The sequence below is a fragment of the Quercus lobata genome, chromosome 7, assembly GCF_001633185.2.
Source record: "Quercus lobata isolate SW786 chromosome 7, ValleyOak3.0 Primary Assembly, whole genome shotgun sequence".
In the NCBI taxonomy this organism is placed as follows: domain Eukaryota; kingdom Viridiplantae; phylum Streptophyta; class Magnoliopsida; order Fagales; family Fagaceae; genus Quercus; species Quercus lobata.
In genome coordinates this window covers 24,677,625-24,749,713 of record NC_044910.1, presented here as the reverse complement: position 1 = coordinate 24,749,713, position 72,089 = coordinate 24,677,625, and the positions used below count along the sequence as shown (strand labels likewise).

Sequence of the window (72,089 nt, the reverse complement as noted above, 5' to 3'; positions counted from 1 at the left end):
AATGAATGAATTGGTGGCAGCAGAAGGCATTCTTGGTATATCCAGTGATGATGCTAATATAGCTAAAGCTTCTAGTTCTCAACCTAAGTCAAAAGGCAAGAGTAAAAAGAAGAAGAAGAAAGACTTCACCAAGCAGGATGGTAAATAAATTGCCTTAGGAGTTGCCTCCAAGGAAAAGAAGGACTACGCCAAAAGAAAGTGTTTCCATTGTGATGAGAAAGGTCATTGGAAGAGAAATTATCCAAAATTCAAAGCTGCCAATAATAAGGGTATGAAAAGTTCATTCTTTCTTAAAATATGTTTAGTACAAAATCCCACAGATTCCTGGTATGTGGATTCAAGTTGTACTAACCATATCTACAATTCTTTGCAGGGGTTCCAGGAGACCAGAAAGCTGAGTGAAGGGGAATTGTTTCTTACTTTGGCTGATGGAAGCAGAATTCCAATTGTAGCTGTTGGAGTGTTTAATTTATGCTTTGATTCTAGGGTTTTAATATTGGAAGACTGACTATATGTACCTAATGTTCATAGGAATTTAATTTTTGCAACTTATTTAGGTAAACATGGATATTGTGTTATTTTGAAAGACAATGTTGTAATAAAGAAGGATAAAGTGTTTATCTATTCTGGTAATATTTTTGATGGTCTTTATATTTTAACTCTTGATAAGCATGAATTAGACAATTCTGAATTAGATAATGACTCTCATGTAAAATCATTAAATAGAAAGTTTCCTTCTACTAATGATGCATATCTTTGGCACTTGCATTTGGGTCATATTAATTCAAACAAAATTCAAAGACTAATCAAAGATGGTGTTTTAGAACCATTGGATTTTGATGGATTTTCAGTTTGTGAATCTTATTTGGAAGGCAAATAACCAAACGACCTTTTAATGCAAAAGGTAGAAGAGCCTGAGAGTTGCTCGAATTTGTTCATACGGATGTATGTGGTCCTATGTCAACCCAACCAAAAGGAGGTTATGAGTACTTTATCACTTTTACCAATGATTACTCAAGATACAGTTATGTGTACCTAATGAGATGGAAATCTGAAGCCTTTGAAAAGTTCAAAGAGTGGCGAATACCTTCTTGGGGATTTCAAGGATTACTTAATTCAAAATAGGATTGTATCCCAATTAACTACAACTAGAACTCCCCAACAAAATGATGTAGCAAAGAGAAGGAATGGGACTCTTTTAGAAATGGTTAGGTCCATGATGAGTTATTCAACTTTACCAATTTTCTTTTGGGGATATGCACTAAAAACTGCAATGCATATTTTAAATTTAGTTTCATCAAAATCAGTTCCTAACACACCTAAGGAATTGTCGAGTGGACGCAAGCCTAGTATGAAATATCTCCACATTTAGGGATGTCCAGCATATGTGTTGAAAGGGAAGCCTGATAAATTGGAAGCTCAAACAGAAGTATGCATGTTTTTAGGGCATTCAAAGGAAACTAAGGATTATTTATTCTATAATCATAAAGATAACAAAATGTTTGTTAGCACCAACGCAAAATTTTTGGAAGATGATTATGTGAATAATTTTAATCCTAGAAGTAAAGTTGTCTTGACTGAATTGGATGAACCTGTAATTGAACAACCAATGAATGAAACTAGGGATAATGTGGATGTATTAGATACACCACAAAATTCTACTCATGAGATGACTAGTACACAGGTGCCTCGTCGTAGTGGGAGGATTATAAGGCCACCTATAAGATTTATAAGTCTGGGAGAAACTTATGAAGCTATCTCAGAAGAGGCTGAATCTGATCCTTACACTTATAAGGAGGCAATGAATGATATAGATGCACATCATTGGGTCAAAGCTATGAAATTTGAATTGGATTCAATGTATTTCAATCAAGTTTGGGATCTTGTGAAGGCGTCTAACGGCATTAAACCTGTTGGTTGCAAATGGGTTTACAGGAGGAAGAGAGGGATGGATGGAAAGGTTGAAACCTTTAAAGCAAGGCTAGTAGTGAAAGGGTATACACAAAAAGAAGGTATTGATTATAAAGAAACATTTTCACCAGTAGCAATACTTAAATCTAGTAGAATTCTCTTATCCATTGCTGCTCATTATGATTATGAAATTTGGCAAATGGATGTCAAGACTGCATTTTTAAAATGGCAATCTTGAAGAAGAAATCTATATGATGCAACCAGAATGTTTCATAGCAAATAACCAAGAGCATATGGTATGCAGGTTGAAAAGATCCATTTATGGACTTAAGCAAGTATCTAGGTCATGGAACATCAGATTTGATCAAGCAATCAAGTCATTTGGTTTTGAACAAAATCTTGATGAACCATGTGTGTGCAAAAGACATCAAGATAAAATAGTAATGTTCCTAGTAATTCATGTTGATGATATTCTACTTATTGGAAATGATGTAGGGGTAATGTCATCAGTAAAGGTTTGGTTGTCAAGCCAATTTGATATGAAGGACTTGGGTGAAGCTAACTTTATTCTAAGGATCAAGCTTTGGCGAGATTGCAAGAATAAGATGTTAGGTATGTCATAAGTTGGATATATAGATAAGATTTTAGAACGGTTTAGCATGCAAAATTCCAAGAAAGGATTGCTTCCTTTCAGACATGGAATTCCTCTATCTGATGACAAAGGCCTTAGACTCTTAAGGAAAAAAATATGAGACAAATTCCCTATGCTTCTGCAGTGGGAAGTCTCATGTATGCCATGTTTTGTACTAGACTGTTAGGACATATGTGAATCATGTTAGGAACATATGTCACAGAATTAGTTAATCCTTTGACAAAACATACTTTACTTGTAATTGGATAGATCTAGAATGTGTTTAATGCTTCAAGGAACAAGGTTTCAAGTTCAAGTGTTAAAACCATGCAAGTCTGTCCAAGAATCAAGTGAAGAAGTACTGGATTTTAAAACTCGACAGCTAGTATCTATCGAGGTTTTGAAGGCTGTTTAAGCCCAATGCTCGACAACTGCTCGATAGATAGGGTATATATCGAGATTTAAGAAAATTAGATTTTCAGTTCTGATTTTCATCCAATCCATGTATAAATGTTTGGGCTTTTTTTTCTCACAACCCTAAACATATATAAGGATTGTTTTTAAGGCCGTCACAACTGATGCACCTCAATGCAAAATTTTTCACGAGCATATTGTGAATCGAAGACATATGCCCTAGTTCATCTTTCTCTTTAAGAAGCTGCTGTGTTTGTACGCCGTAGGGTTTTGTAACCAAGGAGTTTCGTGATCTTTATCGTGTTGATGAATTGAAGAACTTTCCAGCCAACATCCTTCTCAAGTTGGTGTGTAAGCCGCGTACTAGGATCTACACATCAAATTTATTAGTCACGTACTAGGAGCCGTGCATTGAAAGAAGAGATTGTCACTACAAAACAAGTCTAATGAGTATTGGGGTAAGAGTTCAACTATAGGTTGGTATAAGGTACTGGAATTCCTTTACTTGTAACCGCTTGTTGTGATAATAGTGAATTCTCGAGAATGGTGACCTTAAAATCACCTGGTAGGATTTTTGCCTTGTCGGTTTTCCCCATTCGTAAACAAATTACGGTATTAATTTATTTTTCATTGCATTTTAACTTAGTTGGTGATTTTTTTGTGCTACCACGCTTATTGCATGCTAATTGAATTAATTAATTAACTTGGCTAATTAATTGGTTAATTCATCACAAGGGGTCAATACTTTCTTGGCGTATCATAGACCAGATATCTGTTATTCAGTTGGTATGGTCAGCTGATATCAATCAAATTCAGGATCAAAACATTGGCAAGCTGTAAAGCATATCCTCAAGTATCTACGGAGAACGAGAAATTATATGCTTGTTTACCGATGTAAGGATTTGATACCTATTGGCTATATAGATTCAAATTTTCAATTAGATCTTGATTTCAAAAAGTCCACTTCAGGTTGTGTATTCATCTTAGGAGGTGGAGCCATAAGTTAGAGGAGTGTTAAGCAATCTTGTATTACTAACTCTACCATAGAAGTTGAATATGTTGCTGCTTGCGAAGCGGCAAAGGAAGCCATTTGGCTCAAGAAATTCTTTTCTGATCTTGGTGTTGTGAGAATAGAGAAAGTTCCTATCACATTGTTTTGTGACAATAGTGGAGCGGTTGCACAATCCAAAGATCCAAGGAATCACAAGAAAGGAAAGCACATTGAAAGAAAGTACCATATCATTCAAGACATTGTTGCTCAAGGAGATGTAGTAGTAGCAAAGATAAATAATGCAAATAATCTAGCATATTCCTTTACGAAAACATTGTCCCAAAGGACTTTTGAGTCATTTTTGGAGGAAATGGGAGTTAGATTAGTGCACAATAGTCTTTAGGGCAAGTGAGAGATTGTTAGGATTAGTGTCCTTAAATCCTATTGTATGATGCTATGTATGAATTAATGTGGTGATTAATAAAGTTGTTTTATTATTATCTAAAATAATGGTAACATAAATATTTAGACATTATCATTTAGTCCATGAGATGCATAGTATGTGATTTATGTGATTTAGTCACAAAAGATTTAAATCACAAGTTCTTTGTAAACTCAGAATTTTAGTTCGTAGTCGGTGATGAAATTGGGCATTTCATCTGTAAATACTATAACATATCAACTTAGATAATTTGTCTTGATCATGGAAGTAGAGACTTCTAGCTGATATGTTGATATGTTTTAAGAGTCAAGATATATTGAACTAGACTACTGTGAGATTTATTATTCTCCTAACGACTGTCAAATGAATAATAAATCTCAAGACTTATATTTACATGAACTCTTAATCCTAAGAGAATAATAGACTTGATCATGAAATGTATGTTACTTTGATATATCAGGAATGAGATCTAAAGTCACGATCAAATACTCAGTATGTTGGGCAACCACATTTAGTGTTGATGGAACATATATTCTCAAGATGGAATTCATAATCTCTTAACGGAGATATAAAATATTCCCTTAAGATAAGTTTAAAGGATTTGGTTGTTCAGAGGGCCTAACCACTTTAGTAAGGAGTTACTAAAGTATATATTTATGAAATTGGATTTCATAAATATATGATGAATAAATTAAAGAATTAAATCGGGTACTCAAGAATTAAGATGTAGTAATCTTCAAAGTGGCAATCAACATTCATGACTTTGTATTACTACAAATATTTTATGAAGGGGTTATGTATATAATAAAATCTTGAGATATAATTTATTAATAAAGCCTAAAGTGTAATTATATTTATATACTGGTATTAAATATAATTTATAGTAACTTTGGGTTTGTCAAGATTTGACAGAAAAGCTGAGGCCCATTAAAGCTATTGTCTTATTTGTTCCCTTTTGGTCCCACTCCAAGCCACATCCTAAAGCCCAATTGGAATGGCTCAAAAGATTAGTCTAATTAGATAATCAGTTATAAGGAGAGAAACATACAGAATTTTGTAAGTGAATAAAATGGCTTGTATGTGAGTGTTGGACACTCTCTTATTCTCCCTTGAACGCATACATATAAACTGATTGAGAGATCACACTTCTTGGGCATCAAGTGAAATTGGAGTGAAGATTAAAAATGTTCCCGAGTGCTTCTAATCTTTGGTTTTGAATTTTACCGCACCAAGGTACGCTATCTTGTTCTTATATTCTTAAATTTACATAGTACATGTTATCAATTGCGAATGAAGTAGATTCATTAATTTTCCACTGTGTATGTTTTGTATGCGATACAAACATGTATTTTTCCAACAAAAACGTGGAGAGAATCCCCCATGATCCACTCCACGTTTCCCATTTCCTCTATAAACCACCCATATCACCCATGATTGTGGTGGATCCGAACAAGTAGACCCAGTTCTAACTCTCTATAAAAGGAACAAGTCCTATTCACCCAAGGTAAGTTTTTCTACTATTCACAGTTTCCCATTCTTGTGTTCTAAAGAGAAAACTAACTTAACTGTCGGAGAGTCTTTGGCCGGGTCACACCGGTCACCCTTGATAGTTCCTTTTTTCTTTTTAGGACCTACAGCCATTACCATAGCCCAAAGTATTTCAGCCTACTAATTTTCGTGTATCATCACATAGGTTTCTTAAGTAAAAATTGCACTAGTTTCTCAGAAAAAAAGAAGTAAAAATTGCACTAAGTTTATAAACTTAACCAACTTAGTAGAACTCATGAGCAAGCTCAACCTCATTAAGTTATTGAGAAACTAATGAACAAAACTTGAATATAAAAATTGAGCCTGTTGTTAGCTCTAGGGGAAAAGAAAAAAAAGAAAAAAAAGTACAGAATCAAGCTTTGAATATCTAAATGCTCAACTTGCCGTCTTGGCTCATTTTATAGCCGCCAAAGTAATATATATTGGGGAGTAACCCGCAAAGTACAGCATATTTTTCTATATCAATATAGGTATCACAAATCACTAATTAATTACAAAAAATAATTCAAGATTTATTTATTGTGTTGTTAAAATAGCATTAATCATATTTATCGTCATATCAAGTTGTAAGGGATTTGTAGTACTTTTAACATTTTTCAATTTGGGGGATTATTTAGATAAAAGTTTAAAGCTACTGTTGATAGACAGATTCTGAATTTGGTTTAGAAACAAATTTTCCACCTAACTATTTGCAAGTTCATGAATTAGAAACGAAATTGCTCATTGCTTGATTATCATCTCTGCAGGGCCCGCTAAATTTTTTGATCCTTTAGTATCTGTTAAATCACATTACTTTAACAACTGCTAGGTACTACTAAAGATGGTTGTGGGGTTTATTGATGAAGTCTTCTTCACGATACACTTTTTGTTCATTTCTTAATAAATGATCTATTTCTTCTTGGTTACTAAAAGTCGTTCTGTCCACAATGGAAGTCTTTCTTTAAAGTGGAAATAATACATTTTGTGTAATTAGTTCTGTAAAACAAATACCCTTATTTAAAGTTTTCGTGTTGCCAGGGTTAAGTATGATGTTTTCCAATGATGGACGTATTCCAAAATGCCTTAAACTATGTTAGGAACAATAAAGACAATGAGAGACAGCTATTCCTATGACTTCTTTACATGAATGGTTTTCTTCCTAATGTTGCAATTATTGAGGCTAATCTGGCATCAATTGGTGCCGGCTTATGAGGAGTTTCAGGATCTTCCTACTATGGTGCAAACTATTTTGTTTTTGGATTAACTCAGATAGTTTTAGTACTTTTCCCCGAATAATCAGTGGTGGAGCCAAGTTATGATTTTAGTAAATCTATTAAAATATACTTAAAACACATGCATACAAATTTATAATAAGTGTGTATGAAAAATACAAATTAAAATTTTTTAATTGCAAAATAAGTTATAACTCATCAACATATTGTATATAAATTTATCAAATGATATATATATATATATATATATTCTAAATTCTAAGGAATATACAAAAGTTATCTAGTTTTCTTTGAATATATACAAAAATATCCAAAATAATAATAATAATAATAATTCTCTATTTTTGATAAACCAAAGCATAATATATAATATTTGTCCACATAAAGAAAATAATATCTATGACAAATGAATAACTAATTATAAAAATGTAGTTTTTTTTTTGGGGGGGGGGGGGGTTTAAAAGGCTTTCTTTTATTTTAGGGGGCTACCTAGAATACAGTTGAATTTTTTTTCCCCCCAAAAGGTATTGTTCTAAGAATAATGCTAGGGATACAAACTATATTACAAAAAAATTACAAACTACTAATGTGATGAATGATTATTGGTAAATGAAAAAGTGATATTAATGATGGGTCTAGATGAAAACCAATAAGAGGTTGGTCACATCAACATTTTGTAAAAATGTTGTAGAATAATTTATACCTATAGCATTACTCTTGTTCCAACTCGCAAATGTTTCTCTTTTGAATAAACTCAAAAATTTTAGGGGGCCCAAGTCAGTTTTTGAATACCCAAATTGTAAAAAACTAAAAACCAAAAACTTTCAAAAGAATGCATTTAATGGTGGTAAAAGAAATTCAAAACTTTGGGGGGGGGGATGACTAACGTGGCTCTGTCATTGCATGTAATGGTTAGTAAATTGTAAGGAAGGGAGGTTGGAAACATCGTATCAATGGTTAATTTAAAGTAAATTTCTTTACTATAAACTATTTTACAACTTTTTGTCACAATTTTGATATAGTAAATGGCTTATAATTGTTTATCATTTACACATGAACCAATTCTTTTTTTTTTTACTATTCATATTCTGTCACATCACAGTTCTGACAAGAAGTCGTAAAATAATTTGTATTCCTAGATTTCTTAAACTTCTTATACCCAATATATATAACAATAAAATAAAAATTTGAGGCTACTGGACTTGCTACTACGTGATAACATGGGCTTTGTTCTGCTGCAACTGATGTATCATTTGAAATTAATGGTCGACTTTGAAGTGGTAATACAGCATTTAGGAATTGCTTTTATGTTAACAACGAAATCCCTTCAAGTTATATTGAAATGGCATGTTATTTAGTTATTTATATATTCTGGTGAAGGACCTTTTATGTCAATGATAGCGACTCAACAATAGGAAAGCATATCACAGTCATAGATATTAGAATTCCCAAAAAAAAAAAAACATCTAAGAACACACTGTAATGCAAAAGTAGATTCATTACGCTTCAAGTAGCTGGCACAGACTCTCTTTGTGCTCGTAGATTCATGAAGGTACTTTGAACTGGAACAACATTATGGTTTCTGACTTAACATTGTTAACTTTTTTATTCATGCAATTTACACTTGCTCTACCAGTTCAGCAGGAAATCATTCTTCTTTTTATTATTTTAATGTGTTGAAATTCATGTTGGGAAACATGAAATTCTTGATGTCATTCCCTAAGAAAGGTGCAGAACATGCCATGTTTCGGGCTTTCTCCTCTTCAATCAAGCAACTTCAACGAGAAAAAGATCTATAGCAATAAAAAAGATCACTGTATTCAAACACTATAGAACACATTTTCCTTGAAAGATGGTTGAGACAGAACACATATCCCAAAATCAATGTCAATGAAAAAGTTTTACTCTTTATAATTGACTGCTTTATCCGTATTTTGTAAGGGATTCATTGAGCCGTATCAATTATTATCTAAAACTCTGACCAAGTTCTGCTGCCACAATAACAGTTAGATTAAAGAAGTAGATAGATCCATAAGTACTAACTATCACTGAATTATTGACGAGAGAAAAATGCCCTCTTCTTCCCTAGAGAAGAATCTAAACTCCACAGCTCTACTCACCTAAATCTAAGCCACCTAACACCTCTCTCTCTCTCTCTCTCTCTCAAACAAACACATAAAAGCAGAGGTACACATAAAAGCAGTCTAACTACCATGTTCATATGTTCGAGTCCTTTAGAGGGAAAAGGAAGACACATCCTTTTCCGAGGGTCGGTTTTGCCATTTTAAAGCCATGAAGGCTTTGGTGCTGCTGCCTCTGAATGTTGAAAATTTGTGTTTAGAAACAGCCACAGAGACGTGGCCCATGCCTTCCTAGTTGTAGACCCTCATCAACTTAGTAATCACACATGTCACTTTATTTTTGAATAATCTTGTTTTCCTTCCGCTACTCCAACATGTTGTCTTACATCGCAGCCAGTTAATTTCAACATGTTGTATAACAACCAAGGTCCCACAACTCTAAACCCCATATGATCAATATCAGATGGTGTAGGTTTATGGAGATCTTGTTACGAATTCCATCAAATATATCTTTTTATTTAATTCGTCCACAACAACCAAGTTTTAGTCTCAAATATTGTCAGGTCGACTATGGATTAACAACAAATTAGTCATGATAGGCTACATGTTAAGGGATGCTTCAATGAGTATCTGTAGTGGGTCCTTTAATAATAAAGTGACGAAATTTTAGTCTACCATTAACCTACTACAATATAAATCTTCCCCTTTTTCACAAACTTGGGTCATAAGAACAAAATATGACACTAAGTACAATCATATTTTTTATTTGAAAAAAAAAAAGAAAAAAAGAAAAGAAAAAGAACAGTGGTCTTACAATTACTGACTTTGTTTCCTCAGCCCTAGGCCTCATGGCAGGAAGATCAACAGCACTATTTTAAGCAGAGGCAAGACAAAAATTGAACTTTAGTAGGAACACATACATACAGATCTCTCTCACTCTTATACACTCAATGTTTTGCACACAGTAAGTGTGAAGCAAAGGTAGAATATGCATTAAAAATTGGGAACTATGTCACCCGCAAATGCCATGGAAATATCATTATCTTTCTGCATCATAAGCAGAAGAGACATCAAACCTTATCACCTGATCTTTCTCATCTCTCTGTTGCACTGAAACGAACCCCACCTCCCTTCCCACCCCACCTGTCTAGCAACCTAAATAGATATATGCACACGCGTGTACAAGCAGACTTCATGCTCACCCAAATGATACCTTGTATTCCACACACGTGTGAAACACAGAAGGAAGAGATATAGATTGCACTAGAGAAGTATTTTCTTATCTTTTTCTTACAAAATTCAATGGAATTTAACAAAGAAATTAACCAATTGGTAAACTGTACCGTTAGCACTCCAAATCACTTATCTTGCATTTAAGAGCATAAACTAGTGTAGTTTCTGCTTCCGAAACCAAGAAAAGTGTTTCCAAATGTTAACCTAATGATGCTTTCTTAATTAACCCCATTAAAAGTGAGGATTTCATTAAGTCTTAACTGAACAACATGCTGTCCCACATTCAAAGACATAAAAATTAACAAAACAATTAATTTTTTTTTCATTTCATATACATATTAACTCGTACTAAAATTACGATGTCAAATTAAAAAATAGGAAAAAAAAAAAAAAAAAAAAAAAAAAGAAACAGTTATGGGGGTTCCTTAGAATTTCCTCATTTGCCTATCAAAAGATTGCCAGTAGCTCTAAATCTCAAATTCTTCTTCACGATGTAATCGATGAAATATATCACTAAAGATGAAGATCCAAACTGACATGGTCTGTCACGCTCGCTTTGGATTCATAAACATACCTGCTTTGTGAAGTAGAGCCACCAACCTGCGAGTGTGAAGGCTTTAACTCATCACCAGCAAACAGTGGCAAAGGGTGCATCGAGTTCCGAGTAGTAGGGTTACTACTTTGGACAGTTGGGATTCTCCACAAAGGTAAAGGACTCCCATTTATAGGTGCAGGCTGAGAATACGAGCTAGTGTGGCTTCCATAATACCTGGCTGTGTTAGAATTATTAGTGTTCCATGAAGGGTAAGTCATAGGTGGCATTGGAGAAGAGCCAAGCCGGTGGTAATTCATGAGGCCATAGACGTGTGCATCATTGAGACTACTATGCACCATAGCTGACTGAAGGTGTGCTCTTTTTGCGTGTTGACGTTCCCTTTTATGTGCGTTTTGGTGACCCCCTAAGGCTTGAGAGGTAGGGAAGTTTCGACAACAGTAATGGCACTCGAATCTCCGGTTGCTCTCACCGTTTTCACTGTTGTTGTTGGTGCTATTGTTGTTGTCTTTTGCAATATCATCGCATGCGTTGAGCTCAGCTGACTCGGACTCATCTGTGGTGGAAGCTGGGATGTTGTTGTCACTGCCAAACTCTATGCCAAAAAGCCTAATGCTTTTTTCTCTAACTGGTGCTGGTCGAATGAAAGGGAGCTGAGAGAATGATTCAACGTTCATGAAGTCATGGGTTTCTCTCTCACTTGTCTTGTCCATGAGGAGAAGAAGAAGAAGATGAACACAGAGATTCAGAGAGAGAGAGAGAGAGAGAGAGAGAAATAGAGATATAGGTAGAGAAAAATGGGTGAAACAATTAGTACTACTACCTCCGCTGAGAGAGGTTTGGTATTGAGAGATTGTATTGTGTGTGGTGGGACCTATAAAGGGGAGGAGGGCGGAGAGGTCTGATTTTTAGACAATTGGGGCTGACCCATCTGAGAGTGAAGCCTGACAAAGGCCTCAAGTTATTTTTTGAGAGTGGCTTCGGCTCCTCTCAAACTCAAAGTACCACCTTTGCCTCCTTTCACTCAGTTTTCCTTTGATATGGAAAGTTCTTCACACAACTACACCCTCCAAGTTTTAATAATTTTGTATCTTCCCCGTGTCACTACAAAAGGGGTTTTTTTTTAAGCTTCTCTACACGCACCAGGTAATTATAGTGAAGAATTCATTGGACATAACGTCTCCAAGTTAGTGGTTAAAATTTTCAAACCTAATACTTTATACATCTCATAAAACCTTAGAAATTATTAATTCAAACTTATTATGGTTCAAAAGAGGATGAGTTAATAGTGCGACATTTGTCGATAAATATTTCTTATGTCACAGATCCTAAATTTACTACGCTTCAAATCTCCTCCAAAAGAAAAGCACATGTCAATAAACGGCATCATCGTTGATGTATTACAACGTTTTACTGATAATGCCATATGTTAAATGGCGATGTACTATAATATTTACAAAATTTACTATGGTTGTTGTTTTAGTACACCAAATAAAAACATGCTAAGCCAGTGGCAGGCCTACATCAATTGCTCTGCTATTCTAGTGGGCCTCCATTACGAACATGATAATTACGTACCATGAAAAATAAAAATAAAAAGAGAAGAGAACATGCATTTTAATTACTTGTTAGCTCAACATACTTAATGTATAAATGTCTAATTGATTAGAAGTGAACAAAATTTCAGTTTTGTGGCCTAGTACTAGTACTTTTTTCTATTTTAAGAGTTACGAAGTCTTTATAGGTATTGGTAGAAACTCGGGAGTGACTTTGATTGTTACAATATTTATTTGAATTTTTATTAATTAATTGATGCCAAGGCTTCTATTTCAAAAAATAAAAATAAAAAAAAATAAAAAATAAATGCCAAAGTTTTAGTATGCTAAGAAATAGGTTCATATTAAATATATTGCTATCCTAACATTTTCAAATTATCAATGCAGATTTTACTTCTTTTTAATGGTGCATAACACATGCTTCCTCTAGTTATCAGTATGATGCCAACGTACGTTACAATGTTATAACTGCAAGAAGTGACAGCTTCCTGGAGTTTGAAAGACACAAGGTAGAAGGCAGTCATCAATTATGATCAAGTCAATACATGATCATAATTGAAAGTTCTTTCACAAGTTGTATGGACCCCGTCTCTTCTCCTCCCTTTTCTAATTTTGAAGGCCATGAAATTGGCTTCATTTGAGTGCATATCAACAAAGGTTATATGTTCATTAAAAAAAAAACTAATGTTATATTATCACCTTTATGTTCATGTTCCTTAGGATCGTAGCAAGTTTTGTTAATGTATAATTAAGAATTTCTTTGCACAAATCATCACCTAAAGGTATGTAATGATTCATCATGTATGGATTCAAAAGCATGCTGAGAAGATATAGTGATTGGACCATAATGTAATAATTTTCCCCGACCCAAAAGAAAATTAAAGAAGTAATAAATTACGGGGAGAAGAACTAAGAATAGCATAGATCATCAATTAATTGTTATCACTCAGTTCCATAGGTACACCATAAGGTTTTGAATTCCATTCTATTCTGGCCATGTTACAGACAAAAAAACAAATTCACAATTTGTTGATGTGGCAAATTATAATTGCTGCTTATAACATCACTTTTACTACATAGTGCTAACTACTAACATTAATTTTGTTATGCATTAATCCAAACTTTTTTTTTTAACAAACAAGGGTATCTAAACCTCTTCGAGTATCTAACTATTTTTTTGGATGTATATTGTCATCCGTCCTACACACACCAAGTTATTACAGGGAAAAATCCCATGAGGTGATCCCAAGATACAGGTTTCAAATACAGGATCTCATGAATATCATGAGGCCTTAAGAACCACTTATTGTTATGAAAAAAAAAATTGAAAATTTTGTTGTGTGTTGTCATTCATATTATTGTTCTTAAAACATTTAAAGATAAGCTTGTGTCTTTAATTACAGTATAAATAATTTCTTATTTTTTGTGAAGAAAATGATATTATGTTGTGTAGTGTTTTTGACATCTCTTATATATCTATCCATGCCTCTTAAGTTTTATCTATATAATTAAAAATTAATGTCACGTTTATATTTATTTCAAAATTATTTTTTTATTGATTTGATAGAATTTTAACTTTAATATCTACTTCATGATGATTGCTCTTTGTTATTAAGTCAGGACACCAATTTGAACCTCATATTTCTTATTAGACAATAAATAAATAAATAAATACTAATTGAGCTAGTAGGTATAAACTATACAATCAAATGACATAGAAAAATTCCTGAGATAATTCATGAATTTGAAATAAATCTATGGGAGTAAGGAGATGAATCCATTGCACTACATAAAAAAATGACCGTAAATAGAGACGAAAATCATTATGATTTTCTTTTTCCTAAAAAAGATTTATCCCCAAGGTGTCGTAGATAATTGAGAATTATAATTTGTTGCAATACGAGGAATGAAAATAGTATACATAGAAATACAATATTTGACAATGTAAAAAGGTTAAAAAATTATGATTGTGATCAAGTTTTGAATAAAAGAAAAGATCTTTATAGAGATAAAAATAAACTAAATAAATTAAAGTTCTTTCCTTGATCCAATTATCAATTAGAAGATTTATTCGCTATTGGCTTGAATTAAAATCCGCTTCCGCTATTTCAAAATTAATAATATAAGTAACATTGTCCCAAAATTAAAGACCCCTTATAGTAGGATCATTATTCGGTCGAAAGTGCTAAGGATAGCATAGTTTCATCACACTCTTTTTTCCCCGGAACATCTGTCTCTTACTGTGAATCTCTAATTGCATGTACGTGTATGCATCAGTCCCCACTAGGTTTGTAAGTTGTACAAACTGAACAAAAAACAGAGAAATGACCCCAACTTCGGTGGTAAGTCTCTCTCTCTCTCTCCCTCTCTCTCTCCAGGACCAGAGTACTAATAGTTGGTGTTGGTTCTTTATAGCTTTGTTGGCTGTTTTATATCAGTTGCAGGGATTCTGCAATGTGGTCCTCAAAAAATGTTAACAGGAATAGGATAACACAAATGGGAAAGAGCTAGTAATCATCTCCCCCCCTTAGTCCTCTTGAGTAACAAAGTACTATATACAACTTCTCTTTTTCTCTTTCATCCCTCTGCTTTGTTTGTTTCATTGTAATTACATTACATTTTCCATGTAGTGTAAAATTTGCAATAGTGACTTTTACGGCAGAGACAAACACTCAATCCATGCACGGTGAATGCTTAGAATTTACCTTTGCTTTTTTTTAAAGCAAATGTGTAATGTAAGACCCACCACCAATAGCTTCTTATTCTTATCGAATTGTAGATTTTTTTTTTTTTTTTTAAGGAAAAAACTTGCAAAGCTCAGTTATCTATTTTTTGAAAACAAATATTTGTACCTTTGTCATGTACAAAAGGGTGGGGGGAGATTTATGTGTAACATCCTAGTCTTTCCTTATTTCACTTCTTTCAAGAATTACACGGGCCAACTTTTTTTCTACTGTTTGTTGGCATAAAAAGTTTTATTCTACCTATTTGAGGTACTTTTTCTTTGTTGTTATTGTTTTCCATGGGGGGTATTTGAGTGCCTGTGAATTTTGTATTGCGTGATTATTATCTAAAATAGTAATTTAATGATATTTTTGGTGTCTGCACCAAAACAGTCTGCTTTATTCGTGCATGCTTCACTCGTTTTGCAATTATTCTCGATCAGCCCCAACTGCCTCTCACTTGTTCATAATTCTACCTTTCTTTGCCATCCCAGACAAGTCACTATCAGACCTCTCTCTCTCTCTCTCTCTCTCTCTCATAATTTATTGGACTTTGTCATTAAGACTATGAGCTTTTCTTAGACCACTTCAGCAGAGACCCATTTCCACATTTTCTCTCTTTTTTTTTTTTTTTTATATATAGATTTAGTTTTCTGATATGTGTATATATACATTTATATATATATATATATAATGGAATAAATGCAATGGACCTTTCATAACAAAAAGGCTATATATATACAAAAAAAAAAAAAAAAATTCACAACATTTTTTATAACAGTTAAATTAGAAAGTTTTTACAGGTTTTTATATACCGCACACTAACATCATTTTTTTACTCATCATTAACAATCGACCACTTTAATATTTACGAAAATTTGTCATTTTTTTTTTTTTTGGGTGTATATAGTTTATCATTTATGATAGATGCACCCATCTCAAAGTGGGCCCCATTAAAACCAACATGCCCTATTAAAAACCCACATCTCCTTAACCCTAACGACAACAACAACAATAGCAACCTCCACCCCACACCCTTCCTTCCATTCTATGCAATTGCAAAACCAAAACACCCTTTCTTTGCCATTTGCCATTAAAGTCACAGTCGCAGAGAGGGTTGTGTTGTGTTGTTACTTACATTGGGAGGGGACCGTATTGGGTTCAATGCAACTGCACCACTTATATGTGTGCCCTTTCATAAAGTAGAAAATTATCTGATGTGAACTCAAGCACTTACCCTTTGCTTTGCCTCATCATGTGGCAACATCATATGCGACGTATCATGACTCTAAAGATAGATGTAGCACCCCTGCGCCCCCGCCCCCCCCCCCCCCCCCCAACCTTTATTTTGATCATGTTTCAATTGGTGTATATATAACATATATATGTACATGACATGAGCAGCTCATTGAGTTTAATCCAAATTACATTTTCTATGACTGATAAGAAAAATCCCAAAAAGTTGTGTTCACACACAAGCATTAATCCACAGTAATTATAGCCTATGTTTCTCAAAGATAATCATTATCTCTTTCGATTTCCTTGGGATGCAACTCAAGTTGCTGCAAGTCAAAATATACACGACATATGTCTAAGAAATTCAGAGCCAACTTCATGTCCTGTGTATTTCACTTGCGTTTACAATAATAATGCTCTATATATATGTTTTCTTATATTCCACATTTGGAGGTTTAAAAGATCTCTTAATTTAATTATACCAATTTTTTATTTGTCGCTGACCTAGCCTACACATGCCTTTCTTCATTAATTATAAGTTGTTTAATTCTTGCAGTTGCTTTTCTAGTGGTGTAATTGGATAGTGAAACGAAGTTAATGGAAAACTGTTTAATAAGCCTCAATGCAAATGCAGACAAAACTTGCCAGTGCAAAGTCATGAAAGCGGCTTAGACTTAATTTCAAACAGGTTGCATTAAGTTGCCTAATTGGACTTGAAAATTCTTATTATTAATTAAGGTGTGTCGGTACCTTAATGGCTCAAAAAATTGGTCTTCACATGCAAGACCTTTTAAGTTTTATTTTTCTTAAAAAAATGTTCAGGGGCGGTGAAAGCAATTAACAAAATTTGCTTATAGCTTTTTTTTTTTTTTTTTTTTTTTTGGTGTGGGGGGGGGGGGGTTAATTTTTTAATAATTTGACATTTAAGAGAATTTGAATTTTAGAAGTGTTTGTTGAAAATAATAAATAAAAGGTGATAGTTGAGCTACAAAACTCTTGTTTTATAACTTAAAATTTGGTGAAATAATTCAATGTATCTGTTATACTACATATATTTCTCACATAAAGATGGACCTTACATGTGGATTATATATGTAAGACCTACAATTATGTGGGAAGGAAAGGTACTACACCAAGTTTATGGAATAATGTCGCTTAAAGTTTCAATGCCTTTTGATTAGATATGCAATAGTTAGGGGTTCAAGCAATAGCTCAATGATAATATTATCTTTTGTTGTGTCACATTTATTTGGTTCAAATGTCACGTATTTAGTTACATATCATATAATTATATAAACAGAATTAATATTTATGTAATATATATGGTTATGTATAGTTTAATTACCTATGAAAATGTTTGAAGAATGAGATATATATAAACTAAGAAGTGCAAAAACTAGCAACACTTTCTTAGGTATTGCATCTAAAGTTCTCCAATTAAATTCAAACACATAACTGCATTGATCTATGCAAACACAAATAGTGTTATCTTTGTTTTAAAATAATAGATGTAAAGAGAGAAGGAGAGACTAGAGAGTGAAACATCAAAAACCCTTAGTGACTACAATTTTACCGTTCAGAATTGTTGTTTTAAAGTGACCCTAATTCCAAATATGGGAACTAAATTTGAATCAAGAAAATCATTTGATTGGAGTAAAATCAATGACAATTAGTGTTCCTTAAATTTAGTCAGTAAAGTATATCAACTTGTGATAAATGTGATTTGCACAATACACTAACATCCCCCCTCAAATCCAAGGTGGAAGCTTGATGATACCTTTAGTTTAAGATGTAAACTTGTGAAGATACCTTGAAGATGACCATTAGCAAATGAATGAGATGTATAATGACATGCATAAGTGGAATGGATCTTGCAAACTATTGACAAATGTAGCAAACAACAACATATGAATGTCGAAAGATGGCTACAAGGGCCTCAGAACAACTACACCAGTTATAAATAATAAAAAATGGTAGATATGGCCGACGGACGACCACATAAGTGGCTTGAGGAATACTGGCAAAGGTTTACATCCTGATGGAGCACATTAGTGAGTTGGTGAATTTCACATAGATTAAACCCAAAAAGAATGAGTGATTGGCCAAATTATGTGACTTGAGAGCCTCAAATGCGAAGATAAATCCCCAAAATTGAAATCTATGCATAAAACAGAGTGGGCATGCTCAGAGTAAAACAATGGATGGACAACAGCAGTCGACGATGATTAAAAGTGTTGGGTTATAGATTGACCCCGGTTAATTAATTCAGTTATCCAAGTTAATTAACTAGGTCAAATTATATGAAAATTGTGGAGGCACCAACAAATCACCAAATAAACTAAGTACAGTAAAAATTAAATGACACAGTAATTTGTTGACGAATGAGGAAAACCTCCTGCAAGACAAAAATCTCACTGGGTGATTTTTAGGTCACCACTCCCAAAAATCCACTAATCAAGAATAAGCAGTTACAAGTATAAGGAATAGTACCACTACCCTGACCTATCTTAAAATACCAACCTACAGTTGAACCTTTACTCCAATTCTCAATTAGATTTGATCTTATAAAGACTTCTTCCTTTGCACGGATCCAAGTACATGACTAACTCCCAACAACTAATTGATTGTTGTTGGATGTAAAGTTAAAAGCACTTGGTTACAAAACTCTAAGGCACACAAAAATGCAATAGCTTCTCACAGAGTGCATAAGTTCTCTAATTGAATCTCTGTGTGTTTAATAGCTTTAAAATAAAGCTTTTATATGGTCTAAAAGTTTAGTAAACGAAACTCTAGCAATTCAAGTCAACATGGGCCAAAATTCAGATCCGAGAATTCTGAAATCGCAAAACTCGATAGATCAAGAGGTATCAAGCTTGTATTGAGAATCCTTCATTCAATCTCGATAGATGCTAGTGTCAAGCTTCACTGAATTAGCTTTTCTTCACTTGTTTCAAGGTTCAATTTTTAAGTCTTTAATGATACCACTTGTAAAGTAAACTTTACATACTCGTTGATACGTTAAACCACATTTAAATCTATCCAATTACAAGTAAAGTGTATTTTGTCAAATGATAAGTTAATATATAGAAAATATGACCCTAACAAAAAGCAATCAATGACTTATCTCAAATGATGATTGGCAGTTGGTTACTTGAAATCAAGTGAATTCCACATAAAATTGACTCTGACACAATATTAAAAGAAAAGATCAAGAGAGAATAGAAGTAAGAAAAATTACATGATTAGGCTTGATGACTTATATCCATATTGAAATGCCCGTAGACTATATTCTATTATTTTTACTATTCATAACTAGTTTAACAATGAACCCTAGGTAGGGTCTATAAAGAAACTAAAAGTTGATCTAAGAGAATCCCTTGATTGGACTAAAATCAATGACAATTAATGTTCCTTGATTTTAGTCAATAGTCAATCACGAATCAACTTGTGCTAAATGTGATATACATGATATGCTAAATTCTTTTTAAAATAATTAAATTTAATGCAACTATGTGTATAAATTTAATTGAGAAATCTAAGGTACAATATTTAAGAAACTGTACATGAGCAAAGTTTTGATCAATCAAGAATAGTGACAATGCTTTAAGTATGTACATTTTAATCCATCAAATACAAAAACTGAAGGGAAAAAAACCTTAATTTGATCACCTTTGTCTATTATTCTCTCCATTTCAAGTGAAATATATAGAGAGATCTCATTCACTTTATATGATTTTTATGTTATTTAAATGATGTAACATTAAATACATATTTAAGGGGTTTTTTTTTTTCCCTTGACCTATGTATCATCTTTTCTAAGATATTAATCCACAAACTCCACAGGCCATTGAATTCAAAAGAATATGCAAGGGAGACGGATTAAATGTTGGATCATGATTCTTGTCTTCATGTCCTGTGAGCATGATGTTATTTAAAACCTGAGATATGGAAGTTTCAAATGTGAGTGAAGTGATGTAATTATTTAAACAGTAAGTCTCACATCTGATAATCGTGACATGAATGGGTGAGTGATAGATTGATATAATATGTGTAGACTAAAACCTATCATAGCTTTCTAAGTTAAGGTGAGATGCACTTGTAAATGTCGTTGGCTGCATCTAATGGCCACTTTTGGCTTATGCATAATAGTCCAAGTCTAATTCTCGCCCACCAACAAAAATGTCACTATCTTGAAAAAAAAACCCTAATTCTCTTCCAAGAAGCAATTGGTATAATGTGGCATGGCTCATCATGGTGTCTTATTTCCTTCTAATCTCTCTCTCTCTCTCTCTCTCTCTCTCTCTCTCTCTAGCAGCGTTGGTTAATTGTCTGTTGTGGCAGAAGCGAAGGGTCACTATCTCCTTGTTCCTCATCTCTTTCCCATTAGGTGGCTTGAATGCGACGTTACCTCTGAGAGAACTCCTGTCTTGGGCCTCCCACTTTGCCCTTTCTTTCAAACACCATCCTTCCTCTCCCTGCAACATATGGATACTCATGTGTGGACCAAATGGATAGAAATAGAGTAATCATGTCCCTCTAACCAAAGCTTGTTTAGATGCGGACATTCATCTTTTTCTTACTGTTTTTTTTTTATAAATATGAGAAATGCTAAAGATATAACAAATTTTATTTCATAATTTTTACGGATGTAATAATGAATGTGATCGATGAATTCTAATTACCTTATATATGAATGTCTAAACTATTCTTTTTGTGACTGATAATAAATTAGTTTGTAAATATTTTGCAATATTCCTAACATCAATTTTTTTTTTTTTTTAATTTTGGTGCTTCCATATAATAATATTTTTTTTCCGTCTGTGTCAGTTGTATATATTCATTCATCCAGATTTTAAAATTCAAGTTCTTGTCAGCCAAAAATCAATTTAAAACCAGGTGCCATGTTGAATTGAAGTTCATTTCAGACGAACAGAACTTAGGTGCGCAGCTTTATAAATCTTTTCTGCCAATGGAAAATTCCTGAAGGTAGGTATTTTATTATTAGACTAATATTTATAGGTATAATGCAGTTAAAATATTCAAATGAATAAGAAAGTATTTACTGGTTTAAAAGGACACTAAAATCAAATAAATTTAAAACTTTGGACAAAAGGGTTGCCAATTTTCAAAACCAGTTTGCAAATAAGATTTTTTTTTTTTTTTTCCTTTTTAGTGACTAATATTTATTTATTTGATTCCATCAAAAAAATACACTTCAAACTTTGTAAAATTGAAAACCACTTTCCAACTTACAAATTCAACAAATGCTGTTAGAAATGAATGTTCTTTTTTTTTTTTAAGGCTAATTTCATCTTTTGTCTCTCAAAAAGAGTCTGTTTGATTTTAGTCTCCTAATTCTGAAACATTCGATTTTGGTTCCAAAAACTTTATTAAAAACATATTGAACAATTTGGTCCCCTTCTATTCTTCTACTTAGATGACTAACATAGACTAAGGTACCCCATTTTTTAGGGATCAAATCGAAGCGACCACATATTTAAGTGACTAAAATTGAACATGAACCGTTTTAAAATTTGAAGCTCCAAAAATTAAAAATTACTCCAAATTTTATGAATAGATTATAAGAGACATCCTTTGGTAATTCTAATAAATATCACGCATATTTTAGAACATGTCAAATGTTGTTGGAGATTAGTAACTTTCACGTTCTACTTGTTTCCACAGATGTATGATGTATCCCATACCCGTATGTAATTCTATCTAGTATCTAGAATCCTCCTGCAGTTGTACTCCAAGATGATTTGACCTGCAGAGAGATGTGAAGTAGCAATGGAAAAAGGGTTTTGAGACCTTCTTTTTCGGCCCTTTCATCACGTGTAGTATCACATTCGAAGCTACAAACCAAAAACTTAATGTTTGGAATAGATATTTGTGCAGAACCAAACAGAAGGAAAAATGTGGATGCAAGAAGACGATGAATGCAAGTGGCAATGAAAACATGAGAGCCCACCATTTATTTGAAGGATAAAAAAGCAGTCTAGCACCATCAATCAGACATACAACAATATATTATGCATGGGCTAATGTTTGTGACCATGATGGATGGTGGGCTTTTTTTCTACATGTAAGATCTGAACTGTCAAATGTAAGGATAGTTCTTTGAACTCCTTTTAATCAAAAGCCTGACGCGTTTGATATCATTGTTGTCTCAAATTGGAGACCCCTGGACCACAAAAGGGCATCTTTTCGGATGTTGCATTAAGGCTGTGGGGTTGGCTTTAATTATTTGATTTCCTTCGTCCATTGCCTTTTTATGTTATAAATGGACATCTCTCAATGTATCGATCGGCCATTATTTGGTAAACCTTTTTTTTAATATCTATAAATATAATAATTTTTGTAGTTATAACGTAAGATGAGAGATTTAAAAATTCTAAATATCCTGATAGAAAACAACCATGAAATGTCAATTAAGCCACAAAGTTTTTAACATGATTTGGTAAACTTCTGAAAACACAAAATAAAATAATAGAATGCAAGCAAAGAGATATAAATCTAACAGGGTTCGGTTTATACCTAGATCTATGGATAACACCAACCAAAAAAAAAAGATCCTACATAACCACAATTACAAGCTCTTATATATAAAAACTAATCTCTTTCCCCAATACATTTGGTGTCCTAAGAGAGGTGGTCTAGCGGTCCTGGTGTGAACGCGGGAGCACCAAATGCCATGTTCGAGCTCCAATGGGCATGATAAGTCAAGAATGTATTGACCCCTTGTGATAGATTGACCAATTAATTAGTCAAGTTAATTAATTAATCAAATTAACATACCATAAGCGTGACAGCACAAACAAATCACCAATTAAACTAAATATAGCAGAAATTAAATTGACACGGGTGATTTGTTTTCGAATGGGGAAAACCTACATGGCAAAAACCCCACTAGGTGATTTTAAGGTCACCACTCCCGAGAATCCACTATTATCAAAACAAGTGGTTACAAGTAAAGGAATCACAGTACCTTATACCAACATACAATTAAACCCTTACCCCAATACCTAATTGTACTTATTCTATAGTGACAATCTCTCATTTTCAATGCGTGACTCCCAGTACATAACTAACCAATAGATGCGAGGATCCCAGTACGTGACTTAATCACCAACTTGAGAAGGATATTGGCTGCAAAGTTCTTCAATTCATCACACGATGAAGATCAAGAAGCTCCTTAGTCACAAAACCTTACGGTGTACAAACATAGCAGCTTCTTCAAGAGAAAGATGAATTAGGGCAAATTTTGTCTCTGATCACAATTTGCATAAACAAAACTTTGCTTCACACTTGTACAACTTATGTAACCTTTTACAGTCCTCAAAATAATCCTTATATATGTTTAAGGTTGTGAGAAAAAAAAGCCTAAACACATACTCACGAATTGGATAAAAATTAGTTCTGAAAAATTGAGTTTCATAAATCTCGATAGATGGCCATCTATCAAGCTAGCTGTCGAGTCACAAGCTGAAACAGCTTTTAAACCTCAATAGATGCTAGCTGTCGAACTTTAAAATCCAGCACTCCTTCGCTTGTTTCTTGGACAGACTTGTATGGCTTTAACACTTGAACTTGAAATCTCGTTCCTTGAAATATTAAACACATCCTAGATCTACTCAATTACAAATAAAGTGCATTTTGTCAAAAGATTAGCCAATTACATAAAATATTGACATATATTCCTAACGTTAAATCACATATGTCCTAAAAATCTCCCCCTTTGGCAATCTGTGACAAAACCACAAAAAACAAATGAACATATGAGAGAAGTCATAAATCACTCAACTCATAATCACTTGTTGAATACAATAAAATCTATCATAACACAAATTCTTGAAAAACTTTGCAAGAAGAGAGTTTATGGCAAGTAAACTTTGACAACTTGTATTTCTGAAATACTTTAAACAAAACTCATCAGGCATCTTAGTGTGAAATAGAAATATAAGATTGCATACATTATATAAGAAACATATGTATAAAGAAAGAAAATAAACAACACATGGAAAGATAAGTGAATAACATACATCAATATATATAAACCAAATACAAATACAATGTATATCAAGTGATCACAAGACCAATATACAAAGAAATAATGTATCTAAAAGAGAAAGAAAAGAAAAGATACAAAAATCCTTACTACATCCCTCAAATAATATGGACACTCCTCCTAACATAAATCTCTTATACTAACCCTCCCCCTATGAGAATGATTACTCTCATCTCAAAACTACTCCCCCTTTTTGTCACGAGTGACAAAGGATAAGTATATCAAGTAAACATCTTATCATCATTAGGCGAGCTAGCACCACCGTCCTTACCATCATCATCGTTGTCGAAGTCATTGTCATTGTTACCAGATGCCTTGGGAGAAGGAGAGGAAGCCACAATGAAACCACCCATAATAGCCTATCGTTGTGCGATATGACCAACACGAGTGTTCACCTGACACAGCTTATCACTGAGAGTGTCAAGGTGAGCATCTATGCACACAAGCTGTGCCATGATGACCTCAAGTGTCACTCCACTTACAGAAGACGAAGGAGCGGAGGTGGATGGAGATATAAGAGCTAGAGGAGCTGCTGTCTCGATTTGCGTCCACATCAGGCAAAGCTGAGCATCACTCCATCTAACAGTAGCTACATCAATGGCACCTATAATGAAGAAGTAATCGGACGGAGGAAAGGAGATAGAGAAATGGCAAAGAATCCTCGTGATAGCTAAAGGAAAGATGGGCTTATCACGGGTATCCCTAAAGACATCTATAAGGGAAAAGATATAGTGAGAAGGGAAGTCAATAGAAAGATCCTCAATGAAGGATAACAAAAAGCGAGCACGAGGCTCTATGATAGTGTTATAATGTGACAAAGGATGAAGGATAAATATCATCACCATGTTTAAGAATCTCGGACCTTTAGCAAAGGTCAAGCAACGGGTGTTCTGACAATCACCCTTAGAAGACGGAGTCTCACAGAATAGAGACATAAGCTCATCTTTGGATATAGTCCTCAAACAATCACAACCAAGGTAGTCAGGATGCGCTACCCTCGAGACATGGAGCACCTCGAATACAATATTCGAAGTGACCATAATGTGCGTACCTCGAATGCGAGTAGAAAACTAAGGTATAGAAGAATCAAATCCATGCATATTGGAGTAAAACTAATGTAAGATCACGAAAGGGCAAGTGACCGGGGCACCATACAGTGACTCCCAACCCCTACTATAGATGACAGTGGGTAGGTCAGTGTTAGAGAAATCTGACAAGATGACTTGGCATTCCGAATGAATGCCTCATCTAGAGAAGTTCTCTAAGAAGTCCTTATGGGCCTTCTCATCATGGAACTGAACAGAAGAGAGGGTAGGATCAAAAGAAGAAGTAGATGCCCCAAAACGAAGAGGGTTCTAGGATGGAATAGACTTACATTTAGGTGCCATGATGCAACTAATGCAAGAGAGAGAGAGAGAGAGACAATCAGAAAAGTACCAAACAGTTTTAATATCAAAAGATAAAAAAAGTAAGATACGTATGCATGAAAATGCATAAACAAGTGACATGCAAATTTAAATACATCATAGGCTCAACTCAATCCAACCCTAACAACACACAATCATTGCAACAAGGTAACCACACATCTAAATGTATGAAACATTGTTATAATGCACATGTGATGCAATGCATGATGTTTTAAAATCAAATATACAATACCCATCCCAAAAATTTAGCAAAAACTTCATTGATTTTGAAAAATCTCAAAACTTTCAAAAAACCCCCCAAAAGTTAGGTTAAAAATATGAAATGCATGATGAAAAGAGGGATTAAGGAACTTACCAATGAAGAAGAACAAGATCAAGGTCAAATAACACCTGGAATGAAGTTTGGAGTGAGTGAGAGGTGTTTGGGAGGTGAAAAGACTCAAAGCAGTCGAGAGAGATCGAAGAGAATGGATCTAATATAGAATCTTCATAAACCTTGATGGATCAAGAGCTATCGAGATTTAAAAGGCGTGTTTTAGCTATCGAGGATCTAATAAAAGGCGTCCACAGCAAAGATTCTCGATGGATCGAGACAGCTATCAAGAAGCTATGGAGCATCCAGAAGGTTTCTCGATGGATCGAAGTAGCTATCAAGAATGCGAGAAAAGCTGTTGAAGGGTCTCAATAGATAGCTTATCTGTCAAGAGGTATCGAGAAGCTATCAAGATTTCTTAAAAACAGATTTTCAAAAAAGAGAAAAACACAAATATGAATGCAATCAAGCATACTACTCAACCAAAGATCCAAACAACATTTTAAGCTCTCAAAATCATCTTTCACTCAAGAAAAATGTCAAGCATTTAGATCCAAAACACACACACCCCAAACAAATCTAACCAATTTTATTTCAAAAATAAGTTAAGACAATTTAGTGAGCATACATTAACACATGTATTCCTTGTGATGGCCAAATCACATTGTACTTGCATATGTATCAAAAGTAGTAAAGAATATTGTATGTTGTGTGTAAAAAACATTGCAAGATTGCATAAGTGTCTACATGTTATAACGATTTGAGATATGAGAAAATCACTTTAACTCACACACAATCATAACTGTTTGATGGGGACTATCACCTTCGAGGTACATCCTATAACTCCCACATCTCCTAGAATACACGCTTGCAATCATATATAAAGTATTTTGATTCTTTTTGTTTTTTGTTTTGCTTTGCATATTTTTTCTTTTAAGCAAATCATGCATGGGCATATAAGAGATAAAAAAGAAATACCCAATTATGTTTAGCATTTGACATTCCACTTTTGCTATGCCAAAGCATACAAATGTCATTTCATGATTGGCAGGCAACAGTGGTGAGATGGTTATTTATGCCTTTCTCTTAGGATTTTCTAGTCCTTCCTATCAAAAAAAGTGATACGAATATTAAGTACAAGAGATTACTTAACCTTACTCATCACAAACATATGCTACAAAGCTCACTTGCTTAGTTATACATAGAGATGTTCATCTAAGCTATAAAAGATACAAAGTTTAGAAAATTTTGTTTCAATGGCCATCTAAGGTACACAAGTACCAATGTACACAAACACACTGTTTTTGTATTTTTCTGATTTTTCAATTTTTTTATTTTTTATATGAAAAACAAAATAAAACAAAACTGAAAAGTAAACAAATAAAAACATGTTAAACAAAGTAATGCATAAAACTAGACTGACTTAAAACAATAAAGCAAAACACATAAGTAATGCAAAACAAAAACAAGACAGAGAGAGAGAGAGAGAGAGTGACAGAATTACTTGGAGCCCTTTTTCCTTCCACACCTTGGAAGAACCTTTCCGTTTAGCAAACCCTTAATCCGGTAGTAAGGGGGAAGAATTAAAACCGTTCAAGTTCAAAAGAAACATGACTTTGAGAAAATCTCCAAGAGGAGCAAAGGAGGATGGAAACTGATTTTGGTTTCCCGCCGCGATCATGATGTTACTCTGATGAATGGTTAACCACTTATAGCAATTAGGTCGAGTATGTCCAACTGCACCACAGTGATGACAGAAATGCTGCTTTTTCTATTTGGGCTTTTGAGTATTTCCCTTTTTAGCCCTAGGGTTTTTAACTTCTTTCTTATCCTGCTTAGAGGGCACTCCTAAGATAGATTTACATTTGTTTATGTTCTCACTAGCTAATTCATTTTTAACATCATTGTTCTCAATTTCGATATTATTAGTAGGAGGAACAAAAATAGTAGTACTAGAAGTAGCAATATTAAGAGAAGAGAAATCATATCATAAACCGGTTCGATTAGAAGCAGATTTCTGAAGATTGAGCATCTCATCAAGCTTTGCACTTGAAGTCCTTTCCAACTAGATTCTGACTTGGAACAATTCTGCCTCAAGTTTCTTGGTCTTTTCAGCCAAGAAATTATTCTTAAACTGCTCCAATGGTCTGATTTGCTTCATCAAACTTTGTGGAGAATTCTTCTCGTTTAAGCTCCACTTCACTAAGTTTCTTGGTAGCCAACCTATACAACTTCTCATACTTTTCTAAGACCTTGTATAACTTTGCATAGGCTGTGTGGATGTCATCTTGTTCATCCATCTTTTCAAACTTAGACTCCACCAATTCCTCTTCTTCATCCACATCTTCAACAATCCCTTCAATAGGATTTATAGTGGCAGTAAAGGCATTTAAGATTTCATCATCCTCATTATCATAATCATCCTCAAGCTTGGTGTCGCTCAAGGTAGCAGTAAGTGCCTTGCTTTTTCCGATGGTCTTGAGATAAGTAGGGCACTTTTGTTTCATGTGACTAAAGCCTTAACACCCAAAGCACTTTGGTCCTAAGGGAACAATGTACTAACCGTTATCCCTAACATCTTTCTTTCCTTTATCTTGGCTCTTGAACTGTGAGGAACTGGAGTGCCTACGGTCCTTGTTGAAGCCCTTCCTACTGGCATTCTTCAAGAACTTCTTAAATTGCCTTGTAATGTAGGACTTCACTTTAGAATCTTCATCATCTGAAGAATCATCAGTATCATTGCTTTTGGCCCTCAATGCCATGCTCTTGTTCTTGGTCGATTTCCCGATCCTTGTCAAACCCAACTCATAGGTCTGCAGATTTCCAACCAACTCATAGGTCTGTAGATTTCCAACCAACTCTATCAAAGGAATTTTGTCAATATCCTTTGATTCCTTAATGGTAGTGATCTTAGCATGGACTCTCTTGGGTAAAGATCTGAGCACTTTTTTGACAATCTTGGGTTCAGGAATGGTTTCCTCAAGATTAAAGGCTGAGTTCACTATGTCCTTAAGCTTGGCATAGAATTCATTAAACGACTCATCCTCCTTCATCTTGATCTCTTCAAAGCTTGTAGTAAGCCTCTGAAGTTTTGAATCCTTGACAACCTTGGTTCCCTCATAGGTTGTCTGGAGGATGGTCTATGCTTCCTTTGCAGTTTCAATGGAGGACATTTTCTTGAACTCCTCATTTGTGACTGCACTGAATAAAGTATTCAATGCCCTGCTGTTGAAGTTTGCCACCTTGATCTTAGCATCATCCCAGTCGACCGACGCTTCTGTAGGCTTGGTCCAGCCTATCTCCACAGCTTGCCACACTTTCTTATCTAAAGACTGTAAGAAAGCTCTTTTGCTTACTTTCCAGTAAGCATAATTAGTGTCATCAAATAAATGAGATATAATAAGAGACTGCCCTCTATCCATCACAAACAGGGGTCAATAAATCACACAGCAAAGATTAAAATCTAATCAGAGTGTACCTGCTCTAATACCACTTGATAGGCCAAGAATGTATTGACCCCTTATGATAGATTAACCAATTAATTAACCAAGTTGATTAACTAATCAGATTAACATACAATATGAGTGACACAAACAAATCACCAATTAAACTAAATGTAAAAAGAAAAAAAATTAAATAGACACGGGTGATTTGTTTTCGAATGGGGAAAACCTACACAATAAAAACTCTACCGGGTGATTTTAAGGTCACCACTCTTGAGAATCCACTATTACCAAAACAAGCAGTTACAAGTAAAGGAATCCCAATACTTTATACCAACCTACAATTGAACCCCTACCCCAATACCCATTTGGATTTGTTCTGTAATGACAATCTCTCCTTTTCAATGCACGGCTCCCAGTACATGACTAACCAATAGATGTGTGGATCCCAGTATGCGACTTAATCACCAACTTGAGAAGGATGATGGTTACAAAGTTTTTCAGTTCATCACATGATGAAGATCAAGAAACTCTTTGGTCAAAAAACCCTACGATATTCAAACACAACAGTTTCTTCAAGAAAAAGATGAACTAGGGTAAATTTTGTCTCCGGTCACAATTTGCATGAACAAAACTTTGCTTCACACTTATGTAATTTGTGTAAACTTTGACGGCCCTCAAAATAATCCTTATATATATTTAAGGTTGTGAGAAAAGAAAGCCTAAACACATACTCACGGATCGGATGAAAATTAGTTCTGAAAAACTGAGTTTTATAAACCTCGATAGATAGCCATCTATCGAGCTAGCTGTCGAGCCACGAGCTAAAACAGCTTTTAAACCTCGATAGATGCTGGCTGTCAAGCTAGCTGTTGAGTTTTAAAATCCAGCATTCCTTCACTTGTTTCTTGGACAGACTTGCATGGCTTTAACACTTGAATAGCATTTTCAATTTTTCATAAAAGTGATATAAAAACTTTCTTAAAATTGTTTGTTACAATTGCCCTAAGGGTACCTATTAGCATGACCCTATAAAGATTACAACCACATCCAAATCTCCAACACATCCAAAGGTGCTCCTACACTAACACACAATACAAAATTTAGTCTTTTAACTCTTGCACTAGACAAAGTTGTCTCCTAATTAAATATCACACATCACAAAAGCTACACCACCACTCTATTTATAGGAACTATTATACCTTCTTACTTCTTTTCTTACCAATTTGGGACTAAAGCTTAAATCGCACACATCACAAAAACTACACCACCGCTCTATTTATAGGAACTATTATACCTTCTTACTTCTTTTCTTACCAATTTGGGACTAAAGCTCCTCGTAGGAATTAAATTTCATCCTTATTATTCTTTTAGCCAATGTAGAATTCTAAAACAAATCAAAAAGACCTGACACATGCACACTCCTATTGGTTACAAAGTAGAAAGCCTATGAACGTATTCACACAAAAAAACCACTATGAGGATTAACCACCAATCCCAATGAAAATTCAACTATTAGAATTGAAGTTTTAATAATTGAAACATACCCATGTTCTTAATTGCTACCTTCAATGGTAATTTACAGGTGTGGCCCACATTGCTCCAAGCACTCTTAAACTCATGTAATCTGGAATCTCCCGCACAAACCACAATCAAAACTTCAATAACCTCATTAAGATTTGATCTCAACAGCAAACCCTAAGATGGTTCTATGGCTTCAGCCTTGATCTACACTATGGCAGCATCAATACCAAAAAAATATCTTCTCTAAACTCTTGGGTTTGATAGGTACAGGCTAGGGTTTTCTCACTGAGTAGCACTAGCTTTTATGTCTCTAAAACTCTTGTAAAAGTCGTACATAATGGGCATTTATATATTCTCTCTAATTAATTAGAGTTAAAATAACCCACCTCATCAACCAACTTAAAACTAAACGTGTCAAGAAAAAAATCGACTTCCTAATTCTCAATCGATTGAGAATCTACCAAGAGTCTGTTAAAGCATAAATCGATAGATCAAATGTCTATTGAGCTTGGAATTTAATTGAACACCATGGGTTCATTGGCACTTTAAGTCAAAACCTAAGTGTCATTTCAGGCTAAATGACTGTTGTTCAGCACTCTTGGACAAATACTCTAGGATTTGATCCTAACATTCTTCGACTTCTCATGCAACACTTTTATCATTTCTTATTGCACCCAAATGCCCTTGACATTACTTTTCCAAAAAAAATAATTTTATTTTTCTCATCAAAGGACTCCACCTATGAGCTAGCCATATTAATATCCCAAACCAATAGCTCTAATACCAATTTGTTATGAAAACATGTAAAATAATAAATTAATAAACAAGCATAGTAAGATACAAAATTTAATGTGGTTCAACAAATTTTGTGCCTATATCCATGGGTGACACCAACAAAAACAAATCCAGTATAAATGATAAAAATTATAACCACACTTACAAATACTCCTAAATCTCACAAATATAAGCTAACCCAAATCTTCAATAAACTCAATGTGTAGTCACACTAACACATAAGACAAAATTTAGTCTTCAAATCCTCTCTCTAGACAACTCTATTTATAGGGACAATTGCACTTCCTTACTTATTTTCTTGTTTATGTAGAATTAACACTCATAATAGGAATTAATGTATCCCCTTATTATTCTTTTAGTCAGTGTGGGATTCCAAAATCAATCAGAAAATCTCCAAACCTTTTTTTTTGGGTAAGTAAGTCTTCCAAACTTATTTTTATCATATGTGGACCTAACTTTGAGTGCCTAAGAATTTGTCCTTTTGAATCAAAACCTACCACTTATATGTTATTGCTTCCCTACTATGAAGGACAAAATTAATATTTACATATTTATGGTTGAGTAGCAAGATGGGTGTTAGGACATATTTGATTTGATGTTAAGAACAAATGTCAACATTTTATGTAATTGGCTAATCTTTTGACAAAACACATTTTACTTGTAATTAGGTAGATCTATGATGTGTTTAATGCTTTAAGAAATAAGATTTCAAGTTCAAGTGTCAAATCCATGCAAGTCTGTCCAAGAATCAAGTGAGAAAGTGCAGGATTTTAAATCTCGACAACTAGCATCTATTAAGATTTAAAATCTGCTAAAGCCCGTGGCTCAACAGCTAGCTCGATAGATGGCTATCTATCGAGGTTTATGAAATTCAATTTTTTAGAACTGATTTCAATCCAATCTGTGAGTATATGTTTGGGATTTTTTTTCTCACAACCCTAAACATATATAAGGATTATTTTAAGGGCCGTAAAAGGTTACAGAAGTTGCACAATTCCACAAGTGTGAAGAAAAGTGTGACCGAAAACCTAGTTTGCCCTAGTTCTTCTTTCTCTTGAAGAAGTTGTTGTGCTTTGTACACCGTTGGGTTTTGTGACCAAGCAACTTCATAATCTTTATCGTGTGATGAATTGAAAAACTTTGCAGCCAACATCCTTCTCAAGTTGGTGATTAAGTCACGTACTGAGATCTGCGTAATTGGTTAGTCATATACTGGGAGCCGTGCATTGAAAATGAAAGATTGTCACTACAGAACAAGTCAAATTAGACATTGGGGTAAGGGTTCAATTGTAGGTTGGTATAAAGTACTGGAATTCCTTTACTTATAACCGCTTGTTTTGATAATAGTGGATTCTCGGGAGTGGTGACCTTAAAATCAGCCGGTAGGGTTTTTGTTGTGTAGGTTTTCCCCATTCGTAAACAAATCACCATATCAATTTAATTTCTGTTGCATACTTAATTTAATTGGTGATTTATATGTGCTGCCACGTACAATTGCATGTTAATTTGATTAATTAATAAACTTGGCTAATTAATCAATTAATTTTTCACAATGGGTCAATTCGTTTTTGACCTATCAAGTGGTATTAGAGCAAGCACACTCTGATTAGGGTTAATCTTTGTTGTGTGATCCATTGACCCCTGTTTGTCATGGATAGAGAATAGTCTCTTATTATACCTCCTTTATTTGATGGCACTAACTATGCATACTGGAAAGTACACATAAGAGCTTTCTTGCAATCTTTAGATGAGAAAGTGTGGCAAGCTGTGGAGATAGGCTGGACCAAGCCTATGGAAGCGCCGACCGACTGGGATGATGCTAAGGTCAAGGCGACAAACTTCAACAGCAAGGCATTAAATGCTCTATTCAGTGCAGTCACGAATGAGGAGTTCAAGAAGATATCCTCCACTAAAACTGCAAAGGAAGAATGGACCATCCTCCAGATAACCTATGAGAGAACCAAGGCTATCAAGGATTCAAAACTTCAGAGGCTCACTACAAGTTTTGAAGAGATCAAGATAGAGGAGGATGAGTCGTTTGATGAGTTTTATGCCAAGCTCAAGGACATAGTAAACTCAGCATTTAATCTTGGGAAAACCATTCTTGAACCCAAGATTTTGATAAAGGTGCTCAAATCTCTACTCGAGAGATTCCATGCCAAGATCACTGCCATTGAGGAATCAAAGGACATTAACAAAATTCCTTTGATAGAGTTGGTTGGCAATCTGTAGACCTATGAGTTGGGTTTGACAAGGATAGGGAAATCAAGCAAGAGCAAGAGCAAGCGCATGGCCTTGAAAGTTAAGAGCAGTGACACTGATGAGTCTTCAAACAACGAAGATTATAAGATGAAGTCCTACATCACCAGGCAATTCAAGGATAGGGAAATCAAGCAAGAGCAAGAGCAAGAGCATGGCCTTGAAAGTTAAGAGCAGTGACACTGATGAGTCTTCAAACAACGAAGATTATAAGATGAAGTCCTACATCACCAGGCAATTCAAGAAGTTTATGAAGAATGCCAATGCAAAAGGCTTTGACAAGGACCGTAGACAATCGAGTTCTTCTCAGTCTAAGAGCCAAAACAAAAGGAAGAATGATGCTAAGGATGGCGACCAGTACACTGTTTCCTCAGGACCAAAGTGCTTTGGGTGTCAAGGTTTATGTCACATGAAACAAGAGTGCCTCACTTATTTCAAGACCATTAGAAAAATCAAGGCACTTGCTGCTACCTTAAGCGACACTGAGCCTAAGGATGACTCTGATAATAAGGATGATAAAATCTTAAATGCCTTCACTGCCATTGTAAATCCTACTGAAGGGATTGTTGATGATGTGGATGAAGAGGAAGAATTGGTGAAGTCTAAGTTTGAGAAGATGGATGAACAAGATGACATCTACACAGCCTATGCAAAGTTATACAAGATATCAGAAAAGCATGAGAAGTTGTATAGGTTGGCCACCTCAGCTTAGTGATGTGGAGCTTGAGCGAGAAGAAATCTCTACAAAGTTTGATGAAACCAATCATGCTATTGGAGCACTGAGATTTGAGAATAATTTCTTGGCTAAGAAAACCAAGACGCTTGAGGCAAAACTATTCCAAGTCAGAGCTCAGCTGGAAAGGACTTCAAGCACTAAGCTTGATGAGATGCTTAGTCTTTAAAAATCTACTTCTGATAGAAACCAGTTTAGGGTACGATTTCTCTTCTTCTAGTATTGCTTCTACTAGTGCTACTATTTTTGTTCCTCATGCTAATAACATTGAAACTAAGAACAATGATGTTAAAAATGAATTAACTAGTGAGAACTTAGACAATGATAAATCTATCTTAGGAGCACCCCCTAAACTTGATAAGAAAGAGATTAAAAATCCTAAGGCTAAAAAGGGAAACTCTCAAAAGCCTAAGCAGAAAAAGTAGCATTTCTGTCATCACTGTGACGCAGCTGGACATACTCGACCTAATTGCTACAAGTGGTTAGCCAATCAAAGAGGCAACAGCATGATCACATCGGAAGACTAGAATTAGTTTCCATCCTCTTTTGCTCCTCTTGGAAATTTTCTTAAAGCCCTCATGTTCCTTTCGAACTTGAACAGTTTTAACTCTTCCCCCTCACCACCGAATCAAGGGTTTACTAAACGGAAAAGTTATTCCAAGGTGTGGAAGGAAAATGGCTCCAAGTGATTTTGTCACTTCTTCTCTCTCTCCCCTTCTTGTTTTTGTGTGTGCATTACTTGTGTGTTTTGCTTTATTGTTTTGAGTCAGTCTAATTTTATGCATTGCTTTGTTTTTAACATGTTTTTGCTTATTTATTTTTCGATTTTTCTTTATTTTGTTTTTCATAAAAAATATAAAAAAATAAAAAAATTTTGAAAAATCAGAAAAAAAAATACATAAACAGTGTGTGTTTGTGTACATTGGTACTTATGTACCTTGGATGGCTATTGAAACAAAGTTTTCTAAATTTTGTATCTTTTGTAACTTAAATGAACATCTCTATGCACAACTAAGCAAGTGAGTTTTGTGGCTCGTGTTTATGATGAGTAAGATTAAGTAGTCTCTTGTACTTAACACCCGTATCACTCTTTTTGACGGGAATCACTAGAAAATCTTGTTGCCCGCCAATCATGAAATGACATTTGTATGCTTCGGCATAGTAAAAGTGGAATGTCAAATGCTTAACATAATTGGGTATTTCTTTTCTATCTTTTATATGCCCATGCATGGTTTGCTTAAAAGAAAAATATGTAAAGAAAAATAAAAGCAAAAAGATCAAAATGCTTTATATATGATTGCAAGCGTGTATTCTAGGAGATGTGGGAGTTATAGGATGTACCTCGAAAGTAATAGTCCCCATCAAATGGTTATAATTGTGTGTGAGTTAAAGTGATTTTCTCATATCTCAAATCGTTATAACATGTAGACACTTATGCAATCTTGTAATGTTTTTCACACACAACATGCAATATTCTTTGCTACTCTTAATACATGTGCAGGCACAATGTGATTTGATCATCACAAGGAATACTTGTGTTAATATATGCTCAATAAATTATCTTAACTTGTTTTTGAAATATAAAATTGGTTAGACTTGTTGTGTGTGTGTGTGTTTTGGATCTGAATGCCCATCATTTTTGTTGTTGAGAGATGTTTTTGAGAGTTTAAAATGTTGATTGGATCTGTGTTTGAGGAGCATGTTTGATTACATTCATATTTGTGTTTGTCTCTTCTTTGAAAAACTGTTTTTAAGCAATCTTGATAGCTTCTTGATAGCTCTCGACAAATAAACTATCTATCGAGACCCTTCAGCTTCTTTTTATCGCATTCTTGATAGCTCTCGATAGCTAGTTTGATCAATTGAGAAACTTTCTGACTCCTTGATAGCTGCTCAATAGCTACCTTGATCCATCGAGCTTCTGTGTGTTGAAACCCTCCTCTTTTTATCCTCGATAGATCCTTGATAGCAAGTTCAATAGCTAGAACATGTGTTTTAAACTTTGATAGCTTCTTGACAGCTCTCGATCGATTGAGATTTATAAGATTTCTATGTAAGGAGCAATCGCGATTTCAAATCTCATTCCCTCGATCTCTCTCAACAAATTTCAAACTTTTCACCTCCCAAACTCACTTTTCTCTCTCTAAACCTTCACTCCACATGATTTTTGGCCTGTTCTTGCTTCTAATCACTTGGTATGACCTCTCTACCTCTCATTCTTCATGCATTTCATGCATTTAGATCTAGGTTTTAGGTTGTTTGAAAAATTTTGGGGTTTTTCAAAATTGATGAAGGTCTTGTGCAATTTTTGGGATGGGTGTTGCTTAAATAAGTTTAAAACCTCATGCATTGCATCACACTCACATTATAACAATGTTTCATGCATTTAGATATGCGTTTACTTTGCTGCTATGCTGCGTGCTGGTAGGTTTGGATTAGGCTGAGCCTATGATACATTTAAATTTGCATGTCACATGTTCATACATTCTCATGCATACGTACCTTCCTGTTTTTATCATTTAATATTAAAACTGTTTGGTACTTTTCTGATTGTCTTCCTCTCTTTCTTTCTTTCTCTCCCTCCCTCTTACATTAGTTGCACCATGGCACCTAAGCGTAAGTCTATTCTATCCCGGAACTCTCTTTGTTCTAAGGCATCTTCTTTTTCTTCTTCATCTGACCCCACTCCCTCTCATGTCCGATTCCATGATGAGAAGGCCAAATCGGACTTCCTTAAGAACTTCTCACGACACGGCATTCATTCAAAACGCCAAGTCGTTCTGTCAAACTTCTCTGAGACTAACCTGCCCACTGTCATCTATAGTAAAGGTTAGGAGTCACTATGTGGCACCCCATTTATGTGCCCTTCCGTGATCATACAGGAGTTCTACTCCAATATGCACAAATTTGATTACTCTATACCTTAGTTTTCTACTCACGTTCGAGGTATATGCATGGTAGTTACTCCGGAGATTGTTTCCAATGTACTACACATGCCTAGGGTATTGCATCCTAACTACCCTAACTATGTGCATCTGAGGACAGTGGCCAAAGAAGAACTCGCGTCTCTGTTTTGTGAGACACCATCATCTTGGGGTGACCATCAAAACACCCCTTACTCGGCCTTTGCTAAAGGTCCAAGATTCCTAAACATGGTAATGACATTTGTTCTTCATCCATTGTCTCACTAGAACACTATCACTAAGCCTTATGCTCGATTTTTGTTGTCCCTCATTGAGGATATCTCTATTGACTTTCCTTCACACTTTATACTCTCCCTTATAGATATCTATAAGGACACAGCGACTTATGATAAGCTCAATTTTCCTTCCGCTATCACGAGACTTCTTCACCACTTTTTTGTCTCCTATCCCGAGTCTCCCCATTTCTCATATATGTGTGCCATTGACACCGCTACTGTTAAGCGGAGTTTTGTACAACTTCGCTAGAGGCAGCCCCAAACGCAGACGGTCACACCTCCAGCTTCCACCGGTCCATCCACCTTTGCTCCTTCTTCTTCAAAGGGTGAAGTGACACTTAAGGCCATCATGGCACAGCTTGTCCACATGGATGCTCGTCTTAACACTCTCAGTGATGAGTTGTATCAGGTGAACACCTGTGTCGGTCATATCGCACGACAACAGGCTGTAATGGATGGTTACACAGTGGCTTCCTCTCCCGAGGCATCTGAGGATGAGAGTGATGGCTCCGGCAGTGCTGAGGATGATGATGATGGCTCGCTGAGTAATGATGAGATGTCTACTTGATGTACTTACCCCTTTGTCACTTGTGACAAAAAGGGGAAGTAGTTTTGAGATGAAAGTAGTCATACTTATAGGGGGAGGGTTAGTTTAGGAGATATGGGGAGTGTATATTGAGGGATGTAGTGAGGACTTGTATGTATCTTTTTCTTTTCTCTCTATTTCAGATACATTAAATCTTATATATTGGTCTTATGACTATTTTGACATACATTGTACTTGTATTTGCTTTATATATTGATGTATGTTCTTTCACCTATCTCTCCATGTGTTGTTTCTTTTCTATCTTTATACACATGTTTCTTATTTAATATATGCAATTTATTATTTCTGTTTCCCATTAAGATGCCCTGATGAGTTTTGTTTAAAGTGTTTCAAAAATACAAGTTGTCAAAGCCTACTTGCCATAAACTCTCTTCTTGCAAAATTTTTCAAGAGTTTGTGTTAGGATAGATTTTATTGTATTCAACAAGTGAATATGAGTTGAGTGATTTGTGACTTCTCTCATATTTCATTTGTTTGCAGCGGTTTTGTCACGAATTGTCAAAGGGAGAGATTGTTAGGACATATGTGATTTGATGTTAGGAACATATGTCAACATTTTATGTAATTGGCTAATCTTTTAACAAAACGCACTTTACTTGTAATTGGGTAGATCTAAGATATGTTTAATACTTCAAGAAATAAGGTTTCAAGTTCAAGTGTTAAAGTCATACAAGTCTGTCCAAGAATCAAATGAGAAAGTGCAGGATTTTAAATCTCAATAGCTAACATCTATCGAGATTTAAAAACTGCAAAAACCCGTGGCTCGACAGCTAACTTGACAGATGGCTATCTATCGAGGTTTATGAAATTCAATTTTTCAGAGTTGATTTCAATCCAATCTGTGATTATATGTTTAAGCTTTCTTTTCTCACAACCCTAAATATATATATAAGGATTATTTTGAGAGCTATAAAAGGTTACAGAAGTTGCACAAGAGCACAATTTCATAAGTGTGAAGAAAAGTGTGACTGGAAACCTAATTTGCCCTAGTTCTTATTTCTCTTGAAGAAGCTGCTGTGTTTTGTACACCGTTGGGTTTTGTGACCAAGCAATTTCATGGTCTTCATCATGTGATGAACTGAAGAACTTTGCAGCTAACATCCTTCTCAAGTTGGTGATCAAGTCGCGTACTAGGATCTGCGGAATCGTTAGTCACATACTGAGAGTCGTGCATTAAAAAGGAGAGATTGTCACTACAAAACAAGTCCAATTAGGTATTGGGGTAAGGGTTCGACTGTAAGTTGATATAAGATACTGGGATTCCTTTACTTATAACCGCTTGTTTTAATAATAGTGGATTCTCGAGAGTGATGACCTTAAAATCAACTGGTGCGGTTTTTGCCATGTAGGTTTTCCCCATTCATAAACAAATCACCGTATCAATTTAATTTCTGCTGCATACTTAGTTTAATTGGTGATTTGTTTGTACTGCCACGTACAATTGCATGTTAATTTGATTAATTAATAAACTTGGCTAATTAATTAATTAATTTATCACAAGGGTTCAATTCATTTTTGTCCTATCAATGGGAATAATATTTTTTAAAAATAAAATAAAAATCAATTTCCAAGAATTTTATAATATTTAAATTATAAAATTTATCAATGTTATCACCGCACACCTTTGGTACGGTGGTCACTCCACAAGTATAAATATTTAGGGTGTGGGGGGGGGGGGCAAAGGTCGAGGTTCAAGTCTCCAGGAGGGAGTTTCATACACATATACACTTAGATCAGGCTAAAGTAGAAATTCTATCTTGTATAAAAAATAAAAAAATTAAAAAAAAAAAGTTTATCAATGTTTAATAATTTAAAATTTTGGAATTGAGTGATAATTGATCTTGAGAGTATTCGTTCAAAATCTTGTCCATCTCTTAGACTCTCAATCAAAGAGTCTTAAAGTAACTATTAAAAAATTTTAATTCTCATGTAGTTCAAGAAACTTAAACTTTTGAAACAAGTGATGATATATCAGAAAGAGTATAAAGAATAACTACTTAAACGATTTATTAACCACCGCACACCTTTAGTGCGATAGTCACTCTATAAGTATAAGTGTTTATAGGGTGTGGGGGAAAGGGTCGGTGTTCAAGTCTTCAAAAGAGAGTTTCACACACATATACACTTAGACAATAAAAAGTAAAAAGTTACGATATATTAATGGTAGAAAATATAGTAATTGATATGTTGGAGATTGAATGAGTATTTATTACGAATATCTGTTGGAATTGACTCATATTTCTTTCTAGTTCAACTAATCCAAGGCCTTAAAATAAAGGATAATTTAAAAATTGTTACTACATATAGAGTTATGTTATATATAAACATTGTCATAACCATAATTTCTCATAGAGTGATTAATAGCCATTAGCTCCTATGAACGTAAGGACACTATCGAACCACGTGAGATTTCTATATTTATTTTTCTCTTTATAATCTTGCTTAAATTGATTATTGACAACAATATAATATACAGATTGAAAATTTTGGGATTGCTGTGAGGGCCATTAAAAAACTTGTGAACCAAGATTTCCCAACCCTAGCTTGTAACATATCTAAGAACTTTCATTTCAAATGATGAAAGATGTCAATACATTTGCACGTGTCTATCGCTTTCCTCATATCTTAGATGGATTTTCAATGATTTTTTTTTTTTTTTTTTATGAACAACTGGAGCTTTTATTCAAGAAAGATGGATTTTCAATAATTGAATGATGAAGGGTTGCCTTTTTTTCATTTTTCTCTTTTCTTTCCTATCTTTTATGTACGAATCACATGTCAATATTGTCTATATATATCATGGAAAAATATGTGAGAGATAATATGAACTAGCATAATCTTTTACCAGAAAACAAAACTAGCATAATAAGTTGTCCATATATATCATTCTTCCTAAACCTATTAATTGTGAAAATCTGAGATTACGAAAGAAAATTATGTATTAAGAAGATTTTTAGTGCATTATCTGATTATCAAATCAAAAGCGATCTTGCTAGTGATGAAACATTGCAGAAGAATGAATTTTGGTTGCTAGCAATATTAGTGAAACTAAAGAGTAAAGAGAGAAAATCAACACAAAGATTTATGTAATTCAAAAGTGTGTCTATGCCTATGAGAACGAGTAACAAAAATCTTCATTATGAGAAAATACAGGGTTTACAATGAATTTATAGTCTCTCTGAAGAAACCCTAACTCAATAAAAATTACTACGTTCATTGCACTCCGCCCATGAGACCCCTAATTAAAGACCGATGTTACTTCTAGAACAAAATATGAGCCACCATCTCTAGCTAATAGTTTTAGTGGCAAAAAAATACATGCAAATGCTTTCACCATTTGCTATAGATTTGTTGCAGAAGTTAAAAACTGGTTTAAAATTGAAGTGGCCAAGATCATGGGTAATTCAAAAGGACTGTGTTAGTAAATTCACAAATGTTACAAGCCTTAAATTTTGTTAATATATCAAAGTTGAAAGATAACATTGATAAATTGCCACTTATCTCGATCCCAGAAAGTTAAGCTAATAAAAAAAAAAGGGGTTCGAACTTAATCATTTAATTTGACAAGTTACTTAAATTAAGTTCCCAGAATATTTCAATTCAACTTTCGTACAATATTATTGACCCATGTGTTTGGTTGTCGCTATGACAAATAATAATGAGAGAGAGAAGTTATGCACATTTCTTTGTTCTTTGAGTTTGACATTAAAGTGCCACGACGATGGTATCTGAATTTGGTAGTTGTAAGTTAACGACGTTCACATGAATAATGTTCCCTCCATTTACTTCGATCACTGGTAATAGGTCCACATCTTTAAATCAGACGTTGACATGAGAGGACCATTTCGAATTATCTCTTATGGATTTACACATCAACTTAATTAAGTAATTACAAGAAAAGTAATTGAAGAGTGGCTTCTAGTTGAAATGCTATGAATAAGAGCTCCTTTTGAAAATTATGCTAAAAGGTTATAAAAGAATATATTGCGTGTACAAATGTCACCCATATGCAAAGGAAATTATTTGGACATCTCTTTTTTTATATAATTATAAACCCTAGAAACATTTATAAGAGCATCATAAGTGACTAAAATTCAAATTTTTATTTGTTTTATAGTGGGGTGTCGGGTTAGAATTTGGGTTATACTCTTAAAAGCTGGGTAGTATCATTTAGTCAAAATATTTTAAGCGAATGATGAACTAGTGTCTGCAGATAGTGGTTAAGGTTAAATTTTTTATTGTAATAGATTAGTTTTTTAGGTGCAGTCGTACATAAGTCAGTCAAAGAAATATCTGTATATTCATTTTTGTTATTTCTTAATACAGTAAGACCTAATAAGTTTCTCTTCAACGGGAGCGACATTCATTAATAAAAGCCGTATAAGATTCTTTTCTATGTGCCCCAAAAAAAAAAAAAAATTATTGTTGAACTTGAATGACTAAAGATGAAGCTTGCGGATATCATCTCCCTTTATTAAAGTACAACCAAGACTTTTCCCCCCCTATCCTAAGCCATTTTACCTTGTATGAATTTATTTTCTGCAGGTACAGAATTTATTTTCTTCTTTTCTGGGTAATGCAACATCGGCAGCTAGTCATTTCTTTTATGTTTGCAGCTGTTCTATGGTACTTGTCGAACAACCGCACATGTAGATGAGAGATGGAGAAAGAGACAGAGACAGAGAGCTTAGATCTATGCACTTGGTAGCCCATAGTACTTGGGCTTAAAATTAATAACCAATGCTCTCTGGCATCCTCAAGTGGTCCTAAACAAGTACTCTTTTTCTTATGTCTTGTGTTTTTATCATCTTTCGTACTGGTTCCTAGCCTCCACACAAAAAAACTTTCTTGACTTTTCCTACAATGTTTAGTAGTACTGTACTGTAGGGTCACTTTGTGGGGATGAGAAAAAGCTTTGCAAAACCCCAAAATACATATATAATCATGTTTGTGAACCTAATCTTGTACAGGATCATAACTAGTTATAGAAACCTATCATAATTATATTGTTTCTCATAATAGTAGTTTCATGTTTGAGAAACAGTTTCATAGATATCCTTGTTGTCTTCAAAAAGGTAGGTACATTTGTGGTTTTAAGTGTCAAGTTGCGTAACCGCAACTGTCCATCATGTCATGCCATTCTGATCATTACCAAAGAAACCACTTCAATCACAACAAGTAGTCCAAGGAGGCTAGCTAATGGGGTCCTTGATATTGATACAATATAGTTGGCCAATTCCATCATTATTAGCTTTTATAAACATCTCCTAGATTTGTGAGATAACCTATATCAAGCCCTTTCTAGATTGGAAATTCTAACCGATACATGAATAATGATTTTCTTTCTTTCACAATCGCACAACGAATATCCGTAATGGGTCCCAAGAAAAAATATATATTTACTAGAAATTAATTTTGGAAATAATTTCCATTTTGAGGTGAATAGGAAAACTATTACTGAGACTCAATTCTTGCAAGTATTCACAGCTGGAATTCAACTAGTTCTGGTTAATAAATAATTGATGAAAGAAAAAAGCAAAGTACGACGTGCATAACTCAATTATTGCGCTGGATTGCTTTGGATGTTTTAACAAAAATGGTGAACGATCATTTGTTTTGCTAAGTATGATTGTTTAGATTTTAGAAATGACTTGAAACTGTTACGTTAATATTGAAGATAATAGATAATCTTACAGTGACCAATTTTGTCATCTTCAGCTAGAAAATCCAGGGAATTTTTTTTAAAATAGTAAATCATTGGCCTGTTAGGTCACTGATTTATAGTTCCAATTAAGTAATTAAGATGTGAGTGACTGTAAAGAGTAATTATCATGGAACAAATTTGGTTAAAGTTTGATGGTAAAAAAATAATTATTATGGAACGAACACCATAAATTTTAAATCTTATTATATTTATATTAAAAAATATTAAAACAAATTTTTGTGCAGTCAACTAACTGGGATGAAGTGTTCACCCTTTTTTATTGGGGGAGAGGGGGATGATTAGAGGTTTTCGACCTTATTTTATTTCCTAAACTTGAGGTTAACAACCTGACTTGACCCTAATAGTAAAGGTTTGGTATTTATTTTAAGGGATTTGGGTGGGTATGAATTCAAAATTCTAAACGGGATAGGGTTTCAGGAAATACACATTAGGTACCTAAATCTAATCTGATTTATATCAGATTTGTAGTAATTTTTTCATACGATTTCAAAATATCAGATTATTATGACAACTGAGTAGTTACCATGCTTGATTATGTTTGGATAATACTATCAATGTTTCTTTTTTTGAAGCCAGACTATAAATGTCATTCTTATTATTGGCCAAGCTCTCTTTGGTTCTGGGTAGGGGTGTCAATGTTTAACACGACCTGCAAACACGACATGGGTTTTTATGAGTTAGGGTTATGCCTTAACGGGTTCAGGTTATAATTGGGTCAACACGAAAATAACACGAGAAGAAATGTGTCACAAGCAGGTTGACCCACTTGACATACAATTGACACATTTGATACGCTAATTTATTAACACTAATTAATGCGTTTAACACGACTTGTATAACCCGTATAACAAATAAATATTCATTTTATTTTAAATTTATCAAACACATTTTATAGCCAACCTATATCATTAACTTATAAAGAAAAGTGAGTAATTACAACAACAATAAAAAAAAACTTATAAAGGGATATAATTGAAACCATAAATCTCTAAACCCTTCACCATGAACTTCTGGAAAATACACGTAAAGTATTCTATGTTATTATTAACATTCAAATTGTTTGCTTAATAAGTATATTGATGTTATGACTTTGAATTAAATTTTTTGTTTATTAAATTCAAGACAATATTAATCAGGTCAAACGTGTTGAAAATGTTTACTTTCTGTAAGCAGGTTAATGGGCTGTATTTATGTCAACCCAACCTATTTAATATTAATTGGATTGAAATGAGTCATGTCGACTCAACAAGACCTGTTTATTGAGCGTATCAAGTGAGTTATATTGTATTAACCCGCTTCATTAACAAGTCATGTTAAGGTTGAAGGGTCATAACACAATTATTAAATAGGTCGTGCTTAGGTTGAGCTATTAATCAGAATACTACTACCTCAATAGAATACAAACATAACACACTAACACGAATTGACGCTCCTAGTTTTAGGGATGGGAGAAGACTATCATGGACAATAATAACTATAAAATAGGCCAAGAGTTCACTCTAGTTAATAAATTATAAATATATAACACATTATCTCAAGGATAAAGAAGAAATAAAAGTTGTTCAAATTAATCTATCATTTCCAACAGAAAAATGAGGAAATCATATTCTCTACTAATAAATTATTTCTTGCCATTCTTTGCGGATGTGCACGCTTACAAAGAACAAAAGTTTGGGTTGAGACCACCTCAAGCTCTCTTTTTGATAGGCCTCAATTTAGGAGACCATTTACTGCTCCTACAAGCTTCCTTTTTGGTGGGCCTCAATATTAAAGAGAGAACTGGCTTCAAATCCGAATCTTTATACAAGTCAGCTAGTGAGACCCAATTTAGAGAAATATCATGAGAAAGAGTTGGAAAAAAATGAAAAATAAGATGCAAAACTATAATGATTCTTACATAGTTGCAACATGCATGATGAATGTGTTTATTTGCGCTGTTTGATGCTCCATTGTTTTCTTTCATTCTTGCCTCTCTTTTCTTAATCTTTTCAAACAAATGAATTTCATTGAATTGGTATCTTCGTCCTTCATTAATCAGAAGGACCACCAAATTTAGCGGTCAAGTAATATCAAAGTCATACATGTGGTCCTAAATTGACAAAAGTTTTTTTTTTTTTTTTTTTTTTTTTTTTTTTTTGCTAAAGATTGTGAGAGGAATCCAATTGTTAAATTTTGAGTTATTGGCCTGAATTGCTAAGGATTCTGTTGAGTTTAGGGTTTTTTTTTTTTTTTTTTTTTCGTTGGCAATGGCAGACAACTGACAAAGTAGGTCCCTAAATCTCTATGAAATCAATTTTTTTTTTCTTTTATAAATAGAACCGAATGATATACATAAATAGACATTCTAACCAATGCATGTCAAACAGGTTCCGAGAATCTCACCTTTTTTTTTTTTTTATCCCTTCAAAAAAGGCCCAATTCTAGGCATGCAATGGGCCTGTCACCAAGTTGGACAATAATTAAGATATTGGACCCACCATTGAATTTAAGCCTGAACCTACAGAAGCTGGCTCAAGCTTAATATTGCCTGAATCTGAAGTTTGGACCATATCCGTACTCAATGTGAATGAAATAATTAGTGATGATAACGTGGGCTCAAATTTAGGGATAAAAATCTTATATTCTGTTTTAATTTCTAAGTGTTTTATTTTCTACTTCGTCAATCACAAATTTTTTTTTCATCAAAGTTTAAAATAGAAAGAAACTAGACACATGTCTACTGCAGTTGTTGGAGTATAAATTGGAACACTAAAATAGTTTGAAAATTGTGGGTACTTTTTAGGATTTCTTATTTAAGTAGCAATTTCTAGCCAACAGCCTCTCGAAAGAACCATACATTTTTTAACTATGTCATCCAAGAGGTGAAGTGATCTCTAATGTCTTTGGATCCATGACTGCTCCACCTCTCTTTACTGAGAGAGGGTGCATCTATTGGCCAGGCCCTTTTTTATGCATGCTTCATCTTTGCGATGCATGTGGTGCTTATAATCAACATTAATCTTTAACTATCGAATTATCAGCAAACTCTCAAGATCGCCCCAAAATTATACTATGTGAAAGAGTAATAAGTTAAATTCAATGTGAGCAGGATGTATACCGAATGTCATGTACAAAATGAATCATGCAAAAGTGTCATTGAGGTTACGATGGGTTAAGTCTATCAATTTGGACATGGCTAATTGGAATTGAGATCCAAGATAAAAGGGAGACAGCTCGAAAATTTGAAATCATTCCACTTATTCTAGTAGAAAACTTGTTCTAACAGAAAGTCCTTCCCAACAGTACAGTAGCTTATGACAAAAACCTAGGACATACTCCATGTTTCTCTTTTGGCTTGACGGAGAGCACAACCATACTTGTCAATCGTAACTTTTCACACTTTTTGCAGTTTTAAAGTTCGCATATCTGACACGTTCTTGCTGAGGGAGTTTTTTTAAACCAGCAAATAAAGCATTTTCAGTAACAATGAGCAGCAATTCCAACAATAAACCGCTACTCAGAAACTTCAAGCAGCAATGGATGAGTTCATCTCATTGAGAATGCGGTAATATATAATGTGATCAGAAGTGTTTTGGAAGCCAGGAATAAAATCTGAAAAGAACCTCAGAATTGCAGCTAGATGTTGCGAGTCGTTGGAAGCAAATGCTGCTTCGAGAAATAATGAAGGCCGGACATTATTGACCTGAAAATTTTAGTCCTTTAGTAAGTCCACAACTTCATCAACCCAAATCACCATTTTATTTTATTTTTTGCTGAGTAACCCAAAATGCTAATTATTAACACAGACTATAACAAAAAAAATATATCAAGCATTTTCGTAAAGTGAAATGAACTCCTTTTTTAAACACAAAATAAATAGAAAAGGATTTGGCAAAAATTGTAAATCATCCTCCTTGGACGAGGTATCTCATTGGTCTTTTAAAGTCAAATAGAAAACCAAAACCATAAACTAAATAGAGTGCACATCCCAAGGATTGTGGGAGGCCACAGCAAGATGCAATTTCTACCAACCAAAACACAGTTGGGAAAGGGATTAGACAATAAAGACAGAAATTTTCAGTCTTCAGCTTTTTCAGTGCTCCAAACAAGGAAAAACTACTAAATTTTATACAAATTTTAAAACATGAAATAGTACTCTTTCTATGGCTCTCTTTTGTTTCACTTTTTAATGAAATTAGCTAAGTAGGAATTACCTTGTACTTCCGTGCATAACGTAAAGCTTCAAGATAATAACCGTCTTGCACTAAAAACAATACGTAGTCATGATGTAAAGAAAGCTGCCTTAGCATATCCAGACCCAGCTTCCTTGTTTGGAAATTCTGACGGCCAGATTCCAGGAGTTGCAATGCAACTTCTTTGGAGGGTTCAACAATCTGTGATAAAAACAGAATTCCTCTGTTAACATCAAATCACACATAAACAAAGCCTAGAGCCAGAGACAGCCTTTCATTACTTTCTAATCAGAAAAACTTATAAAAGACAATTAGAAAACCTTGTTTATGACAAACAGTCCAAGTTCTGCATATCGCTCATTGCGCACTAGCAATTGTATGGTCAAAACATAGAGATTTGGATGTACTTTAACCTTTTCGGAATTAGCACTGCAAAAGTAAAAACAGATAAGTTGGGACAAAAACAGAAAAAGAATAGGTATTGTTTATAGGATACACACAGACACACACACACACACAAATAAACACACATTTTAAAAAAGAGAAATATTTCATGATATCTTCATTTTATCATTTAAGCGCTCACCCAGCCAAAGTGGCCAACTAATTCAGAGACCATTCTGAATCCAGTTCTTGGACTACATTTCCTAGCCCATCAGGTTGCAACAAAGCCATATAATAGCTTGATTTCATTTTTAACCTTGTCCAGAAAAGAATCACTGCCTTTTGAAATGAATATTGTACTTTTGTAATATTTTCACAAAATTATATCGTTATCAGTTATTCCAATGAAATTAGCAAACTAAGTAATTAATCATGAGAATAGTTGTCAAACTTATTATATGCATTTGAACAACGTGGGCATGGATGGGCCATCTTAACACAGCATCAGTCCTTAAGTAGCAACGATCAACTAACCCAGGTAAAAGCTGAGTTCCTAAAACTTATAACGACCAAATTAATGGGAAGAGAAATGTAATAATAAATAATTTCAAGTACTGATGGAGAACTCAAACTGCAATTTTTTTTTTACTAGACCCAGCAAGATTTTGCTTTTAGTACCCTGAATCACTTTTAAGTTCATTGAATACAGCATACCTGTGAAGGAACTCAACAATGATGGCAACCAAGTACGAAGGGTCTCCCACTATCTCCTCCTCAACAGGAGCAAACACAAAGCTGTACATCTCTTCAGGTGAAATTGCTGGTGAAGTAAGTTGAGCCTCCTGCTGCTCAGAACCAATAGCATTCAATGGGTTGTTACCTGGTTCAAGAAGATGATGTTGTAAGGATGTTGGCTGAACTTCAGTACTAGAAGTTTCAGCACCCATTAACTTTTCATTGTCCACTTTACCATCAAAAATTTGAAGATCACTTAAATTGGTCTTTGGTGGTTCAGAGCTGGGATTCTCCTCAGAGTCTGAAGCATACTCATTGTCCACTCCAGCAGCAGATGCATGTTTAACAGACTTTTCAAGTGCATCTACTCTACTGGCAGATACATCAGCTCCAGATCTAGGACTACTAACATGCGGCACACTAGAAGGGGATGTCTTCTCAGATTTTATTCCCTTAAGATAGCTGCCTGTTTTGACAGAGTGGGAGTAAGAGGTAACTAAAACATCCATTGCTCTGGCAACCATGGGCACAGGACTGCGTTCTAGAATAACAGTGCGTGCTATTGCCAAGCACAATTGTTTAGCCTGAAACAACAGAGAACTAGAATTAAAATTCATTATTCGTCACATAATTTAAATTAGAGAAGGGCAAGGAAACAAGACCATTCCAAGTGATGTTGAAAACCATTACAATATTTTTAATAATTCCAGACAATGACATAAGTTCATCTTTTGGTATTTCATAATTGTCTCTAAATCTTAGTTGGGCAATTAGCTTTATTTTGTGATGATAGATGTGTTTATAGTAATGGTAGAAGGAATTAATTAGGGCCTATCTGGTAGCTATATTTAAATACAATTTTTTTTGTTTTCAAAACCAAAAATGGTGGGTGCCACATTTGAATCCATTGTTTGGCTGGTGTTTTCTAAATACAATTTATAGAAAATTATTTCCTAATCTCATTGTTGAAAACAGGATTTTGAATACACTGGCTAAAAAGCACGGACACTTCATTTGGATTGTAAGTTATAATTTTTTACAAATTGCTTGTGTCACCATGTTGTACACGTACCCATATCCATATTCGTGCTTCCTAGAGAACATGTTTTTAATGGTATAGTTGTAAATAAATTGAAAACCATAGACCCCATAGATTTTGCACAAGTTGTTTTCTCTCTACAATTTAGGAGCTTATCATTATCACAAAAATTTGAAAACAACAAATTTGCATGGGATGAAAGAGAAAGGGAATGAATAGGTGTGATGTACTATTGGTGTCTTTTTTTTCCCTTTAGCTTTTACCATTGGAGTTTTTGACATTTTGTATGCAATCCATTGTTTTTTTTTTTTTTTTTTTTTTTAAACATTGGTGTTTTTATATGTTACCAGCTAATTTTTGTCACAAAAATAAATTTTTCTCAAAAATATAAAATGTTCTTCCAAACTCTTTTTTTTTCAATATTTTGAAAATTGTCCTTAAAAGTAGGAGCCAAACCGTTATAATGCAAAAATTCTCTAAAAAGTGGTTTCAAATTCATTATTTTGAAAAAAAAAAAAAAAAAAAAAAAAAAATCCACGTACCAAACAAACTCTTTTTTGCAATGTGGTGTACGTAGCCAAACAAGTATAATGCAAAATTTTCAAATTCAATTTTTTGAACACAAAAACAAAAATCGACCTACCAAATAGGCCCTTATTTGCAATGTGGTGCGGTGTATGTATGCCCCATAAACAATCAGGTAAACACTGAGCAAACCTAAACTACATAAAGAGTACTACCTTATTGGCTTCCAACTTCCGGCGCTGCAAAAACTCTAGTACTGATGGCACTTCTGAGCTACTGGCAGAAATTGCCTGCCAGAAAAAAGAATAAACATTTATTGACAGAATAATATCTTAATTTAATTAGAGACGCCAGAAAAACAAAAAAGAAAAAGGAAAGAAGATAACTTGCCTCCAAATCTAAATGAATCTTCCACAGCAACTTGTTGGCAACATCGCATATGAATTCGGGAACGAGAAAAGTCCAGTCATCTCCATATATGACTGCTTCATTGTCAGGTACAACATTAGCCTCTGAACTTCCACTATCTTCCCTACTAGATTGAGAAACAGAGGTATTAAATCTGGGGAAACCCCTCAACAGCAGGGGGAGTGGGGCAGATATGGGTGCCCGAGAATCTGCATATATGTCATACAGTATAACAACCTTCGCATCATTTTGGTGAACAAGCACTACATTATCAACCACACTCACAGCAATCTTGCTTGAATAAATCGGCAAAGAACCCTGCACATAATCAACATCAATTTGAAAATGAAGTCAACAATAAGAGTAATGTCAAATTACTGCAATCATTTGTGGTCCAGAAAACACATGATTGTGAAATTTGAAATACAAGCACCAAAGTAATTTCTCCCACCACCCACACTTGATCTCACAACAACAAGATACAAAAAATATATGCAACAATCGAGAGATTCAAAATCACCTAATTAACTGTTTTATGTGCTTAGATTTTTTTTATAAGATAAATTATTGCATATTGATGTCACGGAAGCCAGGAGAAAGCACACACACAAGATGCTCTCTTTGATGGATAGAAGCTAAATTGTTAGTTTCTGGATAGTAAACCTTGAATCCACGAGAGGTTCCTTGAATCCATAAGGTGTTAAAACTGGAATCCACCAAAGAAGAAAATTGACAAAACGTTTGTATTTTTTTGATAATAGTCTAATTTGCTTCTGGCGGCTACAAAACATATAAATATTGGGAAAAAAAAAATCTAAAACCCTAATTCGCACTAATTACGCGATTAGGTTACAAAATACCGAAATTTACCCAAAATGAAAAAATTGAGTTAAATGCAGAATCATAAACTACTGACCTTAAAAGTCGTCCCAAAACAAGCAAAACCATATTTTGACTTTTGAGTAAAAAGTTATTAAGGAAACAAAAATTATTATAAATGGCAAAATTGCAGTTTTTAGGGCCTAAATGGACGAATTCACCATTTTCAAGGGTACCTCGTGGCGAAGCGACAACTATTGCTCAAAAGGCTGTTTCGCTTCAACCTGCCAAATTTCATGCGATTCCGACTCCGTTGCCCAAATGATTTCTACTAGTGCTTTTTTGCCTTGCACAATTTTAGGCGCACTTAGGAGTTAAAAAAGGCCATGGTGGTCTATTCTACATCACATATGATGCCAACACAAGTAGTATAAAAGAGAAGACTACCTAAGGTATGACTTATTTGGGCTGAACCATGATGTTCCTTTAAGGCTACCATTGTGTGGAATGGCATTATAGAGAGATTGGAGAGGCAATTGGCAAGACAAAAAAATAAAAAATAATAAAAATAATAAAAATAAATAAAAATAAAAATAAAAAAATAAAAAAACTCTCAAAAGGGTGTAGAATCACTCTTCTTAGAAGTACTTTGTGAAACTTGCCTATTAATTTTATGTCGCTCAAGACTTGACTATGCTGGTCAATGTAGCTAAAAGATTAGAGATATGTACAGGGAGTTTCTTTGGGGTGGTATGGGTGTGATTTCCTTCTCCCACCAAAGTGTGATAGCTTAGGAAAACCTAGTGTGATTGCCTAATGTTATTTCATGTTTTAACACCAAACAGGCATCAAACATATTCAAGATCCAATATTTTCATTACCCAAAACCTTAAACATTAACCTTATTCAAAAACCATTTAAGATATCATCAAGACATCTAATAGTTCCGAGTTCTTAAAGATCCTACATCATTTTGTTACTTTTGTTGATGACTACCCCCAAATGACTTGACTATTTTTAATGAGAAATCTTTCTGAGTTAATGTTAAATTTCATCTTTTTAGAAAAAGATATCAAAACCGAGTTTGGCCAAAAACATTCAAATACTGCAATCTGACAATGCCAAAAAATGTCTCAAAGACATCCTTTGCTACTTATCTATATGACAAAGGCATTGTACACCAGATCACTTGTCATCACACATCTGAGCTGGATGTATAATTGTGTGTTACCTTAATCCCTCTGATGCCTCCTCCTCCCCATCCCCCTCCACCCCACCCTCACCCTCACCCTCTCCCTCAACCGCCACCATCTTTTTTCCCTTTCTTACCACCCTTACATATTCCTCCTCCCTCTCCTCTTCCTTTGTGCTTTCCTACACAGTTTGGGTTTTTCCCATATCCTTATCCCCATCCTCCATCATTGCCTACCCCATCCCCACCTCTTCAGGGGCCTAACCATGCTTTGACTAAACTGTCTAACCTTGTACCTACACCTCTAGCCAACCAAATATTCCCACCATAGAAACGTCATAAAATATCCCTCCTACATCTCGATCCTCTGAACATGGGGGCAATAAGAGGTCTTTCTGTATTGATGCAAAACTTTCTTTTCCTCTTTTGATGGGGGCCAGTCTGATTCATATGCCATACATGAGACACGCCGGAATGTTAAGAGCTCTATTTGGCTATTTGGGTTGGACGTAGGGGCATGGAGTGGATCCTTAACTGTCTTACCGATATCCGAGACTGGGTGCCTAATCAAGATGTACTTCGTAAGAGACTCAAGTACAATGGGAAGTTGATAGAGTTCTGTGGTAGATCAAATAAAGCTAGTCTTTCTTATGGTTATAGTGGTATATTTTGGAGGGGCTAGGAGAGGTTGTGTTATGATACCAGCAAGCTCTAATCATGCTGGTTGATCTTTGTTCCGGAAAGAGCTAGGGAATTTTATATCCGGTGCAAAACCTGTATCTATGGCCAAAGTATCCTCCAATAATAGTGGTGGGGGTGGTCAATCTACCAGTGGTGGCTAGAATGGGAAAAATCTGTCTGCTTGTGGTAATCAGCAGAAGTTCAGGAATTTTGAAAAAATTGGAACCAATTTAAGGCAAAACGTGATTCATGGAGATCCTATAGTAAATGTTCCAGTTATAAATGGTAGACCCACGTGGGTATTTAATTTTAAGTTGACATTTGCTAATTTGGCTTTAAAAGTGTGCAAGCCTAAGGGTGGGCGACACGCGGTGACTTGTTTGGGTGTCAAGGATTTTAGCTGGCCCAAGGACTTAAGTGGTGGGCCAGAGGTTATAAAACAAGCAGGTGGGCTTGTTAAAGCCCAACCCCTAGCACAAGTGACTCTGAAAGGTAAGGGTAATTTGGTCAAGCCCAACCCGATATACTTAAGTTCTGCTATTGTACATGGGTAATGGGCGAGAGTTTGAGAAGAAGTGAACTGCAATCGAGTGGAGTTTCCGAGACGCCAATGATAGCATGAGGTGCCAGAACTAGAACGATGTGTCTCTGCCCTCCTCATCGCAGACCCTCTTCCTATCACCCTGATGGTCTCACCTTCTGTCAGGGTAGAGGGAGATCATCCCGACAATGTGGCACATGCAACAGAGGCTTGCAAGTCTGGGTCCATCGACGAGGCAGTGACCAATCTAGGTATGGGGGCTGATATCTCGATTCCGATGTCGGGTGACTTGAGTTTAGGGGTCAGTGAGGCCGATGGGGCTTGAGACTAATGATTCTTCTCACCATCAAACTCAGTGGGTTAACCGGAATCAGTTTTCTCCTCTGTCAAGTCTGGGTAATGAGATGGGCTTCTGTTGTGGGAAGAGAGATAATTTCACGAAAGTATCAATTGATAATGGAGAAAAATGGCGCAATCCTCATGCTAAGTTAGTGTCGTCAAGCTACTTGGATGGGGTTGAGTTGTTACATGGTGGTTCTGAGCCTTTTCTGCTATAGTGGAAGCATAATGGAGTTAATCCTAGTGGTTTTTTTTCACGGGAAGGAAGAGAATGGCTTATTGGAGTGTTCACCTCTATCTAAGTGGGATACTAATGAACAAAAGGAGTTGGAGGTGACTCAGGAAGTTGATGAGGGAGAGGCTCTAGGGTTAGAGGGAAAAAATTTCAAATGGGTGGTGAGCTTGATGAAAAGTTTCTGCAAAATTGTGGATTTTCCTGTTGTAAAACATGAAGATCAATGCCTAGCTTTGTTTCGTCTTCTAGAACAAGACTGCATTGATGTGGTTAACGTTAGGACTTCTAAAGGAATAGTAAACTCAAGGCAGAAAGGGCTTAGGGAACTTAAAGGTTTGATTTCTTCAATTAATTATGATGGGGTATCTTCTAAAGGGAGGAACAAAGGTTCTTCAGAAGGTACGAGAGTGATTACTAGTTTTAAATGAGTTTACGACTTTTATCTTGGAATGTTAGGGGATTAAACAATCCTCAAAAACGAGAGGTATGTAAGAATCTTCTCAATGAGTGGAAGTGTGATATTGTTTGCTTTCAAGAAACCAAGTTGTCTTCTTTAAACTCTTCTGTTGTTCGAAGCCTTTGGGGTAGCCCGTTCCTCAACTGGGTTGCTCTAGATGCAGTCAACACTGCAAGGGGGTGTTACTGGTTTGGGACAAGAGAGTTTATGAAAGAATTAACAGTGCTATAGGTCAGTTTTTTGTTAATGTTTTACAGAAGGTGTGGATGATTTTGTTTGGGCATGTTCAGGAGTGTATGGTCCTAATGATGATAGCCAATAGGATGCTTTGTGGGAGTAGCTCACAAGGATGCACTCTAGGTGGAATACAGCATGGTGTGTGTTTGGGGATTTTAATATCATTCGATATCCGAGTGAGAGATTTGGTTGTAAGGCTTTCAATCCGGCTATGTTTGCTTTTTCGGATTTCATTGAGGCTAACTACCTTGTGGACTTACCTCTTGAAGGGGCTTTGTTGACTTGGTTTAGAGATTTGAAGATAGATTGTGTGTCAAGAATTGACAAGACCTTGGCATCGGTGGATTGGGTAGATCATTTTGGGAATGTGTCTCAAAGGGTACTCCCTCGAGTAGTTTTTGATCACTGCCCACTTTTGGTGATAGCTGGTCATGTTAATAAAGGTCAAAGTACCTTCAAGTTTAAGAATATGTAGTTGAGAGAAGAGGGTTTTGTAGAGAGAGTTCGGCAATGGTGGAATGAGTATTGCTTCCTGGGTTCTCTGAGCTTTATTCTGGCTTACAAATTAAAAGCGCTTAAAGATGACTTGAAAAAGTGGAATAAGGGGGAATTTGGGGATTTGGCCTTTAGGAAGAAATGCTTTTTATCTGAATTGTTGGGTTTGGATGCTAGGGAGGATTTGTTGGGTCTTTTGCAGGAGGAACAAACTCACCGTATTCAGATTAAAGGTGATATTGCACATTTAGCCTCTTTGGAGGAGATTTCTTGGGAGACAAAAGTCCCGGATATTGTTTGTGAAGGAGGGTGACAATAATACTCGCTTTTTTCACCGGGTAGCAAACTTCCATAAAAGAACTAATCATATTCGAGGTATAGAGGTAGATGGTGTCCTTTATGAGGATGAGGAAGAGGTGCGGTCTACGGTGGTTCATTTTTATCATGGTTTGTACACGAAGTCAAATACTTGGCGTCCTTCTATGGACAGTTTGGAGTTTGCTAGAATAGAGGAGGATGAGCGACTTACTCTTGAGAGGGATTTTTCTAAGAAGGTGGTACAGGTCCTTCAAGAGATAGAGGGTGATAAAGCCCTAGGTCCTGACGGCTTCACTGTGGCCTTTTTTTTTTCATGAATGCTAGAGTGTAGTAGAAAATGATGTTATGGCCTTCTTTGATCATTTTCATATGAGCTTAGAATTTGAACGGTCTTTGAATGCTTCTTTTCTGTCTTTGATTCCCAAGAAAAATAATGCACTGAATATCAAAGATTTTTGGCCTATCAGCTTAGTGGGCAGTGTGTATAAGCTGTTATCTAAGGTGCTGACTAACAAATTGAGGACGGTGCTAGATAAACTCATTTCGGAGTCACAAAATTCTTTTGTTGGTGGTAGACAGATTTTAGATTCAGTTCATATTGCTAATGAATGTCTAGATAGTAGACCGAAGTGTCGTACTTCAAGGGTGGTAAGTTAGACATCGAAAAAGCCTATGATCATGTGAATTGGGACACTTTGTTCTTTTTGTTGGAGAGGATGGGCTGTGGGGCTCGATGGAGGAGATGGTTAAAGATTTGTGTCGCTACTGTTCACTTCTCAATTTTGGTTAATGGATCTCCTGATGGTTTCTTTGATAGCTCTAGAGGTCTAAGACAAGGTGATCCGTTGTCTCCCCTTCTCTTTCTTTCGATCATAGAGGTTTTAAGTCAAATTCTGAAGAAAACTGAGGAAGGTGATCTCATTCAGGGTTTTCATGTGGGACCTATTACTTCTACTGGTATTCATATTTCTCATCTATTATTTGCTGATGACATCATTCTTTTTTGCAATGCTTCTAGGGAGCAGTTGCTTTCCATTAGGCTGGCTTTGACTTGTTTTCAAGCTTTTACTAGTTTGAAGGTTAACGTGGGGAAAAGTGAAATTGTCCCTATTGGGGAGGTGAGCAACATTCAAACTTAGGCTAATATTCTTCAATGCAGGGTGGGCAATTTGCCTATGATTTATTTGGAAATGCCTTTGGGAACTTTGTATAAGACAGCCTCTATCTCGAATCCAATTCTAGAGAGGATGATGAAGAAGTTTTCAAGCTGGAAGCGGTTTTATTTGTCAAAGGGTGGCAACTCACTTTGTTGAAAAGTACCCTTTAAAACCTTCCGACTTATTATCTTTCCCTTTTTACTATTCCTAAAGCTGTGGCAATTAGATTAGAACATATTCAGAGGAATTTTTTTTGATAAGTAATAAGATATATTGATATAAAGGGGACACCCTAGTGCACAAGGAGTGTACAAGAGAAAAGAAATCAAATACAAAAATTGCAAGAGTCTAGGAAATCAATAAAAGAGGGGAAAGATTTATCTTGCAAAGCAAACAACCAATCCCTTAAAGTTCTAAAAAAGAGAAGCTTGAGGTCAGGAATAGATTTCTCAGTATCTTCAAAACATCTACTATTCCTCTCCCTCCAAAGACACCACAATAAGCAATGAGGAATGATGGACCAAATATAACCATTTCGATGACGACCAAATCTGCCTTGCCAACACCATAACAACCCCAGAACAGAGTGCGGCATGACCCAAGAAACTCCAAAAAGGCCCAAAACCATAGACCATAGATCCGAAGCAAAAGGACAATGAAGAAATAGATGGTCAACCGATTCACCATTTCTCTTACACATGTAGCATCAATCCAGAATCCACACCTTCCTTTTACGTAAATTATCAATCGTCAAGCATTTCCCTAAAGCAGCAGTCCAAACAAAGAAAGCTACTCTAGAGGGAATCTTTTGCTTCCAAATACTTTTCCAAGGAAACCCAAAGGAAGCGGTGCCAGCTAAAATTCTATAATAATCACTAACCAAGAAACCCTTAACTTTGTTAGGAATCCAACACATTTTATTAGAGAAATGGCTTTGGAGGTATGGCCACGAAATTACTCATCTGTGGTGGAGGGTCATAGCCATGAAATATGGGGAGAGGAAAAGGGGTTGGAGCACTAGAGTTTGTAGAAGGGCTCATGGTTGTGGTTTATGGCGAAGTATTAGTGAAGGGTGGGAAAGTTTTTCTAAGCATTTGTCTTTTGTGGTGGGAGATGGTTTTCGTATTCTTTTTTGGCATGATAAGTGGACTAGGGATAATTCTCTTAAAACTCTTTATCCTCAATTATTTGGTGTTCAGCCAATAAGGAAGCTTGTATTTCTAAAGTGTTAAGTCCTCCAGTTGGTGATAATGATAGAGTGTGGAGTTTAAGATTTTATAGGAAATTCAATGATTGGGAGTTAGCAGCTTCCTACTCCCTTCTTCATTTCATCCAAACTCGGATCGGGTTCCTAAGGGTGGAGGTTGTGACAATCTTTGTTGGCGTTTTAATGGAAGTGGGGAGTTTTACATTCGATCTTTTTATCATAAGATTCGAAACGCAACTCTTTCTACTTTCCCTTGGAAGGGCATTTGGAAAGTAAAGGTTCCTAAAAGGGTGGCATTCTTTATGTGGACAACAGCTCATGGTCAGATTCTAACTTTGGATAATTTTATGCTTCATGGTCGCCCTTTGGCAAATCATTGTTGTATGTGCTGTTGTAATAAGGAATTTGTGGATCACCTGCTAATTTTTTGTTCAGTAGCTCATTTTTTGTGGATGTATATGCTTCAATTGTTTGGGATCGATTAGATCATGCCAGGTTCAGTTGCAGACTTATTATTTTGTTGGTATCATTGGCTTGGGAAGCATAATTCTGATATTTAAAATTTGGTTCCAGGCTATTTAATATGGACTATTTGGACTGAACGGAATTGGCGTTCCTTTGAGGATACTAGGAAATCTTTGGCTCAATTGTTAGATTTATGCTAACGGATCCTCTTTGATTGGTCTCGGTGTTGGGGTCTCTTGGATTGTTCTGCACTAATGGATTTTCTTTTGTCTCTTAGTGGTTGTTTGTTACTTTTTGCTTTCTTTTACTCTTTGTTCACGACCATAAACCCTATGTATTTTTCCTGCCATTCCATTTTCAATAATATTTTTTTCTTACCTATCAAAAAATAAAAGAGAGGGAAAATAGACACCTCCTTAATTTTGTTCAAGCTCTCTTGTTTCAAATGGATGTACCTCATTAATTGGATGCCTTCCACTATTCTTGATGGAGCATCTCTTCACTCCATCTTATCCCCTTCTTCTCTGGCCTTCCATTTGTCTCCTCAAGGTTTTGGGTGTGTTATGTTCATAATCTTGGACCCCGTTTTGACAAACTTGATCCTTTCTCCATCGTCTCTCTCAACTATTCACGAACTCAAAACATATATCGATGCTATTCTCTAGTATTACAACACTACTTTACCATTTCTGATATTACTTAATTCGAGTCCCAGTCATATTTCTTTGTACCTAGTTCTCCCAAGGAATATCAGTTTGAGATGTATGTCTTTTTTCCAACTCTGAATTTACTGCCTTCCTCACCTATTCATGTACCTTCCCCTGAGTCATTGCTTCCAAAGACTCCAACTCCATTGCAAGTATATACTAGATGTCTACAGTCAACAACTCTGTTGCCCCTAGTCAACTGATCCCCCATGCACTCCAAACTCACTTCCCATTTCTCTCTGGACAGGTATATGTTCCTGTGTTACAAAGCATCCCATTAATAACTTTATTTCTTGCCAAACGACATCTCCTTCCTTTTCTAGTTTTATGTTCCTATGTTACTAAGCATCCCATTAGTTGCTTTATTTTTGGCCAAACACTGTCTCCTTCCTTTTTCAATCTAACAAGGTACGAAAGAAGAAGGCTTTACCGTCAAGGATAGACAGTTTACAACCCTCAAAACTTCTAGCGTTCCATTCTCGCCAAAGGCACCACATGATCCAATATGGCACAGCCTCCCAAAAAGCAACATTTCTATGCCTTCAAAAAGATCCCTACTTCTTTGGCATAACCCATTGGGGCCCAAATAACCAAAACACCATTGTCCACAGCTCATAAGCTATTGGACAATGAAGAAGAAGGTGATCCACAGACTCCCCACACCTTTTACATGCAACACCAATCCAATACAATAATCCCTCTTCCTGAGATTTTCAAAGGACAAAATCTTCCCTAGAGAAGCAGCCCAAGAAAAGGAGGCCACCCTAGGCAGGACTTTCGATCGCCACACCAATTTCCAAGGCAAAAACATGTTGTTAGAAGCAGATAAGGAGTGATAATAACTACAAACCACAAAACCCCCGCACTTGGCAAGTCTCCAACAGGGTCTATCCATTCCCCCCTTCCCCCCCTAACTGGCTTGGAATAAATAAGATCCAAAAAAACAACCAAAGGCTCCAGTTTCCAATCTTAGACTACCTAGAAAGGCAAACATCCCAATAGGACTCCTCATTAGAATGACGTAAAACATCATTTATTGCAGCTTCTTTATGGAATAATATTAAATAACTCTGGGAAACCCGCCCTAAGTGGACAATCACCACACCACACGTCATGCCAGAACTTTACTCTAGGCCCATTCCCAACATCAAATTGAAGAAACCGGGAAAAGGTCGACCATCCCCATCATATAAATTTCCAAAGGCTTACACCATAGGGATCCTCCACAAAAAAGAACTCCCCACCCCCCCCCCCCCAAAAAAAAAAAAAAAAAAAAAAAATCAGTTCCCATACTTAGCCTTAATTACTCTCCTCCAAAGATGCTCCCTCTTGGTCCTGTATACCCACAGCCATTTCCCTAATAAATTTTGATTGAATCTTCTTATGTTCAACCTTTCATATCAGCTTAAGGTTTTGGAACAACCTGTCGTTTATCATGGCATCAGAGTATAGGTGTCTTGAGTTAGAACTCTTATCTCCACCCAACCTCCCATTTAAAAGCTAAACATTCAATGTGTTAGCTGCCACTTATTGAGACGGATTATGGACTCACATGTGAGGGGGGTTGTTAGAAAAATGGCTAAGAGATTAATTAAATTCAGCATTTCTTATTAGTTCAAGCTTTTGGTGCTAGTGATAGTTTATCATGATATAGATACTCTACCAGGCACTTCTTGCCTAGGTTTATATAGCATCAAACCATACAGAGTCTAGCAACAAAATTTTGGGTATTCTACTCTTCTTTGCAATGAGTTTTGAATATTTAGACAAAAAATGCAGCATGTAATAGATACATAAGTTGAGCTTTTTCTGATGAGGTGACTAGTAGCATTTGAAGGCTATGATTCATTAAAAAAAATAAAACCATACATTAGTTGAACAATGTCAAATAAATTTACCAAAATGATGAACATATCACAAAATAAACTCATGCATGTTCAACTCTATCATTTAGAAATTGTAATAAAGCCTGTCTGTATACTCTATAACCAACATCCTAAATTGGTTTTCAAATGTGCTTTAAAGGCATGATAATTATTTAAACGAATCCAGCTAGTCTGCCACTAATGGATTGAAAACCCAACTTGAGTGAATCAAAGGACTGGAAAATAATTGCGCAAGAACTTACCTGTTGTATGACAGCATCACGGTAAAACCTATATGAGTGGAGGAGCATCGCAACTCTATCAACTTGCAAGCAGTATATTCTACCATAGCTGTGAACAGTGACAATTATTAAATATTTGACTTTAGGGAACAATTTGAATATATTAGCAGGAGAAATTAAACAGTAAGAACCGACACAGTGTGTTCAAAAGAACCTACACAGTGACAATATTGATATCTTCAGCAGCTAGGACAGGCTTACTGTTAGCCTCAGATTTAGCCATTGCCATGTCAAACCTTGGCAAGCGAATAACCCCTGCAGATGAAAGCTAAGAAGAAGAAATAGTAACTATGTCAGACCATGGGAGATGCTCAAAATTTCCACGCAGCTCTTAGTCTTATTTGCATCAAGGAACACCACAAAAGCTGCATTGATATATGTCTCAAGGAGGAAAAGAACTTTCTGTTCTAGACCCGTAGTTAAACCAAACATTATTTCTTTCTTTCATACTATTTATTCTGCCAAAACTAGGTAGACTGGTGAAAACAAATTATGTAGGGTCCCTTACACAGGTCATGGTTTTTAAGCCAAAACTTTCTATACGGCTTTGAGCTCTAGAGCAGGTTCTCCTTTCCCTTGGAAGAGTGTTTGGAAGATGAAGGCCCCAAAAAGGGTAACTTTCTTTGTATGGAAAGCTATCTTAGGTAAGATCCTAACTATGGATGACTTGAGAAAACATCGACTCACAGTGGTGGATGGCTGCTATATGTGTTAGAAGAGAAGGGAGACCATTTATCATTTACTACTCTTCTACGAGGTGGCTAAAGAAATGTGGGACATGGTATCATGTAGCATGTTGGAAAGGACAGTTTGGTTGACACAGAAATAGAGGCCTTTGGGAGGCAATCCCCTCATGAATCATGCGGTGTTTGGAGAGAAAGAAATGCTCAAAGATTCGATGGTTGTTAGAACTCAGGTTTTGGATTTGAAGATGGAGTTGAAGACCCTATATGATTGGATGACAACTACAAGGTCTTTTTCTTCTTCTAATTTACCTGAATTTATGTATCTTTTATATGTTTTCTTATTTTTCTTTTATTAATTTTTTGGGTTTGGTGTATCTCATGTTTTACTTCCCGTGTAAGGTTGCACCACTTTACACCATTTTAATATATTTCTTACCTATAAAAATACTTTTTTTTAGTGTAGGTGCTTCTTCTGGAAGATCTTTGATGGTTTCCCATCTCCTTTTCGCTGATGATACTCTGATTTTTTGTGATGCTAATATTGATCAAATTCTGATTCTCCGTATGGTGCTCATTTGGTTTGAGGCTGTGTCTGGTCTGAAGGTAAATTTGGATAAGTCTGAACTAGTGGCTGTGGGGGAAGTTCATAACATGGATCTTTTGGTGGCTGTCTTAGGCTGCAAGCAAGGGTCTCTCCCAATGAAATATTTGGGTCTTCCTTTGGGGGCAAAATTTAAGGACAAGTCTATTTGGAATCCTATTCTAGAGAAGATGGAAAGAAAATTAGCAAGTTGGAAAAAATCATACTTATCCAAGGGAGGTAGAGTCACTTTAATTAAAAGTACTCTCTCTAATCTCCCTACTTATTTTCTTTCTTTATTCCCTATTCCCGCTTCTGTGGCTAACCGAATTGCTAGACTTCAGCGGGACTTTTTATGGGGTGGCCTAGGAGATGAGCCCAAATTTCATTTGGTTAATTGGTCTACAGTGTGTACTCCGCTTTCTTCAGGTGGGTTGGGGATTAGGAACCTGAGAACCTTCAATGTAGCTTTATTAGGGAAGTGGTTATGGAGATTTGGGCAAGAGAGGGATGCTCTATGGCGTCAAGTGATAGAGGTGAAGTATGGTTGTGATTGGGGTGGTTGGTGTTCTAGCTCTTTCTCTGGTCCTTATGGAGTTAGTTTGTGGAAAAATATTAGAAGGGGGTGGCATTCTTTATCTCGGTTTATTATGTATGAAATTGGAGATGGATCAAAAGTGCAGTTTTGGCTAGATCGTCGGTGTGGATCTTCTCCTCTCGCAGACCACTATCCTAATTTATATAGGATTTGTTGTAACAAAGAGGCAAGTGTGGCGGATCTAATGAGGTTCACCAATGGAGCCCTCCATTGGGATTTTCAGTTTTGTAGGGAGGTGCATAATCGTGAATTGGAAGCTTTCAGAAGCTTCATCAATTCCATTTATTGCACTCCTGTAAGGGGGAACGGGGAAGATAAGAGATGTTGGCTGCCTTGTAAGAGTAAGGGGTTCACGGTCAGTGCTTATTACCATCTTCTAGTTGGCCATAGTGAGCAGTTTTTCCCTTGGAAAAGCATTTGGAAGCAAAAGATTCCCTCTAGAGTGGCTTTCTTTGTATGGACCGCAGCCTTGGGGAAATGCCTGACAATTGACAACTTAAGGAAAAGAAAGGTTTGCATTGTGGATTGGTGTTATATGTGCAAGTGTAATAGTGAAACTATTGACCATCTTTTCCTTCATTGCCCGGTTGCTTCGGAGTTGTGGGATTTGGTTTTTGGGTTATTTGGACTTTGCTGGGTTATGCCATTTTCTGTTGTTGGGCTTTTGGCTTGCTGGCAAGGTCGTTTTGGCCGCCATCGTAATGGAGATATTTGGATGGTTGTTCCTCTCTGTTTGATGTGGTGTATTTGGAAGGAGAGAAATAGTAGGTGTTTTGAAGACAAGGAGCGCTCCATGCCTGATCTCAAGCTTCTTTTCTTTAGAACCTTACTTGATTGGTTCTCTGTGTGGAGAAACCATCATTTTTCTTCTATTTTGGATTTTCTTGATTTTTGTAATGTTCGTTTTTTATTTGTTCTCCCCTGTATACCCCCGGTGTACTTGGGTTTCTTTCTCTTTTTGATATCAATGAATTTTTATTACTTATCAAAAAAAAACTTTTTTTTCTTTAACTTGATGCTTTATAAAATAAAAATAAAAAAAATTATGCCAATGAGCTCTAGCTCAAAAGGCACCCCCTCCCCCTATAAAAGCAAAGTAAAGGGAGAAGTTAAGAGACCTACTAGGGTGGACGTGTAGTGTAGTTACTAATTTATAAAAATAAAAAAGAGATAGAAAATTTTCTCAAAACTGGTTCAAAGAACTCTCTTCCAACCAATTATATGGTGGTTCAGATGACCATCAAAATTATTTTTAATCATGACTCATTAAGTAATAACAAGTCGCATGACTCTTAAATTTATTTGAGTTCCACTTAGTAGGTCGAAGGAACTTTACACCAAACAGGTTTGAAGAAAAATTCTGTCCCAAAAGAAAATTCTGCTTCCAAGCACATAACCATAAGTTGGCTATGCAACCAATTTCTACACAACCTACATTAGAGCAATAGAAGTTTCTTAGAACCAATTCCCCAATCCATTTTTTTTCCCCAAAATACCAAGTCCAGCCTAACAAACACAGCCTACTCTAGCAAGGGATAAAAGACAAGTAAAATAATAGCAGCAATGGTACCATACCTGAAATCCATTGAAGGTCTTGCACTGCATTCCAGAAGCAAGAAGAACCAAGCGGCTTTCATGCGTGTAAACATACCAACTGACAATCAATTTCCTTGTCTCTACCAATTGGAGTGATTTCAACTCAGAATTGTAAACAAATAAGTCCAGCCCACTGTGATATCACTCCATTTAGTAAAATGGAAGAAATAAGATAACACAAAAGATCCCATATTTGTTGAAACAAAATCTATCCCCCGCCCCCACCCAAAAAAATAAGGAATAAAGAATAGAAACAAAAATCCTGTATATAAACAGAGGCCAGCCAACAGGCAAGTGCAGGGGGTGGGGAGCTAAACCATGGAGGGATGTCAATTAATGTCAAATTCATTTTTTTAAAGGACAAAGTTTAGCTACAAAATTGGTTGAATTACATGTTCTTTACGCTCTTAATACACATGTCAATTTTTGTGTCAATCGAATATTATTTACTATATAATCTATAATCTTATATTTCATGCATAATTTTAAATTACAAAAACTTGCAATTTAAAAATTTATTGATGATATAGTTATTGATCTTTAATTTTCTTGAAATTTTGCAAATATAGAGGATATAACAAGAAGATATAATCCAATGGTAGATTTGTCAAAATTCACCTCTAATAAAAAGATATTGAGTGAGTTTGCAGCCTAAGGCAACAATCAATTTTGTAGCTAAACTTTGTCCTTTTTTAAATTCGCAAGGATGTCAATTAATGTCAAATTCATTTTTTTAAATTCACCGGAAAAAAAAAAAATGAATTTGACATTAATTGACATCCCTGCATGGTTTAGCTCAAAACCCCTCGCACTAAAAATAACAATCATAGCTAAACAATTCAAAGAAATGAAATTTATCCATTGATTTTCATATAAAGCGTACGGGAAACTTCCCTTACCTGGTCTTTACAAATACAATATCACATAATGGACAATCTGTCCAAAAGAACCCCAGAATACTCTCTGACTCTGGCCTGCACCTCTGACTAAAAGTCTCCCCAGTTTCTCTATGCCTAAACTGCACCTCATGATTAGATCGTTGGATCGCTATAAACTTTGCATCTAAAGAATACCGAATAGATAAGATGGGCCCCTCACTTATTGAATCAGATGTAGGAGCAACAAGAGGAGAAAAGGGTACAGTTTTCCATGAGAAGACCTAAGCAAAAGAGAAAGGAAGAGAAAAATAAAATACGACACCAATTAGTTCACATAGATTTTTTTTCTATGAAAAAAAGATTGAAATCTACTATACTTAATTTAAATATTTAATGATATAAAAAAAATTAAAAATGCAAGTACAAGTACTTCATTCAAATTTTTTCTTATTACCTGATCAGATGTTGGGGAGAGTATTAACTTATTTCCATCATCATAGAATAAACCCCTTGATCCAGGAACGTTGCATCGTAGGGGTGGATACTGAATATAAACATGTGACAAGGCACTAGATCTGTTCAAACCAACACTAGACTGTGAACTTGATGCTTTCCCAGACATCTCCCCTAGTCACCTTTTAACTTGGAGAAGGCAATGTATGGCAAATACTGCTGCGAACAATCCTAAAAGAAAGCTTATGCACTCAAAGTACACTGCAAAAAGTAGAAAATATCACATCAGTGGAATGGCGAATATGAGATCTGAAGGAGCATTAAAACCCTAGAAAAATAAAACAATAATGCAATCTATTTTGCAATATATAAATTAAAAACCTCTTTTCTGCTGCTTTCAACCACTGCCTCCAAACTTCACAGTTGGTGCTTGCAGTATTCAACATATGCCTCAACACAGTGATAATGCAGACTACAAAGTTAAACCTTTCCTTGCAGCTATTCAAGGAGCAAAAGAAAAAGGTTTTATGTAAAAAATTTCTTGAATAAACTTTCCAAAAGCCTTTTTTCCTCTTGTCACACTAGAACATATTTCTTTATCAGTTATAGAATACAATACCGTTTTCAGCATGCATGTCTTTAGGGCAAGAAATTCTTTCAAACACATATCACGCTCAACTTCTGGAACCTTGGCTGCAACACAACCCCCATATTCTTTCGCCTATCAAAAAGAAATATCTTGCAATAGTAAATCAAAAGGATTCGAAACACTTATATAGAGAAACTCCCGGTAACTTGTGTTTATAAAATTCAGAATAGAGAAATAAGCACAGACACTAATTAGTTCATTTATTACATACTGTACCCTTTTATAAGTTAGCTTTACAAACACTTTAGCAATATTCATTTTTCATGTTTTCATTCTTTTCCTACATAAACATTATCTATTCCAAATAGAGAAACATATTTCTGGATAACGATTTAAAGCTAATTAACAAACCTGGGCTGAACAATTCACTAAAATGCGCTTGAGGGTGGAAGTGGAGTTCCTTTCTTTCATGTCCAGAGTGCTATCAAAGAAATGTTTAATGAATAAACACAGTTATTACTAGCACAATGTAGCATGAAAATTCCATAACCCAGCTGATAATTATGAGGATACTTGCAAAAGGATTCTAATGCTAAGTGTCTTTTCTATTTGTAGGAAGGTATATTCCCTTATTTCACGACAATCATAAGCAAGATTGCACCCCCAAATCCATCATATCTTTGAGACTACCATATGTGTAGATTATGCTACAAAAGTATCAATAATTCAATCGCCACTTGAAATTAACGAGAGCTAATTGTGGATGACCATTAGAAGGGGCTGGCCCATGCTGCTGTGTTTTATCCAGTTTGAAGCAGGGGAGGGGTCCAGAGTGAGATTTTGGCAGGATCTATGGTGTGGAGGGAGCTCTCTAGTGATGTGTTTCCCTGAGTTATTCAAGATTAGTTGTGATAAGGAGGCTAGTGTGGCTGACCTTATGAAATTCACCAATGGGGTCCTTCATTAGGATGTGAATTTCATGAGAGCTGTGCAGGATTGAGAATTAGAGGACTTATCAAATTTTATGGATTCCATCAATGGGAAGTGGGGAGGATAAGATGTGTTGGATTCTAGTTAAGAAAAAGGGTTTCAAGTTTAGTGGTTACTATCAGGTCTTTCTTAATGCTAATGTACAGTCATTCCCTTGGAGAAGCATATGGAAGTCGAAGATCCTGTCCAGAGTTGCTTTAATTTTATGGACTGCTGCTTTGGGGAAATTTTTGACAACTGACAATTTCCAGAAGCGGCATGATTGGATTTTGGATTGGTTCAATATGTGTAAATGTAATGAGGAATCAATTGACCATCTATTACTCCATTGCCCTACTGCTACTGATTTATGGTCTATGATGTTCGGGTTGTTTGGAGTTTGTTGGGTGATACTGAAGACTGTTGTCGAGTTACTAGCTTGTTGGCAAGGGCGATTTCACCATCATCAGAATGGTAATATTTGGTTGGCTGTCCCTCACTATTAGATATGGTGTATTTGGACATATGCCCATCGTAACGTGTCCTAATTTTTCAAGAATCATAGTTTCACCGTGTGGGATACGTGTAATTTCTGTGTTCGTGTCCATGCTTCTTAGATCCCATGCTTGTATTACAAGCAAAGGTTTTCCAGAAAAGCAAATGATATGGTCCTTACAGACATAATGTGGAGGCTTTTAAGGATGATAGGGATACGAACCAAGGCTATGATTTTGATTGGTTCCCTTTTACTAAGAAGCTATAAACCCTCAAATAAAATTTGAAAAGAATGTAATAAGCAGCAATTTGACGATGTGGGAATTAACAAAAGAAATATGAAGTGAAATTTCATGGAATATCGAAATTCGATAGAAATGCAAATATTCAAAAACCCTAATTCATTCCTGAGCAAAATCTACACACACGCACGCACGCACACGTGATCGGCAATGAGAAATGAATTTTCAAAGTATGATTCTGAGAAATACCTGATGAATTGACCATCGGAGGGATCGCTGTGTGTACGGAGAGAGCAAAAGCAAGCAAAGCGAGAGTGAAAGAAGAAGAAGATGATGATGAAGAATTTCAGCAACTTAACAGTCTTGAGTCTTGTTTGGATTTGATTTGCTGATTTTTTTTCATTCACCGCTGCGCAAAACGGGTTCGAGTTTGAGGTTGAGCTCGACGAACTGAACTGCCACGTCATTTTTTTCTCGGTCTTTTTATGTGGGCCCTTTTTAGATCGATTGACAGGCCTACTCGAGTATGGCCCAATTGGTTTTTGTTGAGGGTTTGGGCCATTTGGGGATTTGTTGCTGTTGCTAGATAAACAAGCCTGGCTTCATGCTAATTTTCATTTTAGAGCATTCACAAACCTTCAGTTAAAACCCAAAAATATACATTTTTGCTCGAGTGACTTTTTACAAGATGAGAGGGGTAATCGTAATTCTACCACAACAACATTTTTCGCTATAAATTTCACAATGGCTGAGTTGATGAGTTATTATATATTCTCATATAAGTTTGCTATTGACGCTACTTTATTATTTATCATTAACAACTATCATTTCAATTTTGGTGATTGTGAATTATATTGTAACTCTAGACTTATTGGAAATGAGTAATAGTAAATCTTTCATCTGCCCTTTTATGAATCAGATTCTCATGCAATACATAGGTACTCATTCCTCTAAAAAAAACATTAACTTTTTAAAAAAATTTAATTTGAAGGTTTAAATTAAAAGTAACTTTTTTAATTTTCAATCACAACGCAGTTGCAGCTGTTCTCGCCTGATCTTAATCCTCTTTTATTGGTTTATTTAACCTCACCTTTACCAAAATCATTAATCAATCGGACGAATTAAAGGGAGTTCCCACTACTTGTGGTGGTCTTGCTAGGTCGTGCAGATTGTCAAAGTTCAAGAGGTTTGTGATGACTTTGAAAGAAAAATAAAAAACATGATAATGAAATGTTAAAGAACTATAATTTTTATAGAGTAGTGATAAATGATGGGATGTGGGGTTATTTTTTTTGTATTTTAAAAGTAGATAGTTAAAATAGAAAGAAATAATAGTTTTTTTTAATTTTTAAAAAAAAAAAAAAAAAAGGCTAAACTTTATGTAGGGCCCTTGGGCCCAGAAGTTCATTATTTATCCATATATTGGGCCTATGGCCTAAGCCGAGAACAAGGATCTGTCCGAGGAAGAGATGTCTTCATTAGAGGAGACTGCGCTAATAAATAAAAGATGGGGTTTGGTCATGATAGCTCAAAAGAGCTCGCCGAGGATGAAAGAGTCCTCGGCTAGACAAAGCCGAGGACCTAAAAAATAGTTTATCAGCATTGATTACAATCCCGGAAATTTAGTTGAAGCAGACAGACATTGCAGAGACATCAGATAGGGAGGAGTCCCAAAATATCTTAAAAGAAAGCTGCTACCTCCACATTAAATGCACTGCAGTTAACTCTCTGACCACATTAATGTGGAGAGGATGGTTGAACAATAGTTTTTAGCCTTACAACTACTACATGAGGACTTATAAGAAGTGTTGATGGGACAAGTATCTAGAGGAACCATCTAGAGTGCACGTGAAAGTTGGAAATGGGAGGAGAAGACGATATAAAAGGAGAAAGAGGGAGTAGGACAAGGGGATCGAAAAAAGGGGAAAGAAAAGAGAGAAACAAAATAGCATTCCAGAATCAAACTTGTAATTGGAATTATGAGTAATATAAAAGAACAAACCTTCTCGGACTTTGCCGAGAATGATTTTTTCAATAAAACCGTTTTTTCTTTTCATTCTCTTATCATCCGAATCCTTCCTAGTGTTCGTTTGATTAACT

General features: G+C 35.3%; 3 protein-coding genes across 6 annotated transcripts in view; 1 reads left to right on the top strand and 2 right to left on the bottom strand.

Annotated features, from left to right (window-relative positions):
• The window catches only part of LOC115951785, a 4,574-nt gene extending 4,172 nt beyond the window's left edge, over positions 1–402 (top strand). The window contains exons 3-4 of the mRNA XM_031068931.1: positions 1–140; positions 374–402. The exon at positions 1–140 is cut by the window's left edge and continues 406 nt beyond it. Of these exons, the coding sequence (XP_030924791.1) occupies positions 1–140; positions 374–402 (169 nt within the window). The remainder of the gene's footprint in view (positions 141–373) is intronic.
• Positions 403–10,760: 10,358 nt separating this feature from the next.
• LOC115952300 (zinc finger protein 8) lies at positions 10,761–12,068 on the bottom strand. The gene has a single exon (XM_031069404.1). The coding sequence runs from the start codon at positions 11,726–11,728 to the stop codon at positions 10,976–10,978; it is 753 nt and encodes a 250-aa protein (XP_030925264.1). The 5' UTR covers positions 11,729–12,068; the 3' UTR covers positions 10,761–10,975.
• A 35,624-nt stretch (positions 12,069–47,692) lies between these two features.
• Positions 47,693–70,450, bottom strand: LOC115952677 (regulator of MON1-CCZ1 complex). Of its 4 annotated transcripts, XM_031069875.1 has the most exons (16): positions 70,239–70,450; positions 68,695–68,764; positions 68,314–68,415; positions 68,076–68,192; positions 67,696–67,955; positions 67,263–67,522; positions 66,343–66,496; positions 63,062–63,171; positions 62,865–62,952; positions 51,869–52,204; positions 51,694–51,768; positions 50,150–50,498; positions 49,894–50,059; positions 49,116–49,224; positions 48,817–48,996; positions 47,693–48,305 (listed from the first exon to the last, which is right to left on the bottom strand). In XM_031069875.1, the coding sequence occupies exons 5-16, from the start codon at positions 67,861–67,863 to the stop codon at positions 48,129–48,131; spliced, it is 2,172 nt and encodes a 723-aa protein (XP_030925735.1). In that variant the 5' UTR covers positions 67,864–67,955; positions 68,076–68,192; positions 68,314–68,415; positions 68,695–68,764; positions 70,239–70,450; the 3' UTR covers positions 47,693–48,128. The 4 variants fall into 4 exon arrangements, with proteins under 4 accessions (XP_030925735.1, XP_030925732.1, XP_030925733.1 ...); XM_031069872.1 differs by having other exon boundaries at positions 49,894–50,498; XM_031069873.1 differs by lacking the exon at positions 68,076–68,192 and having other exon boundaries at positions 49,894–50,498.
• Positions 70,451–72,089: the final 1,639 nt, after the last annotated feature.

Bases quoted from the DNA above. Each gene is read 5' to 3' on its own strand.
- LOC115952300 (XM_031069404.1), bottom strand. From the start codon at position 11,728: ATGGACAAGACAAGTGAGAGAGAAACCCATGACTTCATGAACGTTGAA.
- LOC115952677 (XM_031069872.1), bottom strand. From the start codon at position 67,863: ATGTCTGGGAAAGCATCAAGTTCACAGTCTAGTGTTGGTTTGAACAGA. The intron at 49,225-49,893 runs GTATGCTGTATT...TTACTTTTGCAG, and splicing joins ATTGTTGAGTTCCTTCACAG to TGCTAATTCCGAAAAGGTTA. The intron at 48,306-48,816 runs GTAATTCCTACT...TAAAATTTTCAG, and splicing joins GTTATGCACGGAAGTACAAG to GTCAATAATGTCCGGCCTTC.